We start from the raw sequence: 71,004 nt of genomic DNA, 5'->3' as shown, positions 1-71,004 counted from the left end.
ACGGGGGCCAGATCCACGGGGGCCAGATCCACAGATCCTGAGAGAGACTGAGAGCGGGAGAGAAGCGGAGAGAGAGAGTGAAATAAACTGATCGAGCAACCAGTCTGGCCTTCTTCCTTCCAGTCACCTGCCCTTGACCGACAGCACACACAGCCGTTCCGGGGCACCGAACTTGGGTGGTGAGACAGAGCCGCCCGGAGAGCCCGCGAGTGCACTCGTCCCTCGGTGAGCTTTAGTTTTTTACAGTTACATACTAAATGGCCCTATTTAGTCTCTATAAATATATAGACATACCTATATACAAGCATATATGTACATTTATATAAATATATATGCATATCATCATCATCATCATCCTGTTGATCGTCAAATTTCTTGAGCATTCTCAGTAATGTCTCCATTCGTCCTAGTCCTGAGATTTTAGACACCTCTATTTACTCATCCTTCCCAATGATGCTGCATTGGAGGCTCTTTCAGGGTCAGGGGAATAAGACCCAGCATTGTTACTGGTTTGGGTATATGAATACACCATGGAGAGTTTGAGAGGCTCTCCCATGTGGACAGGAAACTCTCAGTAGCTTGCCAGGTTCTCCCAGAGGTAGAGGTAGGCTATAAGATGTCGCTTCCGGGAGCTTGATTTTAAGTCTCTGGGTGTTGGCTTTTGGTAGGATTACATGGTGCCGGGAGCAGTCCCTGGGTGTGACCTCCCAGCTACTGGAAAATGGGAAATCTGGGTGGAAGAGGCCCAGTCCTGATCTAAGCAGGCTTTGAGGTCTCAGCCCCAGGTCCCACACGACTGGGTTCCTCTGCCGGTACCTTCATGCATGAGGCTTATCTGAACGTGTGGAGAGGGGCCTTGAGCATGGCTGTGGCTAGGCTTCAGAGGTCTTCAGCTATGGGAGGTCTGCTGGGGCGGGGAGGGAAGCTGGAGCCCACCCTCTCCGAGGGCCCCAGGGAAGACAGCCGGGCTCTCGGGCAAGAGACTCTCTGTGTCACATTTATTTATCCTGATAGATAAATCAATTATTTATCCTGATAGATAAATCAGGATCTATTTATCATATATATAAAATCTTCCTATTTCTTTCACCTTTAACAGTGAAGAATATTTTTATATAATTTATTTATTTTTTAATTGGTGAGTCACAGTGAGGGTACAGTTACAGATTCACACATTTTCGTGCTTGTTTTTCCCTCATGCAATGTTCGAGAGCCCATCCCTCCACCAGTGTCCATTCTCCACCACTTATGAACCCAGTATCCCTCCCACCCCCCAAACTCATCCCCCACCCCGCCTCTGTGGCAGACCATTCCAATTTGTTCTCTCTCTCTTTCTCCTTTTGGGTGTTGTGGTTTGCAATAGGGTATTGAGTGGCCATCATGTTCAGTCTCTAGTCTACTTTCAGCATGCATCCCCCTCCCCACTCGGGATTTCCAATCACATTTTACTTGGTGCTCCCTTCTCTATCTGGGATGACTTTCCCCCAGTGTGTGAGGCTAGCTTCCAAGCTATGGAGCCAACCTCCTGGTATTATATACTACTATTCTTGGGTATTAGTCTCCTACTCTGTTATTTTATATTCCACAGATGAGTGCAATCTTTCTATGTCTGTCCCTCTCTTTCTGGCTCATTTCACTTAGCATGATACTTTCCATATTGATCCACTTATATGCAAAGTTCATGACTTCATCTTTTCTAACAGCTGCATAGTATTCCCTTGTATAGATGTACCAGAGTTTCTTTAACCAGTCATCTGTTCTCGGGCACTTGGGTTTTTTCCAGATTCTGGCTATTGTAAACAGTGCCGTGATGAACATGTAAGTGCAGATGTCATTTTGACTATACTTTTTTGTTTCTCCAGTATATATTCCCAGAAGTGGTATTGCTGGATCAAATGGAAGCTCAATTTCTAATTTTTTGAGTAGTGTCCATATTGTTTTCCAAAGGGGCTGGGGCTGGACCAGTTGGCATTCCCACGAGCAGTGTAGAAGGGTCCCTTTCTCTCCACATCCTCTCCAATAGCGGTTGCTTTTGTTCTTTTGGATGTTTGCCATTCTCTGTGGTGTGAGGTGGTATCTCATGGTTGTTTTGATCTGCATCTCCCTGATGATTAGTGATACAGAGCATTTTTTCATGTACCTTTTAGCCATTCGTATCTCTTCCTTGGAAAAGTTTCTGTTCATTTCTTCGGCCCATTTTCTTTTTTTAAAAAATTTATTTATTTTTAATTAGTGAACCACCGTGAGGGTACAGTTACATATTTATACACTTTTGTGCTTATGCTTCCCTCATATAAAGTTCAGGAACCCATCCCTTCACCATTGCCCATTCTCCACCACCAGTAAACCCAGCATCCCTCCCACCCTCCCCAATCCCATCTCCCCCCACCCCACCCTGCCACTGTGGCAGGGCATTCCCTTCTGTTCTCTCTCTCTAATTAGCTGTTGAGGTTTGCCATAAAGGTGTTGAGTGGCCACTGTGCTCAGTCTCTAGCCCTCATTCAGCCCACAACTCCCTTCCCCCACATGGCCTTCGACTACATTATAGTTGGTGATCCCTTCTCTGAGTTGCCCTTTACCCAGAATGTGAGATCAGCCTCCAAGCCATGGAGTCAACCTCCTGGTACTTATTTCTACAGTTCTTGAGTGTTAGTCTCCCACTCTGTTATTCTATATACCATAGATGAGTGCAATCTTTCTATGTCTGTCTCTCTCTTTCTGACTCATTTCACTCAGCATGAAACTTTTCATGCCCATCCACTTGACTACAAAATTCTTGACCTCCTTTTTTCTAACAGCTGCATAGTATTCCATTGTATAGATGTACCAAAGTTTCCTCAACCAGTCATCCATTCTAGGGCATTCCGGTTTTTTCCAGATTCTGGCTATTGTAAACAGTGTTGCGATGAACATACATATGCAGATGTCATTTCGATTATACTTTTTTGCCTCTCTGGGATATATTCCCAGCAGTGGTATTGCTGGGTCAAATGGGAGCTCAATATCTAATTTTTTGAGAATCGTCCATATTGTTTTCCAAAAGGGCTGAACCAGTCGGCATTCCCACCAGCAGTGTAGAAGGGTCCCTTTCTCCCCACATCCTCTCCAACAGCGGTTGCTTTTGTTCTTTTGGATGTGTGCTAGTCTCTGTGGTGTGAGGTGGTATCTCGTGGTTGTTTTGATCTGCATCTCCCTGATGATTAGTGATGTAGACCACTTTTTCATATGCCTTTTGGCCATTCGTATTTCTTCCTTGTGAAAGTTTCTGTTCATTTCTTCGCCCCATTTTTTGATGGGGTTGGATGTTTTCTTCTTGTAGAGTTCAACCAGTGCTTTATATACCATTGATATCAACCCCTTATCTGATGGGTATTGTGTAAATATCCTTTCCCATTCTGTGGGTAGTCTTTGTATTCTGGTCACTGTATCTTTTGCGGTGCAGAAGCTTTTTAGTTTAATGTAGTCCCATTTGTTGATCTCTGTTTTTACTAGATTGCTTAGTTCTGTGTCACCTTTGAAGATACCTTTATCTTCAATATTGTGGAGGGTTTTGCCGACCTTGTCTTCAGTGTACCTTATGGTTTGTGGTCTAATGTTGAGGTCTTTAATCCATTTTGATCTGACTTTTGTGCATGGTGTCAGGTCAAGGTCTAAGCCCATTTTTTTGCATGTGGTTGTCCAGTTGTGCAGCACCATTTGTTAAAGAAGCTTTCCTTGCTCCACTTCACATCTCTTGCTCCCTTATCAAAGATTAGATGATCAGACATTTGGGGTTGTGTGTAGGGATATTCCACCCTGTTCCATTGGTCTATGGCTCTGCCTTTGTTCCAGTACCATGCTGTTTTGTTACTGCTTTGTAGTAAAGTTTGAGGTTGGGGATGGTGATGCCTCCCATCGTCTTTTTCCCAAGAATTGTTTTAGCTATCCGTGGGCGTTTGTTGTTCCATATGAATTTTAGGATTGCTCGATCCATTTCTTTGAAGAATGTCATGGGTATACTTATAGGGATCGCATTGAATCTGTATAATGGCTTCGGCCCATTTTCTGATGGGGTTGGATGTTTTCTTCTTGTAGAGTTTAACCAGTGCTTTGTATACCCTTGATATCAATCCTTTATCGGATCGGTATTGGGTGAATATCCTTTCCCACTCTGTAGATTGCCTTTGTATTCTGATCCCTAATAGTGAAGAATATTTCTTAAAATCTTTATTTCTGAGGAATTTTGCCTTACAGGTATTAAAAGTTTAAAACCACAAAGTCCTATAAAATAATACTCAATTATATATTTAAACAAAGCAGCAAAGATTTCAAAATTGGAACTAAAACTGGATTTTTTCAAAACAAACACATTTAAAGACCTGGTGATATGTTGAAATAAAATAATTTTTATAAAGCGTATCTTATTTTCTAGGCAGATAAATTAATCAATTTATAGTCTGAAAAAGCTCACCAATCTTCAGGATAGTTTTTTTTTTCTTTTAGCAAAGGAAATTTAAGATAAGATTTTACTCAGATACAGCCTTTTGGCGCGGCTGCCGATCGAGCATGATAGAAGAGCCCAAACAAGTGCCCTTGGACTCCAGCAGCCCACTGAAATAAATCCAAAATGGGAACTGAGACCTTACGCCGGGCTGCGACAGTGGAAGCCGGGTATTCCCCAATTTTTTTTAACCTCTCTCTCTCAACCACTTCCTCCTGAGCACAGCACAGGTTCCATCGCTTTTTGAGCACAAAATGGAGACGCTGAGCCAGCTCTCTCTAGGTTTCTCCATCTTATGAGCACCATAAAAGGGTAAAAGTTTGTAGTGATGTTATTTCTGGTTGTACTTTCCCTGGACTTTATACAGAAACCCAAAACCGCCGCGGCCGCACGACCTAATGTCATCTAAGCATCAGCAATATGTAATGGTTCCTTTTTAACAGGTCAGACTTCAGGGGGAAATCCTAACAAGAATAGTAAGTCTTTTGCTGAAATATTGAAGGCAATCAAAGTGGTAGCCATCTCTCTAGGCTGAACTAAGCCATATCCTCACGCCGGCTGAGAAGAAATATCCTGCTTTCTCAGGAAGAAACGCGGCGTGGCGTTAACCATAGTATGATGTCCATTAAGCAAACACAGACCTGGTGGCGTGGGAATGGGATATAAGGAAAAAAATTATGTACATGGAACAGCGGGACGCTGGTGGAATCTCGAGCCGGAGCCGATACCAGGGCACTACTTTTGGTTCCAGAAACTGCTTGCAGACATTCTACTAGACTATCAACTAAGCCAGAGCCCCATGCCGGCTGATGATGGGAAATAACCATCTTTTCGGGTTTTTTTCCCTTTGTCAGGCAGCGTGGCGATTACTAAACAGGCATGAACTCGGTGGCGCAGACGAGGGGGGAAAAAAAGAAAAGTTATGTAACAAACAGTGGGACTTAATATCTCTACATTCTCAGCAATGGAGAACTATCAAATGCTTCCTTGGCAGTAGGACTGTCTTTTCTTTTTTGGGGGAAACCCCAGCAACAATAGTGAGTTATGTGTTGAAACATGGAATGTAATCAAGATAAAGCATAAACGAAGTGAAACTTATCACTTACAAGGGCGGGGACTGGGGGAGTGAGAGGGGGCGGGAGGTATACTGGGGTGGTTGGTGATGGAATATGGGCACTGGTGAAGGGAAGGGTGTTTGAGTATTGTATAACTGACATAATCCTGAGAAATATGTAACCCTCCACATGGTGATTCAATAAAACTTTAAAAAATGAGAACAGAAACACAGTAGAGAAAAATTTAAAAAAATTTTTAAAAATTAAAAATAATTTTACTCAGATACAAACAATAAAACTTAATTTTAAGATCCTTATAACAATTTACAGTACTATAGTTTTTTTCTCTGAGAATACTATCCTCAAGCTTTCTACGTACTCCACTGCATTCATTATGTTCTGTAACTTTTCTTCATTCCATTTTTGTTTTATTTTCCATTTCTCAAAAAAAGATATCTCCATTCACTATCTTTATTATTTAAAGCACACATCTGTATCTGTATAATCATATTCTATATGTTTAATATCCCATTTGAAAATTATTCAATAAAATCTCTCTATTAACTTAGTACCAGTTGATTTTCCAAAGAGATTTGGAAAACATTTAGGAAGCACCTTTAAACAGTTACAGCTTCATTTTTATCAGGGTGGAGTCTTCATTCACTTTTCCAGAAGTCTTAACTCGCCTGAAAGAAGCCATTATTTTCTTGAGAGAGTAAATAAATACTTACAAGAAATTTAAGTAATTCTAAAAATTGACATACCCAAAACCTAGGGAGCAAATATCATTAAAGAGTTCTATTATTTGCCTTTATCTTTCAAATAATCTTTCCTGAACTGGAAATCCAGTGGAATTACTAAGTAACTTCCTAATCAAACCTTGCATCACCAAGTGAGTCATTTTCCCTGTTTAAATAACATGAACTAATGCTGATTAATAAACATAACAAAGATAAAAGTTTTTGTTTACTTTCATTTGTTTTACTTTACAAGCAAGTTTACCTTTACAAGTAAGTAACTTTCAAGTAAGTACATTAAATTACCATTCAAGTGGAATTATATATACCAGGAATCCCACTGCTATTAGTACAAACCACTTACTGCGATGCCTGCTTTAATAATGTGAGCTGCTGCTGATTAATAGACACGAGCAAGATAAAAACTGAACATTTCAAAATACACACTGGTAATGGTGGTTGGAAAGGTAATGGTGGTAATGGTGGTGGGATTGGTGTTGGAATATTGAATGTAACACATTATTGAGAACAACTTTATAAAAATAACATAAAAAATAAAACATAATAGAATAAAATGATAAAACTAAAACCACTGCATTCCCAACCAGTTTCATTCACCAAAGCCATCTTATGCCATAAGCATTTGGACCATAGGTGCTCACAATTCCTTCCAGAAGTAAAACCAAAGTGGAGGAGACAAACATACATTCAGAATCAAAAAGAAATCTCACAGTTGTGAGTTCCCAAGAAAAAAAGGCAGAGGACACCAAGGGACTTGAGTGTTTGGTGGCTGGGATCCGTTCCTCTGGCCAGCCCACAGAGACAGACAGACAAAAGACTTGGGGAACGGACAAACTGGAAAACTGGGGAACTGGGCCCAGGCTTGTGGGTTGTCATTTTATTTCTCTCTCCTACCCAACGTAGTCCAATCCCTCCCCTTACAGCGCAATTGTACTTGTAGTTTTGGTCGTAGTCCCAGTCATCATAGTTCCATCATCCTAGTTTCCTCATAGACTTCAAAGTACTCCACTTCATTATATCTCCTTCCTCGTCTCATCGTGTCTCAGAGTCCTCTACTTCCAGTCATCATCGTCATCTAGTTCTTGTCCTCAAAGTCCCAAAATACCAAGTCATCATTTTTCTAGTCCCCTCTTATCCCTTACAGCATAGTTATATAGACATCATGAAGGGTGGGAGGGACACATAGGTGGGGTTGAACATTGTCATAACGGCAAACAGAGGTAAAGCCACTCCTTCAGGAGAAGTTCTAGGAGATTAACTCAAAGACAAGATCTCATCTGAGGGCTCAGCACTCTAGATTACTAGGAGATCCGCTCAAGGACAGGATTCCATCGACGGTGTATTGCTTTCTTCTTTCCTCAGCTAGCAATCCATTTAAACAATTATAGTCAATTTACTTCTTGTAACATTTTTAGTCATTTTGTGTGAACATAGTAATAGATATATTAAGTTTAAAGGTTGACTTTTCGTAGGGACTTCTCACTATAAATTCCAGACCACACTCCTCAGGCCAGGTTATTCTTTCCTAACCCCAGCAGAGTCCTTATTCAGGTACTTCTTTTTGGGTCATGACAGCGTTTGTCCCTTGACCATGCTCTTAACTTATACTTTTGGTGCTTAGCTTTTCTCCTTTCAATGCCAGGGTAGCTTATAGCCTGCCATGGGTCCATCCAGTCACTTCATCAGGACCCTGCTTTTGAAGTGCTAGAAACTAAGGGTAACTGAGGCTTAAGTCAAGCAAATATGGAAGCTCAGGAGTAACTATCAGTTTGGAGTCCATTAACTCCCATGTAACAAAGTATGGCATCAACTGTCTTCCTGTGCCTATACAAGAAGGACATTACTAAATAAACCATGCAAATGACATAAAGGAAAGAGAAAATCAATATAGGATCATTGGTGCCTGATGGAATTGGGTGTACCTTAGGGGCACTGTTATGGGAGCAACTCAATAAACCTAAGCTCTCATTAGAAGAAGCAAGGACAATCCAATGTTATCCAATACCCAGCTTTTCAACAAATCTCAGATACCAGATATCATTGTATCACTGTCATCCCTTTTTTCATCGATTTGTTCGAGCAGGCACCAATAACGTCTCCCTTGTGAGACTCGTTGCTACTGTTTTTGGCATATCTGAATACACTACAGGTAGCTTACCATGCTCTGCCGTGAGGGCGGGATACTCTCGGTAGCTTGCTGGGCTCTCCGAGAGGAATGGAGGAATCGAACCTTAGTCGGCCACATGCAAAGCAAACACCCTACCTGCTGTGCTATCTCTCCAGATACCAGATAAAGAGAATATTTGAACTGCTGATGTCTATAAAAACACAAGGACTTTCTTTGATTTCATATCAATAGTTCTGTACTGTTGTACATTTCATTTCAATAATTCTGTACTTCTGTGAGTTTCAAAAAGTTTGTGTGGCAGGGGGAGGGATATGTGCGTTGAGAGCTGCCTCCCCAGGCCAGCCAATACCGATTGGTGAACAAGGGAACAGGGAACGGAGCTGGTTAATAATCAGGGATCATTTATTTCTCTCTCTTCAGCTTCATCCTCCCTACTTCTCTCTTACAGCGTAGTTATTTCTTCCCCAGATAGTTAAATTTCTCTCCCTTTGCGGTGTTATTATTTTCTTCTCCTCAGTACAGTGTCATTATTTTCTCTTCTTTCTTTGCAGTGTCATTAGTTTCTTCCCCATTATACTGTCAATATTTACTTCCCCTTCCCTCCTGACAATATAGGTATATAGAAATTGTGAAGGATAGTGGTACACATAGGTGGGGTTGAACATTGTCATAACAACAAACAGAGGTAAAGCCACTCCTTCAGGGGAATTTCTAAGAGATTAATTCAAGGACAAGATCTCATCGGAGGGTTCAGAACTCCAGATTACTAGGAGAACTACTCAAGGATGGGGATTCCATCGAGGGTGGAATTGCTTTCTCCTTTCCTCAGCTAGCAATCCATTTAAACAATCATAGTCAATTTACTTCTTATAACATTTCTAGTCATTTTGTATGAACACAGTAAGAGACATATTAAGCTTAAAGCTTGGCTCTTCCTGGGGACATCTCGCTATATATCCCAGACTACAGTCCTCAGGCCAGGTCAGTCTTTCCTAACCCCAGCAGGGTCCTTATTCAGTTACTTCTTTTGGGGTCAAAACAGAGTTTTTCCCATGACCATGCTCTTAATTCATTATACTTATGGGGATTAGCTTGTTTCTTTTCATTGCCAGGGTAGTTTTTGCCTGCCCTGGGTCCATTCTTGTCCCTTGCTGGGACCCTCTTTTTGGGAGTGTTAGGAAATAAGGGCAAATGAGGCTTAAGTCAGGTAAATATGATAGATACCTAGGAATAAATATTACTTAGAGTCAATTCACTTCCATGTTATAAGAGCTTAACATTAACTGTCTTCCTGTGTCCATACAAAATATGGACATGATGCTGGGGACCACGTGGTGCTTGGAATCAAACTCAAATCGTATGTGTATTCGTTTCTCTCTCCTTCCTTCCTTCCTTCCTTCCTTCCTTCCTTCCTTCCTTCCTTCCTTCCTTCCTTCCTTCCTTCCTTCCTTCCTTCCTTCCTTTCTTTCTTTCTTTCTTTCTTTCTTTCTTTCTTTCTTTCTTTCTTTCTTTCTTTCTTTCTTTCTTTCTTTCTTTCTTTCTTTCTTGTTGTACGAATGTTTGGTTAGGCTGTCTGAGGCGCTGAAACAAGGAAGCAAGAGAAATTAATGTTCATGGAGGATCACCGACTCGCTCAGACCACGAGCAGCCTTTTCAGCCTCCTTTTATTTGCTAGCTTATTACAATCACTTCCAATGAAATTCAACAGTTTAAGAATATGTAAATTAATGTAGTCAGTTAGAAAACATAGACAGTTACAGAAACAGAAACATAGACAGTTAAAAAACATAATCAGTTACAGAAACTGGAACTGGAACTGTCATAACCTCCTCACACCTGGGGTCTGTGATGAATAGGAGAGAATGTTTACATCCAAAGTTCAGCCAGGTCTGAGATATGAGAGAAGGGGAAGCTGCTGCCTTGTGCTGCAGGAATTTGCTGGCCACAGAGGGTCAGTTTTGCCTTTTCCATATCAATCAGATTCTCAAACTTAGGCTCGCCCACTTAGTGCCACGTGGGGTCCTGGTTCTGCTTTTTGCTTGCAGGGCAGCGTCCAAGGACTCATCTTCCTGATTTGGTTGGGCACCAACACTTTCTTTTTTTTTTTTGCTTCTTGGGTCACACCTGCAGATGCTCAGAGGTTATTCCTGGCTCTGCATTCAGGAATTACTCCTGGAAGTGCTCAGGAGCCATATGGGATGCCGGGATCGAACCTGGGTCTACTGGGTGCAAGGTAGATGTACTCCCCGCTGTGCTATCTCTGATGAATGTCAGCCATGTTCCCAAGTGCCATGATATCTTTGGCTGCTGGATGGTGAATCTCTGATGACACATGAATGACTCTCTTCATTCCATCCACAGTTACAGTTTTCAGGGGTTTGGGTTTTTAGACATAGTTATTAGAACCACTAGAAATATTCACATACTGTGGTCAAAGTAGTGGCAGGGCAGTGGGGAGGACGATTGACTTGCATGTGGCCAACCCACGTTTGAGCCCCAGCATCCAATATGGTCCCCTAAGCCAGTCGAAATGATACCTAGGCGCAGAGCCAGGAGTTGCCCTTGAGCATCGCTGGGTGTGGCCCCCGTACTTCCTGACCATAAATTTTCCTATACAGGGTTGTTTTGCTTGTTGGAACATAGATTTTCATTTCTTTGATGTATGTGGGAGAGAGGTACTGTGTGGGGGTGTGTGGGAAGTTGCATTCACTGGGCCCTGGCTGTGGTCTAAGGATCTCTCTAGAAGGAGGAGAGTGCACCCCCTACTGGGAAAAATCACATTGTAGTGGGGCAGGGATGGGAGAGAGAAGGGAGAGATGTGGGGAGGCTTGGGAGCCAGGAAGGGGGAAGGGAGAGAGGAGGGGTTGGGGATTAGGGAAAAGGCAGAAGTCTAAGGGGCAGAGGAGGGAAGATCTGATGGAGAAATTTGGAACCAGCTATAATGAGGGAGAGTGGGGAGCAGGATGTGCTTCCATCCAAAGTATAAATTCTTTAAATTTATAGCGGGTTTTCCCGATTGGTGCTCAGGAGGCCTCGAGACCCCAAGCATGATTCTTACTCCTCTCTGCCACGGGTTCCTCCCAGGCCTGAGGCTGTGGTGCTGCTTGGGCCCTGTAGTGTGGGGGAAGCCTGGATAGAACCTGGATCAGTTCACGCCAGGCCTGCACCCCAACACGGTCCCATCTCCACAGCATAAAATATTCCTAAGGTGTGCCGGAATAGAACCCTGGACTGCCCCGGGAGGGGGTGCGGGCTCTACCGTTGAGCACCGTGCTCTCCCTGCCCACATTCAGTGCCCAGGTTCCTCTCCTGCCTTCAGCCTCCCCTCTGACCGGGTGAGATGCCAGCAGGGCCCGATGCTGCCCTCTGGGTTCTCCTACTCCCCTCGTCTGCTCCCGAGGCTGGAGGGAGTCGGGCCTGACAGTGTGGAATTGCCCTTTGGTAGATAATCAATGGTGAAGGACAGCGAAAACCCCCTCCCACACAAACAGCCCCTAGAGCAGCTGAGCCAGACACTGGCACCAGCCCAGCTTGTCTGGGGCGTCTTTAGCGGAGAATCAGGGAACTTGACCCTGGGGAGTGCGGACATCTCCTGCCCTGGACCTTCCACCTGGGCCTGCTGAGAACTCCCAGCTGGGCCTCAGGGAGTACAGGGTTAGTGACTGGCCAAAAATTAGCTGGATGGTGGCCTGGGACCAGAGTCAGCATCAGCTACCTTGGCTCTGTGCCTGTGTCACCCACCTTCATGTGACAGTTCCAACAACATCTGGTAAGGATTCCCAGTCTCTGTGTCAGTACCAGCAGTGAGCGGGGGCCTGGGTCCGGTAGGAGGGCATGGCCGTGTGGGAGACCCGGGTTCTTCCCAGCTTCCCTCTGTCCCTTAGAAAAGAAATGAGGGGAAGAGAGTCCGGGGACTCCAAAGCCTTTGCCAGAGGCCCAGGCCCAGTGGGCTGTATTGTGGGTCGAGGTAAGCAGGAGTCAGCCCTTCTGGACTCATCCCTTCTGTGGGGACAAGGGCCATGGGGTGACTTACTTGGGGGAAGAGGGTACCCTAGGGTTGTGCAGGGTTGACCACCGAGTCCTCTCTTGTGACCCCACAGATGGTGGGGAATTAGGAGTGATTTTGTCCGGGTCTGCATCACCCCAAGCTGTGGGTGAGGAAGGGGCTGCTGTCTGAGGTGGCCGCGGGACGCAAGTACAGGGTCAGTAACAAACACAATAATGAGCTCCGGCCACGACCTCCTAAGAAGATCGTCCAAAAGGCCTAGGTGCTGGTGGGGAGGAGGAGGCACTACAACCTCACCCAGAACAGCGAGCACTTTGCCGATGCTACAGAGTTTCCCGCTTTTACCAGATGTGTCCCAGTCCCCAGCAGTGTCCCCACTGACCGTGCTGGCCAGGGGGTGATTGGGCATGACTGGACAAATGGAGAGTCGGTGTGCCCCCTCCAAAGTCACAGTCAGGGTGGGAGATGAAGCAACACCAGCTCGAGCTCTGTAGACGAAGCTGAGTCGAACCCATGACTGATGAGAAGGACGTTCTATCACCCATTTCACAGATGAAAAAACAGAGATCCACAGTGCTCAAGTATCTGTTCATTCAGTCTAGTGCCTGAACACAAAGTGGGATATGACCCCAGAGTATCAGTCACACAGGTCTGATCGCCTTGGAGGGGTCAGACATAGGATGCCGTGCAGTGGAGGTGGGTTTTGTTCTTGGGGTGAGGCTGATCCTTGACAGGGATCTTAGATGCCAGGAATCATGTGCTATTAGGATTGGCAGAGGAAGGGCCGGGATGTGGTTCAAGAGGTAGAACAAATGCCTGGCATGCGGGAGACCCTGGGCTGTACCCTGGACACCTCTTGGGCAGGCAGAGCAACACTAGGTGTCGACAGGAGAGGAAACAGGAGTAGAGGACTTGGGGGGAGCATGACCATAGCAGAGGAGGTGGTTTGGGCCACAGGCACTGCCCACAACTTGGCCATCCCCTTGCCCCCCCCTCAGGCTCAGTGTCTGCCAGTCAGTGTTTCAGTCCACTGGGCACTATTGTCCCCCAGGGTCAGATCAGCCTCCCCGTCTCTTCGGGAAAAGCTGACAGTGTTGACCTAAACCAACTTGTGAGTCATTGACAAGGTCCTACTCCCAGTTTCCATCCCCTGGAGGCAGGTCCTGTCTGCTCAGAGGCAGCGCCCTTTTTATCTTCCCTCCTGGTGTCTGATGCTGACCAAAGACCCCAACTAGAGACACCTGTACCCCACTCCCAGGTGGGTACAGCGCTCTTGTGTAAGGAGAATACCCTGGAGAAAGGTGTTGGAGGTGATGGAAACCTACACCTTTGTTAATGAGTCGCCCAGGATAGAACCCAGGTAGTCACTGAAACTGTTCTGAGTATCTGGGTGCCCAGGCACGGAGTAATGCTATTTCCAGGCTGGGTGCTCTCTCTGGGCAACTTAGTTGAACTGTGGTGTTGACATTCCCTTTTAGCATATCTGGAGGGACTGCTGTGAGCACGTGCGGCACACACACACACACACACACACATGCACAAACAAGCACACACACACGGTGTCAACCCTTTAGTTGGATCCTGGAGCGCATCTGGCCTCACCCTTGCAAGGCAGCAGCCTTCACCGCTGAACAATTTCCTCTTCCCACTGGAGTGTGGTCGGATTCTTCACTCCCATGACTCAAACGCCCAGCCACAGACATCGTGTTTGCCTTTGCAATACTCTCTCCATTTCCTGTTTGTACGTTATTTCTCTGTCCCTAATGCCCTGAGTGCACCCCTTGAATTGGGCATCACAGAGTCCTTGACTGAGCGTTTTTTGGAGCACAGGAATTTATGAAGAGGGTCGCTGGGACAAACAACTTCTGTAGAGCCCGGGTCCCACTGCTGACGCCGGGTCTTCAAGGCCCCATTTCTACTGAGAGGGCAGGGGGAACCCTCAGGTGACAGTTGTTCTGTTGAGTGCATCCACCCCAGGGAACATCCTCTGTCCCTCCTGCACCATGACGGGTCCCCATTCCTGCCAGGATCCACTTCCTACTCCAGAAGCCCTTTCCGGTGACACCTGGGGGATAACTGCAGTGAAAGCTTCGCCTCTGGAGGAACAAACAGTGCTGGTCCTCGTTCAGCAGATGAGCCTGTGTGCTGCTGGGGCTGCAGGGGGCTGAGCACCGGGATAGGATTGTTTCTGGTGCCTCAGCATCCCCCTTGCTCCTCTGCTCCAGATTGGCCAGCCCCGACCAAGACTTCCGGGCACTCTCCCCTGCCCCACAGCGGCTTCTTCCACCTGTACCAGCCCCAGGCCCAAGTGTCCCTCTCGAGTGTCCACAGCTGACACCCACAGCTCCTCTCCCACTGCTGCTTCTTCCTTCTCTCAAGGATCCTGCCCCTTGGGGCCTCCTCCTGACCTCCATGCTTTTCTGGGGATCCACTGAAGAGGACAGCGGGCCAGCTCTTCCCTCCTGGGTGACGGCCACGGGTGTCTGTGTGGTGGCTGGAGCCCCACAGCAGTGACCTTCTTCTTCCTGCTGCAGGCGGAGGATCCCCTGCGAGCTGTGATATATAGGCTCCATTTGGGATACAACGATGCTCTATAGAGTATTATGTGGGAACCAAAAGAGGTAAGAACCGTCAACTCTGACATCCAGCCTAGCCAAGGGGGTTGGGTCTGGGCTCTCTATCACCCGGTTGGACCCTTAGGACTCATTTCAGGTAGTGCAGGTGGGGGCCCACAGCCCATCTGGACTCCAGTGTGCCCACAGTTCCTAGGGAGCCCCAGGCCTCAGGGATGGGGCGCCTGTTGGGGGGAGGGCTGGATCTGGGCTAGGGGGTGGCCTGGGTGGGACTCTGTCCCTGTGACAAGGCGACCCTCACTCTCTCCTCAGGGGACTCTCAGCCGACTCAAGCCCAGGCCGCTGTCGGGTAGCAGGAACGTCCCCACCGACCAATGCCTGCCCTGCACTGTCTCTCGCTGTTTCTGGCACATGGAGCTTTAATAAAGGGCTGGACTCCGGGGTCTGCGTCTGTGTCCGTCTTTCTCCTGTGGGACGTGAGTGCTTCCACAAACACCCATGAACAGGCCCATCCCGGTGGGTAGGAACAGGACCCAGGGCCCGTGGCCGGCACTGTGTGTCCATGCAGCCGTGACCAGGTGCGGACCCAGTGCCCACTGCTCCTGCTGCCCCTGCAGGGTTCGCCCGTTTTCTCAGCTCTCCCGTCTCTCCCCGTCTCTCCTCTGTGGCTCCCCCTGCTCCCGCCCGGGGCTCCTGCTTCTCCCCACAGGGTCCTGCACAGGCCTTCGGGGGCCTCTGTCCTGCCCATCCCACCCCCACTCACCTACAGGCTCCCATCCAGTTCCTGAGAGAACTTGATTAGCTGAGCACCCCCACACTGACCCCACTCATTGGCTGCTGGTGGATCGGGTGACCCTCTGCTGGTCTCTGAGGACAGAGCAGAGCCCTGGGATTCACTCCCAGTGTCAGTGATGTTACCATGAGGGGTGCGTGTGCTGGGAGCCCTGTGGGGGGCCCTGGTACAGGGCAGTCGGGTAGGGGTGAAGGCAGAGCTAGTCTGGTCCCCCAGAGAATAGCGGGAGTCAGGACTGTACTCCAGAGACATTCATTAAGCTTGTAGGTGGCTCTCCTGGGGACATCTTGCTATAGAACTCAGACTACAGTGCTCATGCCAGATTAATCTTTCCTAACCCTAACAGTCCTAATCCAGTTGTTATTTTTTGGATCATGACAGAATTTGTCCATGATCATGCTCTTAACTTATAGTTAAGTATTGTGGCACTTTGGCCTGGCCCATTTTGATGCCAGGATAATTCACATCTTGCCCTGGGTCCATACAGTCCCTCATTGGGAACCTGTTTTTGAGGTGCTAGGAAGTAAGGGCAACTAAGGCTTAAGTCGAGAAAACAGATGCCCAGGAGTGAATATTATTCAGAGTCAATTAACTCCCAAGTTAGAAAAGCATAGCATAAACTGTTTTCCTGTGTCCATACAAAAAGGACATTGCTCTGAAGTAAACTATGCAAAAGGACATAAGGGAAGGAGAAAAGCAATATTTCACTTGCAAATACAAATCAGCAGTCTGATTTGGGGATAATGGTGATTGACCGGTTGGGGAAGCAAAGCACAGAGAAGAGGTTAAAGATAAACACAGAGGAATGGGAGTGCCTCAGGAGCACTGTGATGGGTGTAACCCAGTAAACCTAAGCTCCCTGAGGCCAGGGAAAAATGACAAATCAATGTTATCCTACATCAGTGACTTTTCCCAGGTAGAGGTGGCCACACCTTCCAATGACCGGCCTTATGACATTCTGTGTTTTTTTTTTTTTAATAAAAATTTTATTTTATTAAATCACCATGTGGAAGATTACAATGCTTTCAGGCTTAGGTCTCAGTTATACAATGCTGAACCAACCATCCCTTCACCAGTGCCCATATCCCACCACCAAAAAAAAAAAAAGTACACCTCCCATCCCGCCCCCCACCTCCCGCCTTGTAACTGATAAGTTTCATTTTACTTTTTCTTTACTTTGGTTACATTCAATATTTCAACACAAACCTCACTATTGTTGTTAGGAGTACCCCACTAGATTCAGACCTACAGTGAAGACAAATGAGGTCGCGTGGCCGCTACTGCCGGTTTTGAATTTCTGTGCTTTAACAACTAAGTCCAGGGAGATTTCTTCCACATATTGGATCATTGCAGGCTTGAAAACCTAATCTGTGGTCGTCATAATATGTCGGACACCGCGCCCTTCATCCCCGGAGAGAAAGAGGCAAGAGAGAGAGAGAGAGAGAGAGAGAGAGAGAGAGAGAGAGAGAGAGAGAGAGAGAGAGAGAGAGAGAGAGAGAGAAATACCTTTCCACTCACTCCTGGGCGGGCACGGGGCCGAGGCTTAGTTCTCAGGCTGGAGACATTCTGCGAGGAGTTGCCCATGCCGAAAGAGGTTTTGCTGGGTCTGGATTCACGCTCTTGCAGCCGCAGAGAGGCCGCACACGCGTGCGGCTCCCGGGATCACATCTCGGTTGACATTCTGTTTTGGAATTTATAACTCCTGAAGTTGGGATTACTTCATCACGTTTTGCCTTTTTTGGCCAGAGATTATGTGTAGTACAGTTGCTTCTGTGTCTTCTCCCCTACTTCTCTTATAGTCTTAGTTTATATAGCAATCACATAGGGTGGTAACACAAAAGTGGATGGAACATTAACAAATCAACAAAGAGAGGCAAGACCATTCCTCAAAGACAAAATCTCATCTAAGGAGATTACTCCAGATTACTAGTAAATCTGCTCAAGGGTGGGATCCAAACAAGGGTGTGTCACTTTCTTCTCTCCTCAGCTAATAATCCACTTACTTCTAATATTTCTAGCAATGTCATTCTGTATGAGCACAGTAAGAGATATAAACTTAAAGTTTGGTTCTTCCTGAGGACATCTCACTATACATTCCAGACCACAGTCCTTAGGCCAGGTTAATCTTCCTAACCCCAGCAGGGTCCTAATCTCATCATTACTTTTGGATCATGACAGCATTTGTCCATGATCATGCACTCAACTTATAGTTGAGTATTGTGGCGCTTTGGCCTGGTTCATTTCGATGCCAGGGTAGCTCATAGCTTGCCCTGGGTCCTTTTAGTCCCTCATCAGAACCCCACTTTTGGGGTGCTAGGAACTAAGGGCAACTGAGTCAAGAAAGCAGATGCCCAGGAGTAAATATTATTTATGAGTTAATCAACTCCCAAGTTACAAGAGCATAACATTAACTGTCTTCCTGTGTCCATACAGAAAGGACATTGCTTTAAGGTAAACTATGCAAAAGAGAGCAAAGCAACATTTAACTTACAATACAAGTTCAATGTCCTAGAAGGATCTGATCTAACAAGTTAACAGAATCTGATTAGGGGAAAAGGTGATTAACTGGTTGGGAAGGAGGGTGCATAGAAGAGTTTACAGATAAACAGAGGAATGGGAGTGACTGTGATGGGAGCACTGTGATGGGTGTAACCCGATAAACCTAAGTTCCCTGCAGCAAGGCTGAAAGGACATACCCAATGTTCTCCTACACCCTCTAGGGGCCAACTCATGCCTTGGACAGTGACCACAAGGCAGCTAGGCCATCTTCCGTTAAATTCTGCCTCTTGCAGTCAATGATATCCAGATCACCCTCTCCCCATGGACAGTGACTCCCCCCGCCCACCCGTTTGGGAACCTGTGCTAGTTAATATTAAGAAGAAAGTTCTTGTCCTGGGCACGTGTTGTCTAAAAGCTGGTTTATTAGAAACCATAAATCATTGTCTTGGGGTTACACAATCTAAGGGCTGACTTTCTTGTTTTCCTAGTGGGCTCTTTCCTCCTTCTTATGGCAGAATATGTTGCTATGGTGCATCAATATATAACCAAGGAAAATATCATTGAAACGATGTAACTACAGAAAAACATCATTGACATCTAGAAGCCCAGTACATTCTAAACTTATGTATCCTGAACATTCCTGTGTATTTTTCCAAAGTATGCTTCCTTCTAGAGACCTATAAAAGTCTGCTGCTTGTTCAATAAAGACACTGCATGAGCATTGCTTGTCAGCCCTCCTCACCCCGTTGCCCTTCTCCCTTCACCTCAGGGTCCTTGTTCGACTTAGCTGCGTGGGACACGGCAACCCCCATGACTCCTGACAATTCATCCTGCAGTCCACACAGGACAGTAATCCATGGGACACACTGGGGAGGGCCCTGAATGCCTCTCGCTCCCGACGAGGCACAGTGTCCAGGGCAGGAGGGCAGAATGCCCAGATTCCTGCAGGAGCAGACAGAATCCCCTTTTTCCCTGCTCTGCATCGAGAAAGGTCACAGACACAAGTTTGAGGGAATAATTCATGACCTTTACAGGGAAGGGAGGAGGAAGTAGGAATAGTCTACTCCCATTTAAGTACTTACTTGACAGAGTTTGAGGCGGGGCCTCAGGAAAGGAAAGTGAAAGAGAAACTCCCAGTCTAAACAGCTGGTGCCGGAAGTCGACCTCACTGCCCCGGCTTCGCAGCGATGGCGCAGGTGAGCCCCCAGAACTTTCCATCTGAACTGTATTGTGGGAGGCAGCGCGGGGCCTCCCGGGTCCTGCCACCGGCACAGGCATCCAGAGCCTGACATAGGGGCCCTCAGGGGAAAGCACATTTCTTGGCAGAACGAACTTAGGGGCTGTGAGGTCTCAGGCAGGTAGGAGGTCCCTCTCTGTCTGGAATATTAAAGGGACCCAAACCTCCCTGGGGCAGGGGGCAGGGTGAGGGGGAAGCTGAGAATGTTTAGAAGCTGTTCCTGCTGGAGGTGCTGACTCAGCCCCCACAGGCTCATGATAGCAGGTGCTGGAGTGGATGGAGGGAACCGCAGATTAGGAAAGTGAAAGAACGCCCCCCACCCCCCACCCGCGGGGGTCTGCTGCAGCCTCTGCTCCCTCTGTCCTCCTCCCTGGGATCTCATCTGCCCCTGCTCCAAAAGGCTCAGACCTGAACCACACATCCTCACCTCACCGAGGCCCTGGCCCTGACCTCCCCACCTCCCCTGGCAACCAGCTGGGGGAACACTCAGCTGGGGGTGAGGAGCTGGCCAAGGGGAGACAGCCAGGCAGCCCGGCTTTTAGCCATTACCGCAGCCCCTTAAACACAGTCTCTCTCGCAGCACCATTTCCTTCCAGCCAGGGTCCAAGTTCATCTTCCTGCCACCAGGCCCCATGCACTTTGGCTGGACAAGGTCTACGTGCGTCCAGGTGCGGCCCCCACCCTCGCTGCCCTGTCCTGGCAGCTGGCCTGAGGCCGAGGGGGAAGGGGAGAGAGGTGGGGAGCCCAGGCCTGCTGAGCTGCCAGCTCCCTCCTTGCACAAAGCCTCAGAGGCCAAGCCAGGCTGCCACCCTCCCAGCGTCGTGGGGACAGGCAGAAGGGCAGGAGCTCTGGCGATGGCCGAGCACGGCCACAGAGCTGCAGACACCGGAAATGAGACCCAGGAGAGAGACAGATGTCAGATGGCGGGGGCTGGGAACTGGTGGAGGCTGGCCGGATTTCAGCCTCTCAGAGGAAGAGTGTGGGAGGAGGAGGAGGCATAGAAACCGGATGTACAAAGGAGCAGACGGATGCAGCTGTGCGTAAGGAAGGAACTGGGGAGGGGGGACTCCTGATGGGGGGGTGACTGAGAGCTGCCCTAAGGGTGATTTTGAGTCCAGTGGCGGTCCAGTGAGTCTGGTTCACTGAACAGGGGTGGGGTCTCTAAACACATCCGCCAACAAGAAAAAGATGAAGAAGCATCCTGGTCCCCACGGTCCCCGGGCACTGGCAGGACAAAGGGGAAAGCTGAGCTGGCCCTGTCTCTCTGGGTGACCAGGGTCAGGAGATGGACACGCTCTGTCCTTCACTGACTTTGTCACAGAAAATGAGACAAGTGGAAAATTGTCACTGACACAGCTCGTTGGCTGGGGCAGGACCCCCAAGAAATAGGAGGAGGAGAGGGGGAAGGCGGGGGATTCAGAGCAGAGGAAGAAGCAGGGCGCACCCACTGCCCCCCTCTCATCCCCAGACCTGGGGTAAGGACACTGCAGGAAGTGGCCAGTAGGAGCCACTGTGGTGGGGCTCAGCCCCCTAGTGCAGGAAGCTGGGTGACCCCACAGAGACCTGTTCCAAGGCTGGGGTCAGGGGTGCTGTCTGTCCTCCCTCAGGGCAGTCAGAGTCTGAAGAAAAGGCAGGGTGGCTTGGACAACCAGTGACAGGAGGCATGATGGGCCCTGGTAGCCCAGGGCTCCCTTGTCCATGTCGTTGAATGGGCCTGGGCACCTGCCCTGGTGACGGACTCAACACACACAAGCTTCACGGGCACAGCGGCTCTGCATGTGCCTGTCTGCCACCTCCCAGGAGCATAGACAAGGTAACTCAACATGTGCAATAGAACATACACAACATACACAAATGCACACACACATATCCTGCATGATACAACATACACAAATACGCACACACACATACAGTGTGTGTCCACAGGGACAAGCCACTCTCCAAATTAACAAGGTCTGTTTTCGCCTCTAAGTTCCAGCTCAAGGGAGACCCCATAGCGTGAGACGGGGCTGAGGGCCACGGGCACGGCGGCTCTGCCCCTCCCAGGCCTCACCAGCCGAGTCCCACGGCAAAGGCCCCATGAGGCCCTGGCCGGGATCTCCCGTGGAGCCCGGGGGGCTGAGCCCAGCTTCTCTCCTTTTCCTGTCGTAGTTGGGCGAAGATCCGAAGCCTGGAGACCTGATTGAGATTTTCCGCGTTGGCTACCAGCACTGGGCCATCTACGTGGGAGACGGCTACGTGGTCCACCTGGCGCCTCCGAGTAAGGGCTGTTGACAACCGTGCTCATGATATGAGCCAACGATAGAAAGGGGCGAGCTCAGAGGATGAGTGGGTTCTCCCGCCACTGGGCCTGAGAGACCCCACAGCCCATCCCTGAGCCATCACAATGGACCCAAAGGGCTGACCCCTGAGTCCCTCCATAGCTGGGCTCTGTCCCCACCAGCTGACCCCAGGGCCCCTCCCACATCTGGGATCTATCCCCACCAGCTCTCCCAGCTCCGAGCCACGTTCCTAGGAGCAGTGTCTGAAGCGACTGACGGCAGCCCGGGACCCGCAGTCTCTAGGCTAGAGAAGGTTTCTCAGCAGGGGCCATGTGCTAGGGGTGGATCCTTTCCCCTCAGAGGCTTCCCCAGAACCAGGGCCCGTGAGAGCATCGGCTGCAACTCCTCCCAGAAGCAGCTCCTGGGACAGCATGAAAATGCTCTGCCCAAGGCGCAGGGGCCCATGTGATCAGCGAGTCTGAGTGACCAGAGCAGCTGGTGACAAAGGCAGTGGACAGCAGAACCAGGACATTCACGTGTGCAGGAAACACATGGGCTTCACCGGCACCACCTTACAGCACGTGGGTTCTGTTCAGTGGCCACAAGCCTGAGCTCAGCCAATGACAGACACTCTCAGACATAGGACAGATTTTTTTCAAGGTTTAATTCACACTCCAAAACACATTCATACAAGGGACCCAGCACTGGGGGTTCCCCAGCCTAAGAGACTTAGAACCACCCTCAGGGAGAGGTTTATAAGTCCCTTGCCCTCTTGCCCACCCTGGGTGCCCGTCTGCATGCCCAGGTGCCCCCTGCCAGGTGCATTCTCGTGGCCTTGAGCAAGAGGGGGTACAGAAGTGGAAACAGCAGTTAACACACCTTGTTACGCTGACTTGAATCATCCTTGTTATCTGTGGTTGAATGTCTGGGCATTTATTCCATGCCCTCGGGTCTGGCATGTTTTTCTTACCAGGTGGCAAACTCACGACCCTGAGGCACAACACGGAGCCTGGCTTTCCCAAACGGAGTGGCAGGGTACTTTCAGGCCCTTTCAGTCCCACAGAGCAAAGACCTGGCCGTGTGGCTCCTTCCACCCAGGCTCCTGCTGTCCCTGCACAGACTCAACCTGTCACTGTGTCCTACAAGCGCCATCTGTGTCCTCAGAGGGAAGGAAGGTCTGAGTGGTCTCTAAACAGTAAATCCAGGGGCCGAAGAGAAAGCCCAGTGGTCTGAGTCACACTTCGCATGCTGTAGCCTTGGTTCCACCCTGGCAATGCATGATCCTGGGCCACTGCCAGAAGTGATCCAAGAACATAAAGCCGAGTAGCCCATAACACCGACCAAAACAACAAGCAAAAACAGGCTGCAGCGGTAGTACAGTGGGTAGGGCACTTGTCTTGCCCTTTGCACACAACTCACCCGGGATTTGATCCCCTGCACCCTGAGTCCCACCAGGAGTGAACCCTGAGCACAGAGACAGGAGTAGGACCTGAGCACTGCACACACACACACACACACACACACACACACAAAAGCACCAGCATAAGGTTCTTGAAGGTTGATACAATCTCTTTCAGAAATTCAAGTGGGGACCTAATGAACCTCCACCAAATCGTTTCCTACTGTGTTCATGAGGGTTGAAACGGGAACCCTAACCAGCCATGACAGGGAGCCAGGCCATAGATGACGCACATTCATGCAGCGAGCACGGCCATGACTCTGACCCTCCCCATGCCCCTGGCATCAACTATCGGCCTGTGTGAGAACAGCGCCCACTGAGGGCCAGCCTGACTGTGGCCGAGCCCCCATGCCCGCCCCCCTCTCTGCCCGTCACGCTGCAGGCGAGTACCCCGGCGCCGGCTCCTCCAGTCTCTTCTCGGTGCTGAGCAACCGGGCGGTGGTGAAGCGGGAGCTGCTGAAGGAGGTGGTGGGTGACTGCCGCTACCGGGTCAACAACTACCTAGACCACAAGTATCCGCCGCTCCCCGTGTACCAGATCATCAGCGTGGCCAAGGAGAAGGTCGGGGAGGAGATGTCGTATTCCGTGTACTCAAAAAACTGTGAGCACTTTGTCACGAATCTGCGCTATGGCAAGTGTCACTCTGGGCAGGTAAGGCCCTCTCTGGTCGACTCAGGATGGGGTGACGGGTTGGGAGCCTAGGTGGTGCAAAGCAGGCTCCTGGGACACCGTGACCAGGAGTCAGGAAAGCTCAGCGCCTGTGGCAGAGTTGTCTCATCCACGGAGTTACTTGGACTGGTCACTTCCTCTCTGGGCCTGGGTCTCGCTGTGAGCGTTGATTTAGAGATAGACCGCAGACATGTCACCACGGAGACACCACTCATGTAGTTCTGTAGGTTAAGTTCAGGCCAACGTGGAACCAGACAAATCTCCTGAACCCACGGATCCCACATGAAAGAGACACCTACGCTCTGTGTGTCCCTGGGGGTTACTAGAACACTTTGGGAAGCATACTTTTTTCTTTTTGCTGTTTTGGGGTCATACCCAGTGATGCTCAGGGGCTACTCTTGGTTCTGCACTCAGGAATTACTCCTGACGGTGCTTGGGGAACCATATGGGATGCTGAGAGTCAAACCCGGGTTGGCCATGTGCAAAGCAAATGCCCTCCGGTGTTCTATCGCTCCAGCCCCTGGGGGACATACCCCGCTCCATTCAGAGGACTTTGTGGTACTGAAGATCAAACCCAGGCCCCTGCATTGGCTGCAGCCTTTTGAGCCAACGCTCAGGCTTCTAGAACAGTTGTATGGAAGATCTGGCCTCAATCTCTAAACCTGGCCCCTCAGCCGGCAAGCTCATTGTCTGCAAAAAAAAAAAACCAAACAAGAAAATCAGGGACACAAGCAAGACCGCCACCATTGTCCCTAGCAGGTGGGATCTGCACATCCACCCGCAGCCCTTAGGGCCCACGAGGTGACAAGTGAAGGGGTCAAAAAGGAGGAGAAGGGGATAGCAGAGCAGCTTGAGAGGGACAGTCAGGAGGTGGGGGATGGGGATGGATGTCGGAGGTGCCCGAAGACAGTGCGTAGGATGGGGCAAGCTGGGTCCAGGCTGATGGGGCACAGAGAGAAGTTTGCAGACTGCACCTGCGCAGTCCCCTTGCACAGAGACCCCAATGGCAATCACGTGGTCTCCAAAGTCTCCCTCCCTTTGGGTCCCCTAACTCTACCTAGAACCCCAAGCACTGTCCACACCCATCACCTCACATGAAGAAATAAAATCCCCCTCTCTCACCCCAGGGACCCTCTCACTCCATCCTGTCCATTCTCTGACACTTGTGTGCAGGCAAGACCCAGCTAAGATGTGTTACGAGGTCTCTATTCTCAGGAAACAGAGCCTGTTGGGGATCTACTGCATTACATGTGGGATAGCATTGGGGGTTCAGTTGGGAGGGTTTGGGGCAGAGATGGGGAGACCCCAGGCCTTGGGGAGAAGGAGCATGTGTCTGGGCATTGGGAATCAGCATGTGTGTTCTTCCAGGTGGAGACTGTGGAGACCGCGGCTTACGTGACAATGGGACTTGGAGTTCTGGGTGCCCTTGGCTACTCCGTCATGAGAAAACGCCCTCAGAACCAGTGATGCCCACAGGCACCACGGAGGCGGGGCTGAGGCTTGACCCAAACCCTGGGCAGCCGCAGTCGTGCCAGTCCTCTGTCTCATTGACTGGCGGTGGGACTCCTGGGTCTGCAGAGGAAGAAATAGAAATGTCTCCACTTCTCCCTGGGAAGGACTTCCTCTCTGCCTCGGAGTTCCCTCTGAACTGGAAACGAAGAGCTCATTGATTCCGGCTCTGGAGCTCCAAACCACATTTTCTGACTTTCTGTTTCAGGGAGTTGTTTATGTTTTCTTTTTGGGGTCTCCCACCCAGTGATGCTGAGGGATTATTCCTTGCGGTAATTCATAAGGGATGACAGGGATTGGGGGATCATATGGGAAATGGGGGATTGAACCTGGGTTGGCCACGTGCAAAGCAAACACCTTGCCGGACTATCACTCTGGTCTGGAGATACTTTCTAAGAGCTCATGTCTGACTCTTCCCAGTGCAGGGGGCAGGGGGATCCTCTGAGTGGTAATGTCACAGTGACTCAATCCAATGGCATTAAGGGGTCACCCTACATTATTCTAGGTGCATGTGGCCTTGCTCACTTGTGGGAAATCGACCCCTAACAACAACAACAGTAAAACCAGAACATCCTCTGGGTTTAGTTAGTTTAGACGTGAGATCAACAAATGTGTGCCCAGGAAAGAATAGAATAGGAAAATATCATGATTTCATATTGCACTTTAAAGATACTTTCTGACCAGACTATGAAAATATCCGGGACTCTGCTCTAAACATTATCTATTAAATTTAGACAAATCTACTAAGTGTCTTTAGTGTATCTGACAGCTAAAACAATGGTTCACCTCTGGAACCAGGGGCTCTAGTGATAGTCAGAGGAAGGGAGAAAGGAAGGAAGGAAGGAAGAAGGGAAGGAGGGAAGGAAGGAAGGAAGGAGGGAAGGAGGGAAAGAGGGAGGGAGGGAGGGAAGGAGGAAAGGAGGGAAGGAGGGAAGGAAGGAGGGAAGGAGGGAAGGAGGGAAGGAGGGAAGGAGAAAGGAAGGAAGGAAGGGAGGAAGGGAGGAAGGGAGGAAGGAGGAAGGAAGGAGGGAAGGAGGAAGGGAGGAAGGAAGGAAGGAAGGAAGGAGGGAGGAAGGAAGGGAGGAAGGGAGGAAGGAGGAAGGAAGGAGGGAAGGAGGGAAGGGGAGGGAAGGAAGGAAGGAGGGAAGGAGGGAAGGAAGGAAGGAGGGAAGGAGGGAAGGAAGGAAGGAGGGAAGGAAGGAGGGAAGGAAGGAGGGAGGGAGGGAAGGAGGGAAGGAAGGAAGGAAGGAGGAAGGAGGGAAGAACGGAAGGAGGGAAGGAGGGAAGAAGGGAAGGAGGGAAGGAGGGAAGGAAAGAAGTAAGGAGGGAAGGAGGGAAGGAGGGAAGTAAGGAAGGAAGGAGGGAAGAACGGAAGGAGGGAAGGAGGGAAGAAGGGAAGGAGGGAAGGAAGGAAGTAGGGAAGAACGGAAGGAGGGAAGGAGGGAAGAAGGGAAGGAGGGAAGGAGGGAAGGAGGGAAGGAAGGAAGGAGGGAAGGAGGGAAGGAGGGAAGTAAGGAAGGAAGGAGGGAAGGAGGGAAGAAGGGAAGGAGGGAAGAAGGGAAGGAGGGAAGAAGGGAAGGAGGGAAGAAGGGAAGGAAGGAAGGAGGGAAGGAAGGAAGGAGGGAAGGAGGGAAGGAAGGAAGGAAGGAAGGAAGGAAGGAAGGAAGGAAGGAAGGAGGGAAGGAGGGAAGGAAGGAAGGAGGGAAGGAAGGAAGGAGGGAAGAAGGGAAGGAGGGAAGAAGGGAAGGAGGGAAGAAGGGAAGGAAGGAGGGAAGGAAGGAAGGAAGGAGGGAAGGAAGAAAGGAAGGAAGGAAGGAAGGAAAGAAGGAAGGAAGGAAGGAAGGAGGGAAGGAAGGAAGGAAGGAAAGAAGGAAGCAAGGAAGGAAGGAAGGAGGGAAGGAAGGAAGGAAAGAAGGAAGGAAGGAAGCAAGGAAGGAAGGAAGGAGGGAAGGAAGGAAGGAAAGAAGGAAGGAAGGAAGCAAGGAAGGAAGGAAGGAGGGAAGGAAGGAAGGAGGGAAGGAGGAAGGAAGGAAGGGAGGGAGGAAGGAGGAAGGAAGGAGGGAAGGAGGAAGGAAGGAAGGAGGGGAGGGAGGAAGGAAGGGAGGAAGGAAGGGAGGAAGGAGGAAGGAAGGAAGGAAACCCTCCAAAGATGTGCTAAAACACTGAACTCTCGGACCCAGGGCTGCTCTTTGAATGTCATCCTGTCACTTATCTAAGCTGTATCTGTGCAACTAAGGAGCCTTGGGGCTTCTGGATGAACACAGGGACGTTCCCCTTGTCCCTCTCCCTCCTCCACACACAGCTCAGGGATCGCTGTCTGCATCCACCAGTCCAGAGGATGCTCTAAAGGCAGCTTGAGTCGGGACACAGGGACACAGGAAAGAGGAGAGGGCTCTCGGGTGTGCCATGGACTTTCCTAGGGCTCAGTCTCTGTGCAGCCCAGGATGTGGGTGCAGGGGGAGGTGCTCAGGCAGCCCCTTGCAGGTGACAGGGGGCAGAGAGCCCAGCAGCTGCCCCACTGCACTGGGGAGGTCTGTTCCAGCCCTTCATGGCTGGGTCCCCTGGGGAGCAGCCAGGCTAATCCCCACCCCTTGCAGGTTTGTGGGGAGGAGTCGCTCACCCAGTCTGACTTTTGGGTCTCCCTGTCTGGGGACGGGATATCCCAGGCTCAGGTCTAGTGCTCTCTCCAGGGCCCTGAGAAGCTCTCCCACAAACACATTTGCCTCCACCCCTGTGAGACACGCCAATGAGTCCTGTGTTGCTGGGGGAAATTCATCCCAGATAGAGAGGGGAACAACCAAGTAATATGTGATTGGAGATCCTGTGCGGGAAGGGAGATGCATGCTGAAAGTAGACTAGAGACTGAACAGGATGACCGCTCAATACCCCTATTGCAGACCACAACACCCAAAAGGAAAGAGAGATATCAAATTGGAATGCCCCGCTACAAAGGCGGGGTGGGGTGGGGGGGATGGGACTGGGGTGGGTGGGAGGGATACTGGGTTCATTGATGGTGGAGAATGGACACTGGTGGAGAGATGGGGTCTTAAACATTGCATGAGGGAAAAACAAGCACGAAAATGTGTGAATCTGTAACTGTACCCTCACTGTGACTCATTAATTAAAAAATAAATAATTTTTTAAAAAATGAGTCCTGTGTTGACTGTTGGCTCTCAGGTAGAAAACAGAAAAGGGGTCTTTCACGGACACACAGCGCCGGCCATGGGCTCTGGGTCCTGTTCCTGCCCATCGGGATGGGCCTGTCCCGGAGCGTCTGTGGAAGGACCCGAATCCTGCAGGGGAAAGACAGACAGACACAGACCCTGGAGTCCAGCCCTTTATTGCTCTGTCCATCAGCAGAAAGGGGCAGCACGGGGGTGTCCGGCCGGTGGGGACATTTCTGTTGCCCAAAGCGGCCTGGGCTTGAGTCGGCTGAGAGTCCCCTGAGGAGAGAGAGTGGGTCGCCTTGTCAAGGGGACACCAGTCCCATCCAGCCACCCCCCAAAAGCACCTTACCCCTAGAGGGGCCCCCGCCCTGCGGCCTGGGGCTCCAGGAACTTTGGAGCTCACATGCTGGGGTCCAGAGGGGCTGCGGGCCCCAGCCTGCACTAGCTGAAATGAGCCCCAAGGGTCCAACAATGTAACCGAGAGGCCAGACCCAACCCCCTTGGCTAGGCCGGACATCGGGGTTCAGGGAACTTACCACATTCCTACTACAGTCTGTTCCACATTACAGTGCAGGCTGCTACAGAAGTACCAACACTACCAATGCTAAGGCGACATTGGCAATAGCACCGCCCCAATGCCACTTCATTTTTCCAACCTGCAGCAGGAGAAGAGGGTCACTGGCGTGAGACTCCGGTCACCAGGCACACACCCACGGGCATCACCCAGGAGGGACCAGCTGGCTCGTGTCCTCTTCAGCGGAACCCCAGGGGGCAAAGAGGCCGGGAGGGGCTCCAGAGGAGGCAGGACCCTCGAGAGGAGGTGCTGCCCGGTGGGGAGCAGCAGTGGGAAAGGAGCTGTGTGTGTCCGCTGTGGACACTCGGGAGGGACAGGTGGGCCTGGGGCTGGTACAAGAGGAGGAAGCCGACAGGGGGCGCTGTGGGGAAGGGGGGTGCCCGGAAGTCTCGGTCGGGGCTGGCCAATCAGGAGCCGGGGAGCAAGGGCGATTCTGATTTCTGATTTTCACGGAAACAATCCTATCCAGGTGCTCAGCCCCTGCAGCCCCAGCGGGCAATCAGGCTCATCTGCTGAACTAGGGTCAGGATTGTTTGTTCCTCCAGAGGCGAAGCTCTCACTGCACTCATTCCCGGGGTATCACCGAAAGTGAGTTCTGGTGTAGGAAGTGGATCCTGGCAGCGGTGGAGACCCATCATGGTGCAGGAGGGACAGAGGATGTTCCCTCGGTTGAGTGTACTGATTAGAATAGCTGTCACCCTTTAGGTGCCCCAGGTCCCCCCAGGTATAACAGGGAGCCTTGAAGACCCTGTGTCAGCAGAGGGACCTAAATTCTACAGGAGCCTTTTGTCTCAGCCACACAAAAACACTCTTCATAAATCTGTGCTCCCAATTCACAATTCACAGAGGGAAAGACTGAGGTACAGTGTAAAGGACTCGCCTAAAGCCACACGGTGAGGATTCCGAGGGACACCAAGTCATCAGAGACAGGGAACTAATATCCCAAACAAGGACCTAAGAGCACATTGCAAAGGCGAACACAGAGCAGATGTTGAGCGATTGAGTCAGGGGAGAGAAGAATCCAACCACCCTCCAATGGGAAGAATAAATGGTTCACAGGCGAAGACAGCTGCCTTGTATGCAGACGTGCTCCAGCACCACAACTATAGGGTTGGCCCAAGTGTGTGTGTGTGTGTGTGTGTGTGTGTGTGTGTGTGTGTGTGTGTGATCACACCACCCCTTCAGAGGAGCTTAAAGAGACTATCAGCACACAGTTCGTCAGAGTGGCCCGAGACAGCACACGGGCTGGGGCAGCACCGCGCTGTTACCTGGGCATCCGGGTGCCCAGACAGTCTCAGTAACTGCCCGGGCTCCATCCTGGGCTCCACATACCCAAAGGTATGGGTTCCCCTCTGTCATATCCCCTTTATCCAGGGTCCTCCTCCTCCTCACAGGGGTCCCTGTGCCCACTTAGAGTCTCCCTAGGAGAGATCAAGGGTCAGCATCCTGGACACCAGAAGGGAGGACCCAGGGGAGCTGCCTCTGAGCAGACAGGACCCACCTCCAGGGGGCGCCCTCAGCCTCTCTGCCCCTGGAGATGGCAAATGGGAGTTGGACCTTGTCAGTGACTGACAAGTTGGTTTAGATCAACACTGTCAGCTTTTCCCGAAGAGACAGGGTGGATGATCTGACCCTGGGGGATAATACTGTCCAGTGAACGAGACACTGACCAGCAGACCCTGACCCTGAGCGCAGAGCAAGGGGATGCCCAAGCTGTGGGCAGTGCCTGTGGCCCAAACTGCCTCCTCTGCCATAGTCATGCTCTCCCTAACTCCTCTACTCCTGTTTTCTCTCCTGCACACACCTAGTATTGCTCTGCCTGCCCCTGAGGTGCCCGGGGTACAGCCCAGGGTCTTCCACATGCCAGGCATGTGCTCTGCCTCTTCACCCACAGACCCAGCCCCTCCTCTGCCCCACCTCACAACCCCTGTTCCCCAGACTCTAGGCTCCCTGGAACGGGTCAGGCTCAAGCCAAGAGAGAAACTGGCCTCTTCTGCAGGCTGCTCTCCCTGAGCCCTCAAGGGACACCAGGACCTGTGTGGCAGATGCCCTGTGGTCAGATTTACCTTACAGGACAAGTGCTAGAGTACAGACCGATATCTCAAGTGCTGTGGGCCTCAGTTTCTCCATCTGTGAAATGGTTGAGAGAACCTGCTTCACAGCAGCGGGTCCAACACAGCCTGTCTGTAGAGCTCAGCTGAGCTGGTACCCCTCCACCTCTCACCCTGAAGGTGACATCTGGGTGTGTGGGGGGAAACAGTGGTTCTCTGTCCAGTTCCTGCCTGGATCTCTCCCTGGCTCTGCACGGTAAGTGGGGACACTGCTAGGGACAGGGGCATGGGCTGAGGACGCACCTGCTCACAGATGGGTTCTCCATAGCGCAGCTCCGTGACGAAGTGCTCGCAGTTCTTGTGGGTGACACTGTAGGACCACTCCTCCCCGACGCGTTCCAAGGCCATTTGGACGATCTCCTCAGGAGATCGCGCTTGGCGCTTACCGTCATGTATGTTATTGATCCGGTACTCGTACCCCTCAACAACCTTGGACAGCAGCTCCTTCTTCACCACAGCGGGGCCAAAACACCCACTTGGAGAGCTGGCCGAATTCACTCCAGAGATCCCAGAGACTGTGGGGCCACAAGAGAAGACTTTGTAGTCAACTACACAACGCTGAGAACTCCATTGACCCCCACGTAAGTCACCCCATAGCCCCTGTCCCCACCAGGGGATGAGCCCAGAAAGGTTGACATCCACCAGCTCCACCCACAACGAGGCCCAGTGAGCCTGGACTCTGGTGAAGGCTTTTCTTTCTTTCTAATCTGTGCCTCCTGAGCACAGATTCAGAAGCCAAACTCTCTTCCCCTCATTTCTCTTCTAAGGGACAGAGGGAATCTGGGTGGAACCTGGGTCTCCCACCTGGTCATGATCTCCTCCCTGACCTCGCTCACTCCTGGTTCTGAAGCAGAGGCCGGGAGTTCTTCAAATGGCCCTGACACAGATGTTGATGGAATTGTTGCGTGAAACTGGCTGACAAGGGCACAGAGCCAAGGTGGCCAACACCGGCTCCTGGTCCCAGCTCAGCATCCAGCTAGCTTGTGGCCAGTCACCAACCCTGCTCTGAGCCCCAGCTGGTAGTCTCAGCAGGCTCAGGAGGAAGGTCCAGGGCAGGAGATGTCCGCACTCCCCAGGGTCAAGTTCCCCGATTCTCCTCTAACGATGCCCCAGGAGAACAGCTGGGCTGGTGCCAGTGTCTGACTCAGCTGCTCTAGGGTCTGTTTGTGCGGGAGGGGGGTTTCCGCTGTCCTTCACCATTGATTATCTTCCAATGCACAATTCCACACTCTCAGGTCCTGCTCCCTCAAGCCGCAGGAGCAGACGGGGGAAGCAGGATACCCCGAGGGCAGCATCGGGCTCTAAGGGCATCTCACCCAGCAAGAAGAGGAGGCCTCAAGCAGGAGACGAACCTGGGCACCTTAGAGGGCAGCCCTGAGCTTCATCCCTGGACACCCTAGAAATATTCTGGGTTCTGGAGATGGATCATGGTTGGGGCACAGGCTTGGCATGCACTGACCCGGGTTCCATCTTGCACCACCTGGTCCCAGAGTAATGCTGGGTATGGCCGGGCAACATCAGCACCACATCGCCTGAGCCACACCACAGCCTCGGGCCTGGGAGGAACCCAGGCAGAGGGGCACAGAATTGGGGCGGGGACTCAGGCCTCCTGAGCACAGATTCAGAAGCCACCTAAATTTATGCCAAGGATTCATTCTTTTGTCAGTTAAACACCCTGCTCCTCAATCTTTTCTTTTATTATTATTTTTTATTGAACCACTGTGAGATAGTTACAAAGCTTTCAAGTTTGAGATTCAGCCATACAATGATCAAACACCTATCTCTCCACCAGTGCAAACACTCCACCACCAATGTCCCCATTATTCCCTTCTCCCCCTCCCAATCTTCACCCTGTCTCTATGGTAAACAAATGCTCAGATATTTTCTCTCTATTTGGAGGCATTATATTTTGCTCAAATGTTCCCACCATCATTCAAACCTGACTTCCAGGGCCAGCACTAGACTACTTATTTTCTATTGCTATTTTTGCATATCATGGGAGGTATGTATATAATTTCACTTCTGAAATTCTAAGATTATAAATGAATGGGTACCAGAGACATCTCTTTAAGGGCCTATTTCATTTTTTAAAATTTATCTATTTTTTAACTAGTGAGTCACAGTGAGGGTACAGTTACAGATTCACACATTTTTGTTCTTGTTTTTCCCTCATGCAATGTTTAAGAGCCTATCCCTCCACCAGTGTCCATTCTCCACCACCAATGAACCCAGTATCCCTCCCACCTCCCAGTCCCATCCTCCCGCCCCACCTAGCCTCCTTGGCGAGGCATTCCAATTTGATATCTCTCTTTCCTTTTGGGTGTTGTGGCCTGAAATAGGGGTATTGAGTGGTCATCCTGTTCAGTCTCTAGTCTACTTACAGTTCACATCTCCCTTCCTGTGCAGGATCTCCAGTCACATATTACTTGGTGTTCACCTCTCTGTCTGGGATGACCTTCCCCCAGCGTGTGAGGCCACCTTTCAAGCCATGGAGCCAACATCCTGGTAATATATACTACCATTCTTGGGTATTAGTCTCTTCTCTGCCATTCTGTATTCCACAGATGAGTGCAATATTTCTATGTCTGTCCCTCTCTTTCTGGCTCATTTCACTTAGCATGATATTTTCTATGCTGATCCACTTATATGCAAAGTTCATGACTTCATCCTTTCTGACAGCTGCATAGTATTCCATTGTATATATGTACCAAAGTTTCTTTAACCAGTCGTCTGTTCTCGGGCACTCAGGTTTTTTCCAGATTCTGGCTATTGTAAATAGTGCTGCGATGAATATATAAGTGCAGATGTCATTTCGACTATACTTTTTTGTTTCTCCAGGATATATTCCCAGAAGTGGTATTGCTGGATCAAATGGAAGCTCAATTTCTAATTTTTTGAGTAGTGTCCATATTGTTTTCCAAAAGGGCTAGACCATTTGGCATTCCCACCAGCAGTGTAGAAGGGTCCCTTTCTCCCTACATCCTCTCCAACAGCGATTGCTTTTGTTCTTTTGGATGTGTGCCATACTCTGTGGTGTGAGGTGGTATCTCATGGTTGTTTTGATTTGCATCTCCCTGATGATTAGTGATGCAGAGCATTTTTTCATGTGCCTTTTGGCCATTCGTATCTCTTTCTTGGAAAAGTTTCTGTTCATTTCTTCGGCCCATTTTCTGATGGGGTTAGATGTTTTCTTCTTGTAGAGTTCAACCAGTGCTTTATATACCCTTGATATCAAACCTTTATCAGATGGGTATTGGGTGAATATCCATTCCCATTCTGTAGATTGCCTTTGAATTCTGGTCACTGTGTCTTTTGCAGCGGAGAAGCTTTTTAGTTTAATATAGTCCCATTTGTTTTACTCTGTTTCTACTTGATCGCTTAGTTCCGTGTCTTCTTTGAAGATACCTTTGGCTTCTATATCGTGAAAGGTTTTGCCGACCTCGTCTTCGAGGTACCTTATGGAGTGTGGTCTGATGTTGAGGTCTTTAATCCATTTTGATCTGATTTTTGTGCATGGTGTTAGGTCAAGGTCTAAGTCCATTCTTTTGCATGTGGTTGTCCAGTTGTGCCAGTACCATTTGTTGAAGAGACTTTCCTTGCTCCACTTCACATTTCTTGCCCCCTTATCAAAGATTAAATGATCATACATTTGGGGTTGTGTGTTGGGATATTCCGTTCTGTTCCATTGGTGTGCTGCTCTGCCTTTCTTCCAGTACCATGCTGTTTTAATTGTTACCGCTTTGTAGTAGAGTTTAAGGTTGGGGAGGGTGATGCCTCCCATCATCTTTTTCCCAAGAATTGTTTTAGGTATCTGTGGGCATTTATTGTTCCATATAAATTTCAGGATTGCTTGATCCGTTTTTTGAAGAATGACATGGGTATCCTTATAGGGATCACGTTGAATCTGTATAATGCTTTAGGGAGTATTGCCATTTTGAAAATGTTTATTCTCCCTGTCCATGAGCAGGGGATATGTTTCCATTTCCTCATGTCCTCTTTTATTTCATGGAGTAGCGTTTTATAGTTTTCTTTGTAGAAGTCCTTTACTTCTTAAGTTGATTCCAAGGTATTTGATATTCTGGGGCACGATTGTGAACAGGATTGCTCTTTTCATGTCCCTTTCCTCTGTCTCATTGTTTGCATATAGGAAGGCCATGGATTTTTGGGTATTGATTTTATGGGCCTATTCCATTTTTATTTCAGTTAGGAATTTCTGGATCCAGGCTGCTGGTTATCCAAGATGGCGCCTGGGGGTGGCCTGTGGGTGTGACTTCCAGCATCAGGAGTGGGTGGGGGACCAGGCAAGACTTCCTGGTTCCACTGCTGCCATCTGGCTTAGAGATTTAGTCCTGAAAGCCACATTTCGGAGCCCTGCTTGTGTAAGCTCATGGTCGCCAGGGTTCCAGCTGGAGAAGGTGGGGTGACTGCACCTGCTTCATCTGGGGTGCCCCGGTGAAATGGGCTCAATATGGGATCTGGAGAAATCGTCAGTGTTGTGGTACTCCCCAGTAGTCATCTCTGTTGTGTGCACCAAGATGGCGCCCGGGGCGGGTTTTGGGTGTGACTTCCAGCATCAGGAGCAGTCAGGGAACCAGACTGAGGCTGCCCGGTTCCACTGCTGCTGTCCTGCTCCTCATTCTGCCTCAATATCTCTTGCCCCAAATTTCTCGTTCAGATTTTCCCTCCTCTGCCCCTTAGTCTCCCAGCTCTTTCCCTAACCCACCCCCTCTCCTCTCCCTACCCCATCCAGAATCCCAAGCCTCCCCATATCTCTCCCAACTCTCTCTCATCCCTGCCCTACTACAATGTGCTTCTTCCCTCTCCCTTGTAGGGGGCACCCTCCCCTACTACTAGAGAGATCTTACACCTAAGGGCAGGGGGGAGGGGCCACTTACTCCGAAGAACTAAAACTCTGTGTTCACACAAACAAAACAACCTTACATGGGAATGTTTATAGTGGATCCAATAACTAGGTCCAAAATCTAAGCCAAGAGAGACACACCCACGAATCTCGGAGCCGAGCCTCCACTGCAGAGGTGCCTCCGGACTTTGCAATAGGTCACTTTCGCCAGGCCACTCCAGACGGGAGCAGGTGCTGTCCTTTCGCCTGGCCCCTAGGAATCCTGGCGACCGCCATCTTCTAGAACTCAACAAAAAGTCCACTAGGGGGGAGCAGAAGCGGCAAACGCCAGGCCCTACAGGACAGGGGAGGAGCTGTCCCTTCTCCTTCCCCCCACACAGATGGAACTCTGAGATGATGCCCACAAACGGCCCCCGACTGCTTATTAAGCTCCTACATGGTCATGATCCAGACACACACACACACACACACACACACACACACACACACACACACACACGAAACTTAGAACTGAGCAGCTTGCTGCAGAGATCTCTCCATACCCTAATTATTAAAACTTTAGAATTTTGCACGACATTATATGCTATCCACAACAAACAATGACAAACAAAATTGTCTAGCATTCCCATTTTGGCAGCTTTGAGCGATGGTGGGACTAGTGTAGAAATATTGAATGTAATCATAGTAGAGAGAGAGTATTGTGGAAATTATCACACAGGCCGGAGAAGGGTTGGAATGGCAGGGAGGGGTTGATACTGGGGATTTGGGTGGTGGAAAATGTGCACAGTGGTGAACGGATGGGTGATTGATATTGTATGACTGAAACTCAAACATGAGAGCTTTGTAACGGTATCTCATGGTGAGTCAATAAAAAGGGGAAGAAAATCTAAGCCAAGAGGCTGAGAAGAGGGGGTTGGCTCAGCCCTGCCAAGGCCATCCCATCCCTCTCTGCTGCCAGCCGCACCCCAGGGCGCTTCTCCCTGAGCCACAGAGGGTGCAGCTGAGAGGAGGGAGGGACATAGAGACACCCACAGTCAGTGGGCAGGGGCCAGGGTACACTGTGCTTCTTCCTGAGGTTGGGGCCATGCTCCTCCCCTGAGCCTGTGGCTGTAGGATAACATAGCCTCAGGTAGTTTAGGTTTATTGATTGTTCCCATCACAGTGCTCCCATTCTTCTGTGTTTATATGTTACTTCCCTTATTGTGCTCTGTTGACTTGTAAATACTGTTTCCCTCTTCTTTTTAAGTCCTTTGCATAGTTTATTCAGAGCCATGTCCTTTTGTATGGGCACAGGAAGACAGTATTTAATGCTATGCCTTTGTAACCTGGGAGTCACTTGATGGTACATGATATTTTCCTCCTTGGCATCTGTTCTCTTGACCTAAGCCTCAGCTGCCTTTACTTCCTAGCACCCCCAAAGGCAGGGTCCCAAAGAGGGACGGGATGGACACAGGGAAAGCGGTGAGCTATGTGTTACCCTGGCATTGAGATGGGCCTGGCCAAAATGCCTAATGCTTAACTCTAAGTTAAGAGCTTGGTTGTGGACAAATGCTGTCATGATCCAAAAAGTAGTAACAAGATTCGGACCCTGCTAGGGTTAGGAATGATTAATCTGGCCTGAGCGCCATAGTCTGAGTCTGTGGCAAGATGTTCCCAGGAGAGCTGCTCTACAAGCCTCAATGTATCTCTTACTGTGTCCACACAAAAATAACTAGTATTAAGATGTTGATTGAGTTATCGGCCTGAAGAAAGGAGAAAACACACCTTAAGAGGTATTTTGCCTGCAGGCAGTCAGGAAGGGATTTGAAATACCTCTAGGTAGTGTTTCCTTTGGGCTGGAGCAGTGGTTGGGCTTTTGCCTTTCACACAGCTGACCCAAGTTCAATTCTTCCGCCCCTCTCAGAGAGCCCGGCAAGCTACCGAGAGTATTGAGCCCGCTCAGCAGAGCCTGGCAAGCTCCCAGTGGCGTATTCGATATGCCAAAATCAGTAACAATAAGTCTCTCAATGAGAGACGTTACTGGTGCCCGCCCAAACAAATCGATGAGCAACAGGATGACAGTGACAGTGTTTCCTTTGAACCTGGTGGACCTCAGGAAGGACTTTCTTATGTTGATTTTGCTACCAGACTGGGTGGAGCATGGGCCCAGAGGGCAAGGGGAGAGAGACAAGTAGGGGTAAAGACAAGTGGAAGAAAGGAGAATGCAGAGAGCTGGGACCCAGGAATGAGGCTGGGAAGGAAGAGTGCTGGGGGAGAGAGATGAGAGAGTTGGAAGAGAGTGAGGGAATAGGTTGGAAGAGAAGCAGTCAGAATCCAGAGATCAGAGGCAGAGTCAGAATCCAGAGAGGAGAGAGAGAGCCCAGGCTGTGAGGTGGAGCATGGAGAGATGGGCGGGAGAGACTGGAGGAGACGGGAATGAGGGGCAGCGTGAGACTAGAATGAGGAGCTCAGAGAGATTGGAACAGGCACGTGGAGAGAATGGAAAAAACGGCAACTGATCAATCAACTGGCGTGACCCTCATTTCCTCTTCTGCCTGCCTTATGGCCTGGCTGCCCCTGCTGAGCAAGCAGCCCGGAACCACCCCCAAACCCGGGCAGCCACAGGGAGAGCCATTGGGGCCTCCCCCTGTCGCCCCTGGCAGATTATTTTTTACAGTGGCAGTGCTGAGTGTTGGGGAACCCCTGCTTCCTGTCCCTGCTGTCCCTGCAGATCAGCAGCTACAGAGGAGACTGGGCTTGGGAAGGGCTTTGTCCCTGGGAGAGGGGCTGAGTGACCCCCACTATCTATAGGATCGTGTCCACAGCCTTTCCAGGAACTTCCGGCTACAGGAGACCAGCAGCTGACGGGCCTACAGGGGACAGCCCTGGTCATGTGGCCTCAGTGGCTGTGCCCACCGGCCAGGCCAGCAGGGGAGACCAGCACAGTGTGAACCAAACCCACAGTCACCTCAACCCATCCTCTACAGAGACCCCGTCCTTACCGACATTAGTCACATGGACCACATAACCGTCTCCCACATACACGGCCCAGTGCTGATATCTCATTGCGGGAGGGGCGAATTTCGAACCACGAAAAATCTCTATCAAGTCTCCGGGTTTGGGTTCAGGACGTTTTCTGTTCTGAAAAAAAAAATCAGACAGAAAGAGGTGAGACATTGATATGGAAGGTTCTAGAACATCCTACAACTGCCACACCATCAAGAAGCCAGCCTAGCTTTACTCTGCTGTTCCCCCATGCAGGAAGTGAAGAGGAGGGGTTTCACCTCAACAAGAGAGTAGCCCCCTCCCCATTCCTGAATTTCCTGGCTGCAAATGAGCCTTTGAGGACAAAGATGACAGGGTCCCCAGAGGAGCCGGGAGAGGGACTCACAGGGAGGGGTGCACAGTGGGTGGGAGCCCCTCCCTCCAGAGCAGGTCTGTGTCAGCAAGGGAGACCTGGTCACCAGGAGGTCTAGACGCTTCCCCAGGCCATCATCCTCCCATCTGCTGGTCCCGGGGTGACCTCGTGTTCCTACCCCCAGGCCAGTATGGAGACACTGAGTTCAGGCCCTGCCCACGTGGGCTTCACTCCCGGGAGTCAGAGCTGCCCCCACAGAGGAGGGAACTCAGGGTCAGGAAGGGCAGGAGCCTGTCAGCCCCTCCCCCGGGAGAGATGCCGAGACTGTATCTGAGTGTTTCCTCCAGTGCTCCTCGAGACCCTCAAAATCACAGGGGCCACCCGGAGCAGCTAGAATCTGGGTTCAGGCAAGAGGCAGAGGGGGGAGCCCAGGGGGAGCTGGAGATCTTGGGGGACTGTGCCCCTGTGGAGCGGCATGAGCAGGGAGACTGTCCTGGTCCCCTGCAGAATGGGAGCCCCCTCACAGGAGTCTCTAAGGGTGCCCTAGGACTAGGGCCTAGGGGAGTGTTCTGGGTCTGGCCACACCTGCTGCGCTGTCTCAGCAGAGCCAGATGCCCTGAGCAGGGGCGGAACTGTTGGGGTGGGGAAGGCACCACCCACTGAGGCTCAGGGAGAAAAGAGGGAACGAGACCTTGACCCAAGGGGTCGGAGTCAACATGGGGGCGGCAAAAAGATGGAGCGAGCACTGGACCCCTGAACTTGGATTAGCGCCAATTTTCTGATTTTAAAATTAGGGTGTCTTGAGACTTACAGAGACCATTTTCGTCTTGGTGAGATTCGCTGCCTGTGGTTCAGCCTTCGTTGTACTGCAGAGTTTTATTTTCCCTCAACCGTACTCAGGTGCACCTGTGACATAAATGATGAGCATCAAAGTTCACACCGCAGCTGTGTCCCTTGCAGGGCAGGGTCGAGCCCAGTAAGCTCAGAGACTCAGGGAACATTGGGATTCAAGCTCAGACTCAAAAGGGGCGGAGGGTGAGTCAGAGCCAAGGAATTGCCTTTCACTTTCCATACGCAGAGCTTCAAACCAAAGATTATTAGGGAAAGGGCTGGGTCCTACAGGTAATAGAGCATCCCTCCAAGTCATGTTCATCATAGAAACTGCCCTGTTCTGCCTTTGCCCTCGTCCAATCTCCTCAACCAGGAGAGACCCGCTCTGCCGCTGTGACAAGAGCTGACCCCCGTAGGTGACCGCATCTAAACTGGGGGAGACCCGGGAGGTCCCAGCATCAGGCCTTTTGTTGGAAATGTCAGAAATTATTCCAGACCAGGCAGTGTGGGGAAACGACAAGAAACACACAAAGAGGAACAAGAAACACAAACGACAGTGACAAGAACAGAAAACGGAAAGGGAAAACCCAGAACTGCTGAGAGATGGAATCCATCCGGGATATCACAGTGAGCGGGTCCTACCCCCTCCAGGCAATGCAGAACAGCTGACCCCAAATAGCCCAGTTAGGAGTTCAGGCATTTCCTCAGGATTGTATCCAGGTACCACGTCAGTGGAGCCTGTTCCTGAGCAGGAGCAGAGTAGCTGAGGGGGGACCCCGGGTGCAGGAAGCAAAGAAGGAGGCAGGGTTTGGTATGGGGGGCAGGGCCGCTCTCCTGACTCTACCCCTTGGATCATCTTTCTGGGCCCCTCCCAGTGTGTCCCACTGACACAGAGCAGGGACAGAGGACAGGGAAGGGGGAGTCCTCCCTGAGCCGCCAAGGCCAAGGAACTCTGGCACTGTCACCCCTAGGAAGTTCCCCACAGTCCCCACTCACTGAGATGCCAGATGGGTGTCAGGTACCTGTGGGGTCTCAGGCAGTGCCCCTGGCCCAGGACGTGGTGTTGCGCAGACCCTGAGGTTCCAGGGACGATGGTGTCTGAGGGGCTAAGGCCACCCCCAGAGCTGCTCTGAGGCCTTGAGACACGGCTGAAGCCACGGCCAACCCACTGGTGACCCTGCACACAGCCGTGCCTCACCCAAAACTCTCCTTCCCAAACCCACCAGTCTAACGGCACAGTTTCCTGGACACTTACCTAGGCGCTGTCCTGCCTCCGTGTTACTGCTGCCCCGGTCTGGAGTCTAAGTACAGTGCAATTCTGTTTCACTTTCAAACACTTTCAATTTCACTTTCACCCCTCCCAGGCATGTTAATATTTTACATTCTGCTCAGCATTTCCTGTCAAAGCTGCCATTTCCTTCTCCAAGCAGGGCAGGCCCTGCCCTATGGGCACCTGGACCAAGAAATGAGTCAGAGAGAGGAGACATCAGATAGCAGAGGCTGAGTGGAAGATGTGTTGGTCGAGGTCAGGGCAGAGGCCAAAGTCAGCCCGTCTGGGGGCTGGACACTGTCTAGGGGGGACGGCACTTGACTCAGATGCATCCCACCCAGTTCCACCCAGGCACTGTCTATGGTCCCCTGAGCACCACCAGGAGGAACATCTGAGCCCTGAGCAGGAGGGGCCCAACCCCCATCCCTCTACCCAGTGTGCAGGGAGAGAATGGGAGGGAGAGAAGGGGCAGCAGGAGGGAGGGAGGGAGGGAGGGGAGAGTCTGGGCAGGGGGGAGGTGCTTCAATGAGCCTCACACTCAGCCCCCAAACTGCCCGCCCTGAGCAGGACACACTTCACAGGTCAGAACCAAGGTCCTCAGGGACTCGATCCCTATTCCCGGACACACATTCCTATCCCTTGGCACCAGCAGGCCTATATACCCCAGATGGTGCTGCCAATAGACAAGTTTATTCAGTACCAACAGCCTGAGAAGACCCCCCACCCTGGGCATCTTACTTCGGGGACTTGTGGTCATTGGGGCTGGGGGAGGGAGCAGCAAAGGCAGACACGGGAGGTGGGGGAGGGGCGGGAGCCGGAACTCAGATGCAGGACGCTAGTCACAGTGATGATGATGATGATGATGATGATGATGATGATGATGATGATGAAGAGGGTGACTATGGCAGTTTGATGCCATCGTTGGCCCGGCCTGTGGTGTGTGAACCACAGGTGACCCCAGTGCAGCGCTGCCCCTCACCCCGTGATGCGGGAAGTTCCCTGCTTCCTTCATCCCTCCGTCAGGGTCAGCACCTGGTTGACACTAAACCGTCAGCGATGGGGACATTTCTTAGCCCTGCGGAGAGGCTGGAGGAGAGCATCAAGGTGTGAAGGAAGGGAAATTCCTTGGGGAACGAGATGGAGTCTCTGGCGCCTGCTCTCCAGCACCCCAGAGGGGACCAGAGCACCTGCTGGCCAGAACTCATCAGAGACCAGGCCGCCTGCCCAGCTGCCCCACACCCAGAAACACATCCACACCCTCGGAAACCCCAACCCCAACCTGGTGTGGACACAGGGCGTAGGCCCCACAGGCTGCAGCAAGAACCATGAATTGTATCAGTCAGGCTCTGTGCCAAGAAACAGCTTTAGACAGAGAGGAAGGGGCCGCCAAGAGCTGCAGCGCCTGCCTGGGGTCCAAGCCTGACCCCACACAGTCCCACACGGCCCCACACGGCCCTAATGGGTCCTCATGGGCTCCCTGAGCAGCACTGGTTGTAGCCCTGGTGACCCCCAGAACAAGCCTCATGCTCCTCCAATGAGAGTTCAGACCTGTGACAGACTTTGATTAGAAGAAGCCGGGCTTAGAGCACTGAATCTCTCTTCCTAGTGAGTCATCGTGTACCAGAGACTTCTCAGGGCGCTGCCATCCCCAACCACCAATCTCTGACTCTCACGCTGAGTGCTCAGCAATTCCCCTCTGACCCCGACTGCCCAGAGTGAGGCTGAGCCCGAAGTGAGGGGCCTGCTCTCACGGAACTGTCCCTCCTCACGTCAGACGTCCACAGGGCTGAACACCAGGGTTCCCCAGATCCCCATAAGCGTTTGTGACCGGCCAGCACAGCCCACACTGCTCAGAGGCCCTTGATCTCACAGTTTCCCGCCTGGCCACAGCTCAGGAACCCTCGGGAAGCAGCTGTGCAGGGCAGGGAGTGGGAGGGTCCCCGGCCTCTCGGGATCAGCCACGTGCTCAGCACCTCCACACGCTCCCAGCCCAGCCGCTCATCAGATCTCCTCGGTCAGACTTTCACAGAACAGATTGTGGCCCCTAATACGCATTCCCAGGCCGTAGGGCTGACATTGTAAGTCTCGAAGCACAGACGGGCTCACAGACAGTGCTCAAGGAACCCAGAGCCAGCATGGACAATGGGTTCATGGCAAGGGCCTCTCAATGTGGAGCTACAGCCCTTGGGCCTCACCTAGCGATGCCTGGAGCCAGTACCCAGGGGCAGTGCCAGGATCAAACCTGCATCCCTGACGCAGGGCCACCTTCCTGACATCTTGGTCTGCTTTGGTGTGTTTTGCTTTTTTCCTGTCTTCCTTTTTGCCATCAGAGATGCTTTGGGCTACGCCCAGGAGGGGAAAGGTTATTTCTCTCTCTCAGCTCTTCCTTTCCGGGGATGAAGGGCGTGGTGACCGCCATATTATGACGACCACAGATGGGGTTTACAAGCTTGCAATGATCCAATATCTGGAAGAAATCTCCCTGGACTTAGTTGCTAAAGTACAGAAATCCAAAACCACGCGGCTGCTACCGCGGCCGCGCGACCTCATTTCTCTTCACAACAGGTCTGACTCTAGTGGGGTACTCCTAACAATAATAGTGAGGTTTGTGTTGAAATATTGAATGTAACCAAAGCAAACAGAAAGTAAAGTGAAACTTATCAGTTACAAGGCAGAGGGGGTGAGGGTGGGGCGGGATGGGAGATATACTGTGTGGGTTTTTTTTTTTTTTTGGTGGTGGGATATGGGCACTGGTGAAGGGATAGTTGTTTCAGCATTGTATAACCGAGACTTAAGCCTGAAAGCATTGTAATTTTCAACATGTTGATTCAATAAAATAAAATTCTTATTAAAAAAAAAAGAATGAGAGATGCTTCGGGTCTACTCCTGGCTCTGGTCTCTGGGGATCTGTCGTTGCAACTAGAGATGAAAAGTTGGTGGAGGACGTCGGAATGATCTAGGCTCCTTCCAGTAGGGTTATGAGTGAATCTGAACAGGCTCTTGAAATACTGCCATTCCTTGAATTCATTTATATTATAGTGTGTAATCATAATTTTTGACCCATCAGGCCCAGTGGTCAAACACTGGTCATACTGTATGGGTTGATTAGCTTCACTGATTCGGAAAAGCTGATTTCCTCCCATCCAATGACAGGGTCCGAGCACCACGAAGCCTTCCTAACTTTTCCCCATACTATCGATGTAGTATAGATTTCAAGAGCTTTTGATGCAATTTCTAGGGTGGTTTTAATGGAGTTGTCAACTGTATGAGAAATACTTTGATTTACTCAGACATGAATACTTATATGCTACCATTTGTTCTGACATTGAATGTTGTATGGGTTGAAAAAAATACAACAACGGAGACCATCCGAAGGCTTATTCCGGAGAGTTTGAAGATGATGTGACATTAATTCCCTTACTTTCTGGTATTGCCAATCCCCTCAGCTGATACCAGTCCCTAAGAAAGCAAAGTGGTTCATCACCTAGAGGAAAATTGTCCACTCTACTTGGAATCTATTTTTCCTCAATAGCTATCAAAGTGGGTTAATAGAAACAATAAAACACCACATAAAGAGACCTTCTAGCAATTAAAATTTTTTTTTAATTTCACCTCTTGGGGCTGGACTGGAGCAATAGCACAGCGAGTTGGGCATTTGCCTTGCACATGGCCAACCCCGGTTTGATTCCCCCGTTCCTCTTGGAGAGCCCAACAAGCTACTGAAAGTATCCCTCCCAGATGGCAGAGCCCTGGCAAGCTACCCGTGGGGTGTTCGATGTGCCAAAAACAGTAACAGGTCTCACAATGGAGACGTTACTGGTGTCTGCTTGAGCAAATTGATGAACAATGGGATGACAGTGCTACAGTGCAAGAACTAAGGGCAACTCTGAAGCTTAAGTCGAAAAAGCAGATGCCCAGGAGTGAATATTATGCGGAGTCAATTAACTTGCAAGTTACAAAAGCATAATCTTAACTGTCTTCCTGTGTCTGTACAAAAACGACATTGCTTTAAAGTAAACTATGCAAAAGACATAAGGAGAGGAGAAAGGCAATATTTCACTCATGACTATAAGTCAAGTGTCCTTAGAAGTATCTGACCTTACAAGCTAACAGAATTTGATTAGGGGGGGAAAGGTGATAGACCGGTTGGGGTAGAGAGGAGAGAAGCGTTTAAAGATAGACACAGAGGAATGGGAGTGACTCAGGAGCACTGTGATGGGTGTAACCCAATAAACCTAAGCTCCTTATGGCAAGGAAGAAAGGATAAACTAATGTTATCCTACAGATAACAAAGATCACTTTTAGCTACTTTTTTTGTTTGTCACAATAATTTATTACATTCAATGTTCCAACACCAATCTCACTACCATTACTCCTTCCCACCATCATTACATGAAGTTTTTCCAATCATAGCTCTGTCTGCCCCAATAGCAGGCCCCAAATAAATTATTTTGTATTGCTTGCTATGGATAATCCACAGAAAATGATCCCAAAAGTTTCTTTAGGATAAAGTGTGTGAGAATTGTGGTATCTCACCTGGGAGCCATTAATTCTTTGTATAAGAGATTTAACAACATTCTGTTACAGGTTGAGCCTGCCTTGTGTGCTGATCCAAATATGTGTATGTGTGTCTGTATATAATTTTATTTTAAATCTATATCAGTTGCACTTTACTCTACACCTGGTCCAGTGTGTTGGTTACTCCTGGCTTACCACTAGTATAGAGTATGAGATATCATGTGGCTATATTTGCTCCAGGAATTCTAACTTATTAAGTATCTTGATACAGCTGGAGTTACATTTTTAACTGGATAGTGATTTGGGGATCCAGAGCATCTCCTCAGCTTGTTGATGTCTTCTGAGATTTATTTGTGATTCTCTGGGTCATGTCTGTTAATGAGCTCATTTGGCCACAGAGACAGTTCATAGGGTGACTACCAAGCTCCTGGAAGCAGAGGAGATGGAGGGAGGTTGCCATCCCTGACTCCGTGAGAGCCTGGACCTTTTGGTCATAAAATCCTCATACTGGAGTTTTTCAGCAAATTTCCTCATGGATGAGGCTTGTCCAAGCCTATGGAGAATGGCCATGAAAATAGAGGTAATTGACTTCTGAAGGCAATTTACAGCTGCTGGAGCTCCGTTGGGGCAAGGCAGAGAATCACCTGCCCCCTCTGGGCTGCCCTAGATCAGACTTAGCCTGGCATAAGGGCTGGAGGCATCTCTGAAGCTTGTTGATCTCTCTGAGATTTATTTGTGAGTCTCTGAGTAATGGCTACTAGTGAGCTTATATGATGTGAGAGCAAAGGCCAGTTTTAGTTTGGGGGGACCCTTAACCTAGCAGATGACTCATATCTGCCCTGGAAATGGGACAAAGGAGGCCTGGGCTCTGGGACACTTGATGAAGAGACAAGAGGCAGGCTGTAGGGATGCCCTGGGCTTTCTTCCTCACAACCTCCCAGGGAGGACAAGGCGCCATTGAAAATGATCTTATGGCACCTTGTACCCCAAAGCCAGTCATGAACCCTTTTGGGGATGTGACAGAGGTTCATATGTTCCAGCAAAACAGGCAGGGACCCTTTTGGGGATGTGACAGAGGTTCATATGTTCCAGCAAAACAGGCAGGGAGGTGGAGGACCTCAACCCAAGCCGTCCCTGTCCTGGTTGGGGCTTTGAGCTTGGCGAGAGAGTGTCTGGCCGGCCTGTGGGCGGCAGCGGGGGCTCAGAGGTCCCACAGATGGCTGAGCTGTCATGACCAAGGACCAGGTGACTAGGGAGTACTGGGGTGCCTCTTGTGGCTCCTGGTCCCACAGCCCCCACCCTCCTGTCCACGGTCAAGGACCACAGTCACCACAGACATGTCCAACAAAGAACTCAGCAGAGGCAGGAGCCTGATCAGCTCTGCCGCACACAGCTGACACACTCTGGTCCTGGAACTGGGTCTGGAGGTCCCTCACAGATACTGCCCTTTTCTGAGAAGTACAGAATGGGGGTGCTGCCAGGACAATAATCCGTGGGCAGAGAGAACACATGCCTTTCAGTTCTGGCAATGCTCCTGAAACCCTCTAAACAGTCATGTATCAGAGACCAAGGAAAGCATCATCACCCACATCATCATCATCATCATCATCATCATCATCATCATCATCACCAGCAGAATCATCATCACCATCACCATCATCATCATCATCCTCACCATCATCATCATCATCACCATCATCATCAAACAATAAGTGTGAGTTTGCAAACAAGGTAGGACATGAGAACTCATATCTTAGTAGAGACACATGCGCCACCACCGCTTACTCCACAGAGGATTTTCTCAAGGGTAAAGTCCCGACTTCCACCTGAATATTCTCCAGGGACCCAGATGGATGCTGGCCCTTCCCCTATCCAGGGTGACCCCCAGCAGCTAATCAGCGGGCTCAGTGTGGGGGCACTCAGCAAGTCACGTTCTCTCGGGAACCCAGCGGGAGCCTGGGGCTAAGTGGGGGGTGGGTGGAGGCGACGATGGGATAGAGGCCCCAGGAGGCCTGTGCAGGACCCTGTGGGGAGAAGCCGGAGCCCGAGCTGGAGCAGGGGGAGCCAGGGAGAGCCAGAGAAAAGACAGGGAGAGCCGAGAAAACTGGTGGATCCTGCAGGGGCAGCAGGAGCAGTGGGCACTGGGGCCACACCTGGTCACAGCTGCACAGACACACAGCACTGGCCACAGGCCCTGGGTCCTGTTCATGCCCATCGGGATGGGCCTGTGCCCGTGTGCCTGTGGAAGGACCCGCGTCCTGCAGGAGAAAGACGGACACAGACGCAAACCCCGGAGTCCAGCCCTTTATTGCTCTATCTGCAGGCAGGAAGGGGCAGCGAGGGAGGAATCAGCAGGTGGGGATGTTCCTGCTTCCTGACAGAGGCCTGGGCTTGAGTCTGCTGAGAGTCTCCTGAGGAGAAAGAGCGGGTTGCCTTGTCACAGGGACACGAGTCCCACCCCGGCCGGCCCCTAGTCCAGCTCCAGCCCTTCCCCCCGGAAGCGCCCCCATCCCTGCGGCCTGGGGCTCCCCAGGAACTTTGGGACTCACACACTTGGGTACAGAGGGGCTGCGGGGCCCCCACCTGAAATACCTAAAAGGAGCCCCAAGGTGACCGAGAGGCCAGATGCAACCCCCTTGGCTAGGCCGGACATCGTGGTTCAGGGATCTTACTTCTTTCCTGCTATGATCTGAAAAGCGTAGCGAAAACAGTGGCTAATGTTGCTATTGGCCCAGATTTCGAAACAGTGGCCACTGCAGTCAAAATATTTTCAAATCCCTTATGATCGAGTTTGTTATTGACCCGGTACTTGCACCCCGCAGCCACCGTGGACAGCAGCTCCTTCTTCACAAGTCCAGTGCACTGCCCAGCTGTAGAGCTGGCCGAATTCTCTAGTAATGTTCCAACATTGTGCAGTTACAAGAGAGGACTCAGTGTCAACCCTGCACAACTCTCGGACTCTATGCCGCTCTCCCAAATAAGTCACAACATGGCCCCTGTCCCTGTTCAGAGGATGAGCCCAGAAGGGCTGACACCCATCAGCTCCACCCACAATGAGGCCCAGTGAGCCTGCAATTATGGCGAAGGTTTTGGAGTCCCCAAACTCTCTTCCTCTCATTTCATTTCTAAGGGACAGAGGGAAGCAGGGAGGTACCCAGATCTCCGACACGGCCATGCCCTCCTCACTGACCCAGGCCCCCGCTCACTGCTACTTCTGAAGCAGAGGCCAGGAGTTCTTCAAATGCCCCTGACCTGGATGTGTGAGGAAGTCACCCAGAACAGACCGTAGGCATTCGTTTAGCTTTCTCAAGATTCTTTTTATAGGAGCTCGCATTGCAGAATAACTTGTTTTTCTGCCCTTGAGCAAGGAACTCGGATACAGGCGCCCAGGTTGCAAGTCAGACCAGATAACCAGATGCCTCTTAGATGCCTCCTACAAAACCCATGCCACTAGACCCATGACTGCCCTAAAACCCAGGACATTCCTGAACATTGATGCAAATGCTGATCACTAAAACTATAGGCTAAGGAGTGATGTCCTTCCAAATGGATTGGTTAGGAAAACATGTTTATAAATCTATTGGCTATGAAATGCGCGGGCCCTGCTGTAACGGCCGGTGAAGGCCTATATAAGATCTCCTTTGGAGAAGCTCGGGGCCTTGCCTCGCACATGGGACCTGCGTGTTGCTGTGTGCGTATGCATGACCCTGGCTACCAAGCTTAATAAACTACCCGCTTGCTAATTGCATTCCTGTGTGGTCCTTGTCTGTGGTCGGAGCTCCAGAAACGTGCCCTAACAGATGTTGCAGGAACTGTCCACATCAAAGTAGGTGACACGGGCACAGAGCCAAGGTGGCTGATGCTGGCTCCTGCATCCAACTAGCTTGTGGCCAGTCACCAACCCTTCACTGCCCTTAGCCCCTACTGGGAATTCTCAGCTGGCCCAGGTGGAGGGTCCAGAGCAATAGATGTCCACACACCCCAGGGTGAAGTTCCGTGATTCTCCTCTAAAGACGCCCCAGGAAAGCAGCTGGGCTGGTGCCAGTGTCTAGCTCAGATGCTCTAGGGGCTGTTTGTGCGGGAGGGGGATTTCCTCTGTCCTTCACCATTGATTATCTTCCAAAGGGCAATTCTATACTGTTAGGACCGACTCCCTCTGGCTGTAGGAGCAGGGGGGTCGCAGGAGAACCCAGAGGACAGCGTCAGGACTTGAGGACATCTCACCCAGAGGCTGCAGTTAAGAGAGGAACCTGGGCACCAAGTGTGGGGCGGGAGGGCTCGGGGCTCAGCGGTAGGGTCCGCAGCCCTCAGGTGGCAACTGTGGGTTACATACAGGACATCCTAGATATATTCAGGGTTCTGGAAGTGGGATGGTGGTTGGAGCACAAACTCTGAGAGCACTGAGCTGGGTTCCATATGGGCACCACCTGGTCCCAGAGCAATGCTGGGTGTGGCCCAAAAAGACTCCAGCGCCACAGAACCTGAACAGAACCATACTCTCAAATCTGGCAGGAAACAAGAGCAAAGGGACTGGAGAACTGAGGGTGAGGCATCCGGACATCCTGATTCAGATTCAGAAGCCCGTTAAAATGTATGCCTAGTATTTATTAGTTTGCATAAAAACACTCCCTACCCCTAACTCTTCCTCTTTATCTCCAACCCTCAAATTTCTCTTTCAGGTTTTCCCTCCATGCCCTTAGTCTACCTCTTTCGCTAAGTCCCACCCCCTCCCTCTCCCTCCCCCATCCAGGCTCCCAAGCCTCCTCTCATCTCTCCCTTCTCTCCCAGCCCTGCTCCACTACAATGTGCTTCTTCCCTTTCCCCTCTAGGGGGCTCCCTCCCTTACTTCTAGAGAGACCCTTGAACCAAAGGGCAGAGGTGTGGGGCCACTAATCGCAGAGGAATGAAAATCTATGATCACACAAACAAAACAACCCTAGGTGGGAATATTTATAGGGGATCCAATAACTATATCAAATATCTAAGCCAAGATGAAGAGGAGAGGGGGTTGACTCAGCCCTGCCAAGGCCACCCCTGCACTCCCTGTTGCCAGCCCCACCCCAGGGGCTTCTCCCTGAGCCATGGAAGATACAGCTGAGTGGAGGTGGAACCCAGGGGCAATCACAGGTCCGTGGGCAGGAACCAGGGTCCACCGTGCTGCTCCCTGGGGTGGGGGCCATGCTCCTTTCGTGAGCCTGTGGCAGAGCTGAGTGTTGGGGTGCTCCTGCTTCCTGTCCCCCCTGTCTCTGAAAGATCAGCAGCTACAGAGGAGACTGAGCACGGGAAGGGCTGAGTCCCCGGGAGAGGGGCTGAGTGACCCCCACTCTCTAATGGGACGTGTCCAGGGCCTGTCCAGGAACTTCCAGCTAGAGATCAGGAGCTGATGGACCTACAGCGGGGAGCCCAGGTCATGTGGCCTCAGAGCTGTGCCCGCCGGCCAGGCCAGCAGGGGAGACCAGCACAGTGTGAACCGAACCCACAATCACCTCAGCCCGTCCTCTACAGAGACCCCGTCCTTACCTACAGTAATCAGATGGACCACGTAAGCATCTCCCACAGACACAGTCCAATGTCGATAACTGTCGCTGAAAATCTCAATCAGATCTCCAGGTTGGGGATCAGGACCGACTCTGTTCTACAGAAGAAAAACAGAGACAGAAAGCAGTGGGTCCTTCACAGGGAAGGTTCTAGAACATTCTACATCTTTCACCCATGCAAGGAGCCAGCCCAGTTGATGAATTCTGCTGTTGCCTCTGAACAAATGAGAGGAGGGGCTCCCTCAACAGGAGACAAGAACCCCCCTCTCTGGGGCTTCTGGACAGGGAAGGAGCTTTTGGGGACACAGATGACAGGATCCCCAGAGGAGTCGTGAGGGGGGCTCACAGGGAGGGGTGCACAGTGAGTGGGAGCCCCCTTTCTTCACGAAGCAGAACTCTGTCCGTGAGTGAGGCTCTGATCACAGGAAATCTGAAACCTCTCCCTGGGCATCATTATCCCCACCCCCCTTCTGTTGATCATGGGGTGACCACATGTGACCACATGTCGCTGCCCGGGGCCAGCCTGTGGACGCTGAACCCAGCCCCTGCCCCGCGTAGGCCTCAATCCCGGAAGTCAGATCTGCCCCCACAGAGGAGGGGACTCAGGGTCAGGAAGGCAGAAGCCTGTCAGCCCCTGTCCTGGGAGAGATGCCGATACTGTATCTGAGTGTTTCCCCCGTGTACCCCAAGACCCCCACAATCACAGGGGCCACCCGGGGCAGCTGCAATCTGGGTCCCGGCAAGAGGCAGACAGGGGAGCCCAGGGGGAACTGGAGAGCTTGGAGAGCTTTGCCCCTGTGGAGCGACATGAGCAAAAAGACTGTGCCCTAGTCCCCTGCAGAATGGGGGCCCTTCACAGGAGTCTCTGGGGGTGCCTTGGGTCTGGCCACACTTGCTGCCACTGCCTCAGCTGAGCCAGGTGCCCAGATCAGGGACTGCGATGCCCACTGAGATCTTGGGAGATATGGTGGACTAAGGCCTTGACCAGGGGTCAGAATCAACATCAGGGAGGCAGAAAGATGGAGAGTGCACCTCAATCACTAAACAAATTGGTTCCACTTTGCTGATCTTAGGATAAAGGGTCTCTGGAGATGTCCCGAGACCATGATTTCTCTCAGTAAGATTCGCTGACTCAGTAAGATTCAACCTTTGGTGACCTTTGGTGCACTCCAGGAATGTTTGTGTGTGTGTTTGTGTTTGTGTGTGTGTGTTTGAGAGTGATTACAACACCCCTTCAGAGGAGCTTAAAGAGACTGTCAGCACCACAGTTCGTCAGTGTGATCCGGGACAGCATGCGGGCTGGGGACAGCACCGCGCCATCCCCTGGGCATCCGGGTGCCCAGAACAGTCTCAGTATCTACCTGTCTCCATCCTGGGCTCCACATTCCCAAAAGGGTGGGTTCCCTTTGGTCACATCCCCTTTTTCCAGAGCGCTCCTCCTCTTGACAAGGAGCCCGTAGGGATCAGCATCTTGGACACCTAGAGGGAGGGCCAAGGCTACTTCTGCCCATACAGGACCCACATCCAGGGGGCGCCCTCAGCCTCTCTGCCTCTGGAGATGGCCACTGGGAGCCAGACCTTGTCAGTGACAAGTTGGTTTAGATAGACACTGTCAGCTTTTCCTGAAGAGATGGGGAGGCTGATTTGACCATGGGGTACAATAGTGCCCAGTGGACAATCACTGACCGGCAGACACTGTGCCTGAGCCCATGAGGGATTGGAAGAGCTGTGGGCAGTGCCTGTAGCCCAAACTGCCTCCTCTGCCTGGTCCTGCTCCCCCCAACTCCTCTACTCCTGTTCTGTCTCCTGACCACACCTAGTATTGCTCTGCCTGCCCCTGAGGTGCCCGGGGTGCTGCCCAGGGTCTCCCACATGCCAGGCATTTGTTCTGCCTCTTCACCCACAACCTGGCCCCTCCTCTGCTCAATCATCACAGCCCCTGTTCCGTAGGGTCTCTGCTCCCTGGCCATGGTCAGGCTCAACCCAAGATGAAACAGGTCTCCACTGCAAGGATGCTTCTCCCTGAGCCCTACGGGGACATTTGGGCCTGCGTGATAGGTGCCTCGGGGTCAGATCCCCAAAATAAGGAAAGTGCTAGAGTTTTGATAATACCTTGAGCACTGTTGGCCTCGATTTATCCATCTTTGAAATGGGTGAGAGAACCTGGTTCTCAGCCGTTGGTCCAGCTCAGCCCTGTCTTCAGAGACTAAGCTGGTGCCCCTCTACCTCCCACCCTGATGGTGACATCTGGAGAGGGGGACAGTGGCGCTCTGTCCAGTTATACCTGGATCTCTCCCTGGTCCAACACATCAGGGGCAATCCTGCTGGGGATGAGGAATGGGCTGAAAACTCACCTGGTAGTAGATAAATTCTCCATAGCGCAGCTCTGTGACGAATTGCTCACAGTTCTTCTGGGTGAGGCTATAGGACCTCCCCTCGTTAGACAGCGCCAAGGCCTTTTGGATGATATCGTCAGCAGGGAGTGGGCAGAGCTCACGATCGAGTTTGTTATTGACCCGGTACTTGCACCCCGCAGCCACCTTGGACAGCAGCTCCTTCTTCACCACAAGTCCAGTGCACTGCCCAGCTGTAGAGCTGGCCGAATTCTCTAGTAATGTTCCAACATTGTGCAGTCACAAGAGAGGACTCAGTGTCAACCCTGCACAACTCTCGGACTCCATGCCGCCCTCCCAAATAAGTCACCCCATGGCCCCTGTCCCCACAATGGGATGAGCCCAGAAGGGCAGATGTCCACCAGCTCCACCCACAATGAGGCCCAGTGAGCCTGGGCTTCTTGCGAAGGCTTTGGAGTCCCCAAACTCTCTTCCTCTCATTTCTTTTCTAAGTGACAGAGGGAAGCAGGGAGGTACCCGGATCTCCGACACGGCCATGTCCTCCTCTCTGACCCAGACCCCTGCTCACTAGTTCTGAAGCAGAGGCCAGGAGTTCTTCAAATGCCCCTGACCTGGATGTGTGAGGAATTGACTCAGAACAGACCGTAGGAATTAGTATAGCTTTCTCAAGATTCTTTTTATAGGAGCTTGCATTGCAGAATAACTTACAGAATAACTTGTTTTTCTGCCCTTGAGCAAGGAACTCAGATACAGGCGCCCAGGTTGCAAGTTAGACCAGATAACCAGATGCCTCTTACAAAACCCATGCCACTAGACCCATGACTGCCCTAAAACCCAGGACATTTCTGAACACAGAAGCAAATGCTGATCACTAAAATCATAGGCTAGGGAGTGATGTCCTTCTAAATGGATTGGTTTGGAAAACATGTATCATACAAATCTATTGGCTATGAAATGCACGGTCCCTGCTGTAACGGCCGGTGAAGGCCTATATAAGATCTCCTTTGGAGAAGCTCGGGGCCTTGCCTCGCACATGGGACCTGTGTGTTGCTGTGTGCGTATGCATGACCCTGGCTAGCCAGCATAATAAACTACCCGCTTGCTAATTGCATTCCTGTGTGGTCCTTGTCTGTGGTCGGAGATCCAGAACTGTGCCCTAACAGATGTTGCAGGAACTGTCCACATCAAGGTAAGTGACACAGGCTCAGAGCCAAGGACGCTGATTCTGGCTCCTGGTCCCGGCCCAGCATCCAACTGACTTGTGGCAAGTCACCAACCTGCACTGTCCTGAGCCCCAGCTGGGAATCCTCAGCAGGCCCACGTGGAAGGTCCAGGGTAGGAGATGTCCACACACCCCAGGGTCAAGTTCCGTGATTCTCCTCTAAAGACTCCCCAGGAGAGCAGCTGGGCTGGTGCCAGTGTCCGGCTCAGCTGCTCTAGGGGCTGTTTGTGCGGGAGGGGGGTTTCTGCTGCCCTTCACCATTGATTATCTTCCAAAGGGCAATTCTATACATTTAGGACCGACTCCCTCTGGCTGTAGGAGCACGGGGTCGCAGGAGAACCCAGAGGGCAGCGCCAGGCCCTGAGGGCATCTTACCCAGAGGCTGCAGTTAAGAGAGGAACCTGGGCACCAAGTGTGGGGCGGGAGGGCTCGGGGCTCAGCAGTAGGGTCCGCAGCCCTCAGGTGGCAACTGTGGGCTACATACAGGACATCCTAGATATATTCAGGTTTCTGGAAGTGGGATGCTGGTTGGAGCACAAACTCTGAGAGCACTGAGCTGGGTTCCATATGGGCACCACCTGGTCCCAGAGAAATGCTGCGTGTGGCCCAAAAAGACCCCAGCGCCGCAGAACCTTAACAGAACCATACTCTTAGATCTGGCAGGAAACAAGAGCAAAGGGACTGGAGAACTGAGGGTGAGGCATCCGGACTTCCTGATTCAGATTCAGAAGCCCGTTAAAATGTATGCCTAGTATTTATTCGTTTGCATGAAAACACTCCTACCCCTAACTCTTCCTCATTATATTCAAAACTCAAATGTCTCTTTCAGGTTTTCCCTCCATGCCCTTAGTCTGCCTCTTTCGCTAAGTCCCACCCCCTCCCTCTCCCTCCCCCATCCAGGCTCCCAAGCCTCCTCTCACCTCTCCCTTCTCTCCCAGCCCTGCTCCACTACAATGTGCTTCTTCCCTTTCCCCTCTAGGGGGCTCCCTCCCCTACTTCTAGAGAGACCCTTGAACCAAAGGGCAGAGGTGTGGGGCCACTAATCGCAGAGGAATGAAAATCTATGTTCACACAAACAAAACAACCCTAGGTTGGAATATTTATGGGGGATCCAATAACTATATCAAATATCTAAGCCAAGATGAAGAGGAGAGGGGGTTGACTCAGCCCTGCCAAGGCCACCCCTGCACTCCCTGTTGCCAGCCCCACCCCAGGGGCTTCTCCCTGAGCCATGGAAGATACAGCTGAGTGGAGGTGGAACCCAGGGGCAATCACAGGTCCGTGGGCAGGAACCAGGGTCCACCGTGCTGCTCCCTGGGGTGGGGGCCATGCTCCTTTCATGAGCCTGTGGCAGAGCTGAGTGTTGGGGAGCTCCTGCTTCCTGTCCCCCCTGTCTCTGCAAGATCAGCAGCTACAAAGGGGACTGGGCGCAGGAAGGGCTGAGTCCCCGGGAGAGGGGCTGAGTGACCCCCACTCTCTAATGGGACGAGTCCAGGGCTTGTCCAGGAACTTCCAGCTAGAGATCAGAAGCTGATGGACCTACAGCGGGGAGCCCAAGTCATGTGGCCTCAGAGCTGTGCCCGCCGGCCAGGCCAGCAGGGGAGACCAGCACAGTGTGAACCGAACCCACAATCACCTCAGCCCGTCCTCTACAGAGACCCCGTCCTTACCTACAGTAATCAGATGGACCACGTAAGCATCTCCCACAAACACAGTCCAATGTCGATAACTGTCGCTGAAAATCTCAATCAGATCTCCAGGTTTGGGATCAGGACCGACTCTGTTCTACAGAAGAAAAACAGAGACAGAAAGCAGTGGGTCCTTCACAGGGAAGGTTCTAGAACATTCTACATCTTTCACCCATGCAAGGAGCCAGCCCAGTTGCTGAATTCTGCTGTTGCCTCTGCAACAAATGAGAGGAAGGGGCTCCCTCAACAGGAGACAAGAACCCCCCTGTCTGGGGCTTCTGGACAGGGAAGGAGCTTTTGGGGACACAGATGACAGGATCCCCAGAGGAGTCGTGAGGGGGGCTCACAGGGAGGGGTGCACAGTGAGTGGGAGCCCCCTTTCTTCACGAAGCAGAACTCTGTCCGTGAGTGAGGCTCTGATCACAGGAAATCTGAAACCTCTCCCTGGGCATCATTATCCCCACCCCCCTTCTGTTGATCATGGGGTGACCACATGTGACCACATGTCGCTGCCCGGGGCCAGCCTGTGGACGCTGAACCCAGCCCCTGACCCACGTGGGCCTCAATCCCGGAAGTCATATCTGCCCCCACAGAGGAGGGGACTCAGGGCCAGGAAGGGCAGGAGCCTGTCAGCCCCTGTCCTGGGAGAGACGACGAGACTGTATCTAGTGTTTCCCCGTGTACCCCAGACCCCCACAATCACAGGGGCCACCCGGGTCAGCGGCAATCTGGGTCCTGGCAAGAGGCAGACAGGGGAGCCCAGGGGGAGCTGGAGAGCTTGGGGGCCTGTGCCCCTGTGGAGCGACATGAACAGGAAGATTGTGTCCTGGTCCCCTGCAGAATGGGGGCCCTTCGCAGAAGTCTCTGGGAGTACCTGCTGTCGCTGCCTCAGCTGAGGCTGGTGCCCAATCAGGGACTGTGATGCCCACTGAGATCTTGGGAGATATGGTGGACTAAGGCCTTGACCAGGGGTCCGAATCAACGTCAGGGAGGCAGAAAGACAGAGAGAGAACCTCAATCTCTAAGCAAATTGGTCCCACTTTGCTGATCTTAAGATAAAGGGTCTCTGGACATGTCCCGAGACAATGATTCCTCTCAGTAAGGTTCTCTGCCTGTGGTTTCAGCCTTTGGTGACCTTTGGTTCACTCCAGGAATGTGTGTGTGTTTGTGTTTGTGTGTGTGTTTGAGAGTGATTACAACACCCCTTCAGAGGAGCTTAAAGAGACTGTCAGCAAACAATTCGTCAGAGTGACCCGGGACAGCATGCGGGCTGGGGACAGGACCACGGCATCCATTGGGCGTCCTGTGTACATATAGTCTCAGTATCCACCTGTCTCCATCCTGGGCTCCACATTCCCAAAAGGGTGGGTTCCCTTTGGTCACATCCCCTTTTCCAGAGCTCTCCCCCTCTTGACAAGGAGCCCTTAGGGATCAGCATCTTGGACACCTGGAGGGAGGTTCAAGGCTACTTCTGCCCATACAGGACCCACCTCCAGGGGGCGCCCTCAGCCTCTCTGCCTCTGGAGATGGCCACTGGGAGTCAGACCTTGTCAGTGACAAGTTGGTTTAGATCAACACTGTCAGCTTTTCCTGAAGAGATGGGGAGGCTGGTCTGACCCTGGGGGATAATAGTGCCCAATGGACAAACACTGATCGGCAGACACTGAGCCTGAGCGCATGAGGGGTTGGAAGAGCTGTGGGCAGTGCCTGTGGCCCAAACCGCCTCCTCTGCCTTGGTCACGCTCCTCCCAACTCTTCTACTCCTGTTTTCTCTCCTGTCCACACCTAGTATTGCTCTGCCTGCCCCTGAGGTGCCCGGGGTGCAGCCCAGGGTCTCCCTCATGCCAGGCATGTGCTCTGCCTCTTCACCCACAGCCCGGCCCCTCCTCTGCCCAACCTCACAGCCCCTGTCCCCTGGGCTCTCGGTTCCCTGGCCAAGTCAGGCTCAAGCGGAGAGTGAAACCGGCCTTCACTATGGAACTGCCTCTCCCTGACCCCTCCAGGGACATCAGGGCCTGTGTGTCAGGTGCCCTGGGGTCATATCCATTCTACAACGCAAGTACTAGAGTGTTGATCAATGTGGACCTCAGTTTCTCCTTCTGTGAAGTGGGTGAGAGAACCTGCTTCTCGGAGTGGATCTAGCTCAGCCCCAACAGCAAAGCCAAAGTTGGTGCCCCTCCTCCTCCTCCCACGCTGAGCCAGTGCTCTCTCTGTCCTGCTCATACTGGATCTTGACCTGGCCCACACATCATGAGGTCACTGCTGGGGTCATGGGCACAGGCTAAGGATTCACCTGGTAGTACATGAGTTCACCGTAGCGCAGCTCCTTGGCGAATTGCTCACAGTTCTTCTGGGTGAGGCTGTAGCACCTCCCCTCCAAAGACAGCACCAATGCGTTTAGGATGATCTCCCCAGTAGGTAGTGGCCGGAGCTCCTGATCGAGTTTGTTATTGACCCGGTACTTGCACCCAGCGGCCACCTTTGACAGCAGCTCCTTCTTCACCACAGCTCGAGGGCTCCAACCAGAAGGAGAGTCGGCCAAATTCTCTGCTGATGGTCCATTGTCTGTGGGGACACAAGAGAGCACTTAGTGAACCCTGCAAATTGCCAGGAGTCCACCCACCCCCAAGTGAGTCACCCCATGGCCCCTGTCCCGATTCAGGGGATGAGCCCAGAGGGCTGATTCCCGCCAACTCCAACCCACAACAGGGCCCACTGGGCCTGAGCCTCTGGCAAAGGCTTTGGAGTTCGTGACTCTCTTCCCTTCATTTCTTTTCTAAAGGACAGAGGGAAGCTGGGTGGAACCCAGGTCTCCCACGTGGCCTCCTCACTAACCTAGACCCCAGCTCACTCCTGGTTCTGAAGCAGAGGCCGGGACACCTTCAAGTGCCACAACCTGGATGTTGAAGGAACTTTCACATAAAGGTGGGTGACTCAGGCATAGAGCCAAAGTGGCTGACGCTGAGTCCTGGTCCCAGCCCAGCATCCAACTAGCTTGTGGCCAGTCACCAACCCTTATCTGAGTCCCAGCTGTGAGGCCTCAGCAGGCCCAGGAGAAAGGTCCAAGCCAGGAGATGCCCACACTCCCCAGGGTCAAGTTCCCTGATTCTCCTCTAAAGACGCTCCAGGAGAGCAGCTGGGCTGGTGCCAGTGTCTGGTTCAGCTGCTCTAGGGGCTGTCTGTGCGGGAGGGGGGTTTCTCTGTCCTTCATCATTGATTATCTTCCAAAGGGCAATTCTATACTGTTAGGACCGACTCCCTCTGGCTGCAGGTGCAGGGGGGTCGCAGGAGAACCCAGAGGGCAGCGCTAGGCCCTGAGGAGATCTCACCCAGAGGCTGCAGTTAAGAGAGGAACCTGGGCACTAAATGTGGGACGGGAGGGCTCGGGGCTCAGCGGTAGGGTCCGCAGCCCTCAGGTGGCAACTGTGGGCTACATACAGGACATCCTAGATATATTCAGGGTTCTGGAAGTGGGATGGTGGTTGGAGCACAAACTCTGAGAGCACTGAGCTGGGTTCCATATGGGCACCACCTGGTCCCAGAGCAATGCTGGGTGTGGCCCAAAAAGAACCCAGCGCCCCAGGACCTGAGTAGCACCATACTCTCAGACCTGGCAGGAAACAAGAGCAAAGGGACTGGAGAACTGAGGGTGAGGCATCCGGACTTCCTGATTCAGATTCAGATGCCCCTTAAAATGTATGCCTCGAATTTATTCGTTTGCATGAAAACACTCCTACCCCTAACTCTTCCTCATTATCTCCAAAACTCAAATGTCTCTTTCAGGTTTTCCCTCCATGCCCTTAGTCTGCCTCTTTCGCTAATTTCTACCCCCTCCCTCCCCCTCCTTCACCCAGGCTGCCAAGCCTCCTCTCATCTCTCCCTTCTCTCCCAGCCCTGCTCCAATACAATATGCTTCTTCCCTTTCCCCTCTAGGGGGCTCCCTCCCCTACTTCTAGAGAGACCCTTGAACCAAAGGGCAGAGGTGTGGGGCCACTAATCGCAGAGGAATGAAAATCTATGATCACACAAACAAAACAACCCTAGGTGGGAATATTTATGGGGGATCCAATAACTATTTCAAATATCTAAGCCAAGATGCTGAGGAGCGGGGGTTGACTCAGCCCTGCCAAGGCCACCCCTGCACTCCCTGTTGCCAGCCCCACCCCAGGGGCTTCTCCCTGAGCCACAGAGATGCAGCTGAGTGCAGAGTGGAACCCAGGGGCAATCACAGGTCCGTGGGCAGGAACCAGGGTCCACCGTGCTGCTCCCTGGGGTCGGGGACATGCTTTTTTCGTGAGCCTGTGGCAGAGCTGAGTGTTGGGGAGCTCCTGCTTCCTGTCCCCCCTGTCTCTGAAAGATCAGCAGCTACAGAGGAGACTGGGCACAGGAAGGGCTGAGTCCCCGGGAGAGGGGCTGAGTGACCCCCACTCTCTAATGGGACGTGTCCACAGCCTGTCCAGGAACTTCCAGCTAGAGATCAGGAGCTGATGGACCTACAGCGGGGAGCCCAGGTCATGTGGCCTCAGAGCTGTGCCCGCCAGCCAGGCCTGCAGGGGAGACTAGCACAGTGTGAACCGAACCCACAATCACCTCAGCCCATCCTCTACAGAGACCCCGTCCTTACCTACAGTAATCAGATGGACCACGTAAGCATCTCCCACAAACACAGTCCAATGTCGATAACTGTCGCTGAAAATCTCAATCAGATCTCCAGGTTGGGGATCAGGACCGACTCTGTTCTACAGAAGAAAAACAGAGACAGAAATCAGTGGGTCCTTCACAGGGAAGGTTCTAGAACATTCTACATCTTTCACACATGCAAGGAGCCAGCCCAGTTGCTGAATCCTGCTGTTGCCTCTTCAACAAATGAGAGGAAGGGCTCCCTCAACAGGAGACAAGAACCCCCCTGTCTGGGGCTTCTGGACAGGGAAGGAGCTTTTGGGGACACAGATGACAGGATCCCCAGAGGAGTCGTGAGAGGGGCTTACAGGGAGGGGTGCACAGTGAATGGGAGCCCCCTTCCTTGATGAAGCAGAACTCTGTCTGTGAGTGAGGCTCTGATCACAGGAAATCTAAAACCTCTCCCTGGGCATAATTATCCCCACCCCCTTCTGTTGATCATGGGGTGACCACATGGTCTGACCCCCAGGCCAGCCTGTGGACACTGAACCCAGCCCCTGCCCCGCGTAGGCCTCAATCCCGGAAGTCAGATCTGCCCCCACAGAGGAGGGGACTCAGGGTCAGGAAGGCAGAAGCCTGTCAGCCCCTGTCCTGGGAGAGATGCCGATACTGTATCTGAGTGTTTCCCCCGTGTACCCCAAGACCCCCACAATCACAGGGGCCACCCGGGGCAGCTGCAATCTGGGTCCCGGCAAGAGGCAGACAGGGGAGCCCAGGGGGAACTGGAGAGCTTGGAGAGCTTTGCCCCTGTGGAGCGACATGAGCAAAAAGACTGTGCCCTAGTCCCCTGCAGAATGGGGGCCCTTCACAGGAGTCTCTGGGGGTGCCTTGGGTCTGGCCACACTTGCTGCCACTGCCTCAGCTGAGCCAGGTGCCCAGATCAGGGACTGAGATGCCCACTGAGATCTTGGGAGATATGGTGGACTAAGGCCTTAACCAGGGGTCAGAATCAACATCAGGGAGGCAGAAAGACGGAGAGTGCACCTCAATCACTAAACAAATTGGTTCCACTTTGCTGATCTTAGGATAAAGGGTCTCTGGAGATGTCCCGAGACCATGATTTCTCTCAGTAAGATTCGCTGCCTCAGTAAGATTCAGCCTTTGGTGACCTTTGGTGCACTCCAGGAATGTTTCTGTGTGTGTGTTTGAGAGTGATTACAACACCCCTTCAGAGGAGCTTAAAGAGACTGTCAGCACCACAGTTCGTCAGTGTGATCCGGGACAGCATGCGGGCTGGGGACAGCACCGCGCCATCCCCTGGGCATCTGGGTGCCCAGAACAGTCTCAGTATCCACCTGTCTCCATCCTGGGCTCCACATTCCCAAAAGGGTGGGTTCTCTTTGGTCACATCCCCTTTTTCCAGGGCGCTCCTCCTTTTGACAAGGAGCCCGTAGGGATCAGCATCTTGGACACCTGGAGGGAGGGCCAATGCTACTTCTGCTCATATAGGACCCACCTCCAGGGGGCGCCCTCAGCCTCTCTGCCTCTGGAGATGGCCACTGCGAGTCAGACCTTGTCAGTGACAAGTTGGTTTAGATCAACACTGTCAGCTTTTCCTGAAGAGATGGGGAGGCTGATCTGACCCTGGGGGACAATAGTGCCCAGTGGACAAACACTGACCGGCAGACACTGAGCCTGAGCGCATGAGGGGTTGGAAGAGCTGTGGGCAGTGCCTGTAGCCCAAACTGCCTCCTCTGCCTTGGTCACGCTCCCCCCAACTCCTCTACTCCTGTTCTCTCTCCTGTCCACAGCTAGTATTGCTCTGCCTGCCCCTGAGGTGCCCGGGGTGCAGCCCACGGTCTCCCGCATGCCAGGCATGTGCTTTGCCTCTTCACATACAGCCCGGCTCCTCCTCTGCCTAACCTCACAACCTCTGTACCCTGGGCTCTTGGTTCCCTGGCCAGGGTCAGACTCAATCCAAGAGGAAAACTGGCCTCCACTGTGGAACGGCCTCTCCCTGACCCCTCCAGGGACATCAGGGCCTGTGTGGCAGGTGCCCTGGGGTCATATCCCATCTGTAATGCAAGTACTAGAGTGTCGATCACTGTGGACCTCAGTTTCTCCTTCTGTGAAGTGGGTGAGAGAACCTGATTCTTGGTAGTGGGTCTAGCTCAGCCCCATCAGCAAAGCCTAAGTTGGTGCCCCTCCTCCTCCCACCCTGAGCCAGTGCTCTCTCTGTCCTGCTCATACTGGATCTTGACCTGGCCCACACATCATGAAGTCACTGCTGGGGTCGGGGGCACAGGCTAAGGATGCACCTGGTAGTAGATGAGTTCACCGTAGCGCAGCTCCTTGGCGAATTGCTCACAGTTCTTCTGGGTGAGGCTGTAGCACCTCCCCTCCCCAGACAGCGCCAATGCGTTTAGGATGATCTCCGCAGTAGGTAGTGGCTGGAGCTCCTGATCGAGTTTGTTATTGACCCGGTACTTGCACCCAGTGGCCACCTCTGACAGCAGCTCCTTCTTCACCACAGCTCGAGGGCTCTGACCAGACGGAGAGTCGGCCAAATTCTCTGCTGATGGTCCATTGTCTGCGGGGACACAAGAGAGCACTTAGTGAACCCTGCACATTGCCAGGAGTCCACCCACCTCCAAGTGAGTCACCCCATGGCCCCTGTCCCGATTCAGGGGATGAGCCCAGAAGGGCTGACACCCGCCAACTCCAACCCACAACAGGGTCCACTGGGCCTGAGCCTCTGGCAAAGGCTTTGGAGTTCATGGACTCTCTTCCCCTCATTTCTTTTCTAAGGGACAGAGGGAAGCTGGGTGGAACCCAGGTCTCCCACGTGGCCTCCTCACTAACCTAGACCCCAGCTCACTCCTGGTTCTGAAGAAGAGGCTGGGAGTTCTTCAAGTGCCACAACCTGGATGTTGCAGGAACTTTCACATGAAGGTGGGTGACTCAGGCATAGAGCCAAAGTGGCTGACGCTGAGTCCTGGTCTCAGCCCAGCATCCAACTAGCTGTGGCCAGTCACCAGCCCTGCACCCTTCTGAGCCCAAGCTGGCAGGCCTCAGCAGGCCCAGGCCGAAGGTTCAGGGCAGGAGATGTCCACACTCCCCAGGGTCAAGTTCCCTGATTCTCCTCTAAAGATGCCCCAGGAGCCCAGCTGGGCTGGTGCCAGTGTCTGGCTCAGCTGCTCTAGGGGCTGTCTATGTGGGAGGGGAGGATGTCCGCTGTCCTTCACCATTGATTATCTTCCAAAGAGCAATTCAGCTGCCGTAGCGGGTGGGGCACAGGAGAACCCAGAGGGCAGCGTCAGGCCCTGCTGGCATCTCACTGGCCAGAAGGGGAGGATCAGGCAGGAGCGGGACCTGGGCACCCTCTGTGCGCAGGGAGGCCTTGGGTACAGCGGTACAAGCCGCACCCCTCAAGTACACCCTTCCGGAACACCTTAGAAATATTCTAGGTTCTACTAAAAGCTCTAGTAAGAAACTCTTAGAAACAATTGACCTATACAGTCCATGGCCTTCCTATATGCAAACAATGAGACAGAGGAAAGGGACATGAAAAAAGCAATCCCGTTCACAATTGTGCCCCAGAAAATCAAATACCTTGGAATCAGCTTAACTAAAGAAGTAAAGGACCTCTACAAAGAAAACTATAAAACCCTACTCCATGAAATAAAAGAGGACATGAGGAAATGGAAACATATCCCCTGCTCATGAATAGGGAGAATAAACATTGTCAAAATGGCAATACTCCCAAAAGCATTATACAGATTTAACGCCATCCCTATAGGGATACCCATGGCATTCTTCAAAGAAAGGGAGCAAGCAATCCTGAAATTTATATGGAACAATAAACGCCCACGGATAGCTAACACAATTCTTGGGAAAAAGATGATGGGAGGCATCACCCTCCCCAACCTTAAACTCTACTACAAAGCGGTAACAATTAAAACAGCATGGTACTGGAACAAAGGCAGAGCCGCAGACCAATGGAACAGGGTGGAATATCCCCACACACAACCTCAAATGTATGATCATCTAATCTTTGATAAAGGAGCAAGAGATGTGAAGTGAAGCTAGGAAAGCCTCTTTAACAAATGGTGCTAGCACAACTGGACAACCACATGCAAAAAAATGGTCTTAGAACTCGACCTGACACCATGCACAAAAGTCAGATCAAAATGGATTAAAGACTTCAACATCAGACCACAGACCATAAGGTACATTGAAGACAAGGTCGGTAAAACCCTCCACGATATTGAAGATAAAGGTATCTTCAAAGATGACACGGAACTAAGCAATCTAGTAAAAACAGAGATCAACAAATGGGACTACATTAAACTAAAAAGCTTCTGCACCGCAAAAGATACAGTGACCAGAATCCAAAGACTATCCACAGAATGGGAAAGGATATTTACACAATACCCATCAGATAAGGGGTTGATATCAATGGTATATAAAGCACTGGTTGAACTCTACAAGAAGAAAACATCCAACCCCATCAAAAAATGGGGCGAAGAAATGAACAGAAACTTTACCAAGGAAGAGATACGAATGGACAAAAGACACATGAAAAAGTGCTCTACGTCACTAATCATCAGAGAGATGCAGATCAAAACAACCACGAGATACCACCTCACACCACAGAGACTAGCACACATCCAAAAGATCAAAAGTAACCGCTGTTGGAGAGGAAGTGGGGAGAAAGGGACCCTTCTACACTGCTGGTGGGAATGCCGGCTAGTTCAGCCCTTTTGGAAAACAATATGGAAGATTCTCAAAAAACTAGAGTTTGAGCTCCCATTTGACCCAGCAATACCACTGCTGGGAATATATCCCAGAAAAGCCAAAAAGTATAGTCAAAAGGACATCTGCACTTATATGTTCATTGCAGCACTGTTTACAATAGCCAGAATCTGGAAAAAACCCGAGTGCCCTAGTACAGATGACTGGTTGAAGAAACTCTGGTACATCTATACAATGGAATACTATGCAGCTGTTAGAAAAAATGAGGTCATGACGTTCGCATATATGTGGATCAGCATGGAAAGTATCATGCTAAGTGAAATGAGTCAGAAAGAGAGAGACAGACATAGAAAGATTGCACTCATCTGTGGAATATAGAATAATAGACTATAAGACTAACACCCAAGAATAGTAGAAATAAGTACCAGGAGGTTGTCTCCATGGCTTGGAGGCTGGTCTCTCATTCTGGGTAACTCAGGAAAGGGACCACCAAGTAAAATGTGGTCGGAGGTCATGTGGGGGAAAGGTAATGCGGGCCGAATATAGACTAGAGACTGAACACAATGACCACTCAACACCTTTATTGCAAACCACAACACCTAATCAGAGAGAGAGAACGAAAGGGAAGACCCTGCCATAGTGTTAGTGTGGGGTGGGGGGAGACGGGACTGGGGAGGGTGGGAGGGATGTTGGGTTTACTGGTGGTGGAGAATGGGCACTGGTGAAGGGATGGGTTATCAAACTTTGTATGGGGGAAACATGAGCACAAAAACGTATAAATCTGTAACTGTACCCTCACGTTGACTCACTAATTAAAAATAAACTAATAAAAAAAGATGGAAAAATAAAAAAAAGAAATATCCTAGGTTCTAGAGATTGGACCATGGTTGGGGCACAGGCTTGTCATGCACTGACCCGGTTCCATCTTGTCCCACAGCCATACGGGCTGTGGCCCGACTAACTGTAGCACCGCAGGGCCTGAGCAGCACCACTGGAGGAACCCAGGCAGAGGGACTGTAGAATGTGGACGGGGCATCGAGGTCTCCTGAGCACAGATTCAGAAGCCCCCCTAAAATTAATACCAATGACTCATTCTTTTTGTGTGGAAAATAACCAATCTCCTCACTCCACCTCAATACCTCTGACCCGAAAATTTCTACTTCAGATATTTGCTCCTCTGTCCCTTAGTCTTCCAGCTCTTTCTCTAACCCCCACCTCCCTCTCTCTACACCATACAGGCCCCAAAGTCTTCCCACAGATAACCCTCACCCTCTCCCCTCTCCCCACCCCATCCAGGCTTCAAAGTCTTCCCACTTAGCTCCTTACTCTCTCCATCCTGGTCCCACTAAAATGTGCTTCTTTCCTCTTCCCTGTAGGGGGCGCCCTCCAATACTTTTAGAGAGATCCTGGATCAAAGGACACAGGTCAGCGGACTAGAAGCAGGGTCCACCATGCTGCTACGTGGCGTCAAGGCCATGATCCTTCGTGACCCTGTGGCAGTGCTCAGTGTTGTGGGAGTCCCTGCTTCCTGTCCTCTCTACACCTGCAGATCGGCAGCTACAAAGGAAACTGGGAACGGGAAAGGCTGTGTCCCCAGGACACGGGCTGAGTGACCCCAATCTCTAATGAGACATGTTCAAGCTTGTTCAAGAACTTCCGGCTACAGGAGATCAGCAGCCGATGAATCTACAAAGGAGAACGCAGGTCATGTGACCTCGGTGCTGTGCCTGCTGGACAGGCCTGCAGGGGAAACCAGCACAGTGTGAACCAAACCCACAGTCACCTCAGCCCGTCCTCTACAGAGACCCCGTCGTTACCTACAATAACCAGATGGACCACATAACCGCGTCCCACAGACACAGCCCAGTGCTGATAACCGTCGCGAAAAATCTCAATTAGGTCTCCAGGTGTAGGTTCAGGACCGATTCTGTTCTGCAAAAGAAAATCAGAGACAAAATCGATGAGTCCTTAATAGAGAAGGTTCTAGGACATTCTATATCCACCACTCCTGCAAGCAGCATGGGCAACTTGCAGACTCCCAAGAGAGAGGACCTCCTGTATTGTGGCTGCTTGTCTGCGATGAGCCTTTGGGGAAGGAGGTGATAGGGTCCCCAGAGGAGGCGTGAGAGGGGCTCACAGGGAGGAGCCCCCTCCCTGCACAGAGCATGTCTGTGCCAGAGAGGGAGGCCTGGTCACCAGGAGGTCTAGATGCTCCCCCAGACCATTGTCCCCCATCTGCTAGTCTCGGGGTGATCTCATGTTCTGACCCCCAGGCCAGGCTGCAGACACTGAGCTCAGCCCCTGCCCATGTGGGCCTCACTCCTGGGAGTCAGAGCTGCCCCCACAGAGAAGAGGACTCAGGGTCAGGAAGGGCAGGAGCCTGTCAGCCCCTCCCCTGGGAGAGACACTGAGACTGTATCTGAGTGTTTCCCCCCGTGTACCCCGAGACCCCCACAATCACAGGGGTCAGCCCGGGGAAGCTGCAATCTGGGTCCAGGCAAAAAGCAAACAGGGAGCCCAGGAGAAGCTGAAGAGCTTGGGGGGCTGTGCCCCTGTGCAGCGGCATAAGCAGGAGACTGTGCCCTGGTCCCTGCAGAGTGGGGGCCCTTCATAGGAGTCTCTGGGGGTGCCCTGGGTCTGGCCACACCTGCTGCCACTTCCTCAGCTAGCCGGGTGCCCTGAGCAGGGGCTGCACTGCCGGGGGTGGGGAGGGCACAGCCCACTGACGCTCAGGGAGAAAAGACAGAACAAGACCTTAGATCCAGGGGGTCGGAGTCAACGTGGGGGCGGCAGAAAGATGGAGTGGGCACTGGATCCGTGAACTTGGATTAGCGCCGATTTTCCGATTTTAAAATTAGGGTCTCTGGAGACTTACCGGGGCCATTCTCCTCTCGGTGAGATTCGCTGCCTGTGGTTCAGCCTTCGTTGCGCTGCAGAGTTTTATTTTCCCTGAACTGTACTCAGGTGCACCTGTGTCATAAATGACGCACATCAAAGTTCACACCGCAGCTCTGTGTCCCTTGCAGGGCAGGGTAGAGCCCAGGAGATGCAGAGACTCAGAGACTAAGCAGAGGAGACATCGGGCTTCAAGTTCAGACTCAAAAGGGGTGGAGGGTGAGTCAGAGCCAAGGAATTGCCTTTCACTTTCCATATGCAGAGCTTCAAACCAAAGATTATTAGGGAAAGGGCTGAGTCCTATAGATAAGTCCTATAGAAAATCGCAAATCCCTCTGAGTTATGTTTGTCACAGAAACTGCCCTATTCTGTCTTTGCCCTCATCCAATCTCTCCTCAACCAAGAAAGATCGGCTCAGCTGCAGTGACAAGAGCCATCTGCCCTAGGTGACCGGCATCTAAACTGGGGGGGGGCAGGGGGCGTCCCAGCATCAGGCCTTCTGTTGGAAATGTCTGAAATTATTTCAGACCAGGAAGTGTGGGGAAAAGACAAGAAACACAAACGACAGTGACAAGAACAGAAAACCGAAAGGGAAAACCCAGAACTGCTGAGAGATGGAATCCATCCGGGATATCGCAGTGAGCGGGTCCTACCCCCTCCAGGCAATGCAGAAGTGCTGACCCCAAATAGCCCGGTTAGGAGTTCAGCATTTCCTCAGGATTGTATCCAGGCACCACGTCAGGGGAGCCTGTTCCTGAGCAGGAGCAGAGCAGCTGAAGGGGGGACACTGGGTGCAGGAAGCAAAGAAGGAGGCAGGGTTTGGTGTGGGAGCAGGGCCACTCTCCTGACTCTACCCCTTGGATCATCTTTCTGGGCCCCTCCCAGTGTGTCCCACTGACACAGAGCAGGGCCAGAAGACAGGGAAGGGGGAGTCCTCCCTGAGCCGGTATCCAGTCCCGCCCAGGCCAAGGAACTCTGGCACCGTCACCCCTAGGAACGTCCCCACAGTCCCCACTAACTGAACTGCCAGATGGGGGCCGGGGGCCTGTGGGGTCTCAGGCAGTGCCCCTGGCCCAGGACTTGGTGCCGCGCAGACCCTGAGGTTCCAGGGACGATGGTGTCTGAGGGGCTAAGGCCACCCTCAGAGATGCTCTGATGCCTTGAGACACGGCTGGAGACACAGCCAACCCACTGTTGACCCTGCACACAGCCGCACCTCACCCGGACACTCTCCTGCCCAAACCCACCAGTCTAACGGCACAGTTTCCTGACACTTACCTAGGCGCTGTCCTGCCTCCGTGTTACCTGCTGCCCCGGTCTGGAGTCTAAGTACAGCACAATTCTGTTTCACTTTCAAACACTTTCAATTTCACTTTCACCCCCTCCCAGGCATGTTAATATTTTACATTCTGCTCAGCATTTCCTGTCAAAGCTGCCATTTCCTTCTCCAAGCAGGGCAGGCCCTGCCCTATGGGCACCTGGACCAAGAAATGAGTCAGAGAGAGGAGACATAAGATAGCAGAAGATGAGTGGAAGATGTGTTGGTCGAGGTCAGGGCAGAGGCCAAAGTCAGCCCGTCTGGGGGCTGGACACTGTCTAGGGGGGACGGCACTTGACTCAGATGCATCCGACCCAGTTCCACCCAGGCACTGTCTATGGTCCCCTGAGCACCACCAGGAGGGACATCTGAGCCCAGAGCAGGAGGGGCCCAACCCCCATCCCTCTACCCAGTGTGCAGGGAGAGAGTGGGAGGGAGAGAAGGGGCAGCAGGAGGGAAGGAGGGAGGGGAGAGCCTGGGCAGGGAGGGAGGTGCTTCAATGAGCCCCACACTCAGCCC

The 71,004-nt window shown here is 51.7% G+C and overlaps 1 protein-coding gene and 1 long non-coding RNA gene across 2 annotated transcripts; one reads left to right on the top strand and one right to left on the bottom strand.

Annotated features, from left to right (window-relative positions):
* Positions 1–19,479: 19,479 nt before the first annotated feature.
* PLAAT4 (phospholipase A and acyltransferase 4) lies at positions 19,480–26,076 on the top strand. Its single transcript, XM_055143821.1, has 5 exons — positions 19,480–19,488; positions 20,126–20,197; positions 21,681–21,789; positions 23,632–23,900; positions 25,287–26,076. Exons 1-5 carry the CDS (start codon positions 19,480–19,482, stop codon positions 25,383–25,385), a joined length of 558 nt encoding a protein of 185 aa, XP_054999796.1. The 3' UTR covers positions 25,386–26,076.
* Positions 26,077–39,165: 13,089 nt separating this feature from the next.
* Positions 39,166–41,629, bottom strand: LOC129405508 (uncharacterized). The gene is made up of 3 exons (XR_008630621.1): positions 41,564–41,629; positions 40,289–40,383; positions 39,166–39,260 (listed from the first exon to the last, which is right to left on the bottom strand). It is a non-coding gene; the product is annotated as an uncharacterized LOC129405508 (long non-coding RNA).
* Between the last annotated feature and the right edge of the window lie 29,375 nt (positions 41,630–71,004).

Source organism: Sorex araneus, chromosome 6 (genome assembly GCF_027595985.1).
Source record: "Sorex araneus isolate mSorAra2 chromosome 6, mSorAra2.pri, whole genome shotgun sequence".
Classification (NCBI taxonomy): Eukaryota; Metazoa; Chordata; class Mammalia; order Eulipotyphla; family Soricidae; genus Sorex; species Sorex araneus.
The sequence above is the reverse complement of the archived record's forward strand: the minus strand, read 5'-3'. Positions and strand labels throughout refer to the sequence as shown.

What these genes read in the sequence shown, in the direction of transcription:
- PLAAT4 (XM_055143821.1), top strand. An exon ending in CAAGGTCTACGTGCGTCCAG is followed by an intron (nt 20,198 to 21,680) that starts GTGCGGCCCCCA and finishes TTCCTGTCGTAG; the next exon opens with TTGGGCGAAGATCCGAAGCC. An exon ending in GGTCCACCTGGCGCCTCCGA is followed by an intron (nt 21,790 to 23,631) that starts GTAAGGGCTGTT and finishes GTCACGCTGCAG; the next exon opens with GCGAGTACCCCGGCGCCGGC.